Here is a 72089-nt window from a genome sequence, read left to right on the forward strand (position 1 = left end):
CGTGCGCATATTCGCAATTTGCGTATGGTCGCTCCCGCTGTCCTGCGCATTAGCGTGTGGTATGAGTATTTACGGTAGAGTTTGTGGACGCATGGAAAAGCTATCAAAACACATTACATATTAAATCCAAATAGTGCACAATGTACACGTAGTCTCCCTGCATCACACCAGCAAGTTACAACAGTTTAAATGGTATCAGAACAAAGGGATTCACCTTTACAGGATAGGAGGGGACAGAACAAGGTTATAAGGTGGTGTTTGGTATCCAGCTGTAGGGTATTTTAAGGGTAATATTCCGGTGTTGGTTTGCAGAAGATCGCAAGTTCCTGCGAATAGTTATGTGCAGGAGCAGAATATAGATATAAACTGTATTTACTGTACATTAGGTATGCGGCGGGAACCCAGAGGAGACCACCCACAAGTGCATCTTGAACAGACATCGCCCACCTATTCAAACCAACCTATGACCTCTCCTGTACTGTAAATGACAATCCCTGTGTCCAATGGCCAAAGAGATTACAGTATCCATTGTGTTAAGTTTTGGAAGATTATATAAAAGGAGCCAGCTGCAGGCCTGGTCTCTCTCTCACTCAAGACTCACAAAGTTATCTATCTAGATGACCGAGGACCAGACTGGGTAGCGCGGCAAAATTCAAACAAGTATGTACCATTGACTGTAGCCATTATTCTATTGTATTGTATTGCTTTGTGATTGTAACCCCCTTTCAGTAATAATATGCTGTGATGTCGGAACCCAGCAGTTTAAATACAAATCTGGTGTCGTGTTTTCCTTTCCCTGCTGAGGTTTAAAGTGTATTACTATCGCATGCATATCTGTTAAGTGTTCACTGTGTAACTTTGGGTGTGTACGCGCTGTGTGTACTTTGTACAGCCAGCGCGGCGTTTGTACACAAAGTCCGTACACAGTACGGGACTCTGTACGCTAATGGTGTAATAAGTACGTAGATTGCGGATTAAGTATAGCGGCTGCAGCGGCTTAATTTAAAGTGTATGAAATGTCTTTTTAAAGCGTTTCTTTTAGTCCTGTATGTAAATCAGCATTTACACATGTCACAGGCTGGGTTTGAAAAATGACAGGAGCTGGTTGGCTGGTACTTTATCTCCATTCATTTGATCTCCATACAAGGCTTAGTAAATAGACCCCATGGGATGTCACTATAATGATTACATAGAGTGAATAAGAGTTCAATCTAAAACCTTTTGATTCTGCAAATTAGCCATGATGGCAAGTAGAGCTCTAACCATTAGCCACGTTGCTAGATAAAGGGGAACATTTACTAAGCAGTGATAAGAGCGGAGAAGTGAGCAGGTGGAGAAGTGCCCATGGCAATCAATTAGCACTGAAATAACATCTATAATTTGCATACTCTAAAATTATACAGAGCTGCCGATTGGTTGATGGGGCAACTTCACCACTCTTATCACTGCTTAATAAATGTCCCCCTTTATGCTCAACATTAGCTGTGAAACCAGAAATGGCTTTGTCTGGAGCCTGGTCTCTTAGGAGTTTGCTGAACCTGCAAATTGTTGCTATGTGCAAAATCAGATAACAGTGCTAGGGCTTACTATAACATGTTATCACGCAAAGCATATTACATAATATTAGCAAAGATGGAAGTCGAAGGTCCAAATACCCATGACATGCTTTCCATGCTTGCTGGTTTGCAGACATTAGCTGGATAATTCTACTAACTGCATCATGGGTTATGATTTCCACTCTTTTTTGCTTGTACCTCAAAGATGTGAGTAAAAATGCAGAAAATTTTCATTAGCGCAATATCTATTTTCGTGAGAGGCCATTGTGGCACCTCAGAGCTAAGTGACTTGTCACTAGAAGTTATTTATGAAGCAGGAAAGAAATGTAAAGATGCAGTGTATTTATGTGCAATCGTGCCCAACAATTTACTACATGCAGGATAACAAGCTTGTCCCTATTCAGCTTTTTACGTCAATATATGCACATTCTATAATAGAAGTGTGCATGTTTGCAAAATCAAAAATATCTGTTAATTTCTTGGCAATTACTTACAAAAAAAAACTGATGGGGAAGCTTAACGCTGGGTTACAAGCTTAAATGTTTTGATCAAAATATGAACAGCCCATGTTGAGGTCAAGCACTAACAACAGCTCAAAAGAAGGAAAGAATGGAACTGCGCATATCATCCAAAATGAGACATTTATTCAATATCACAATATAAAACAAAGATTAAAAGGAAAAAAGTTCCCCCAATTACCGGCCGGTATAGCAATAAAATTACTATTTTATATATTCAGTAATTCCTATCATACAACAAGCACATATATCACAATGTTATACTCTCTACCACCTAAAATTATTAGTCTAATTCTTGTATCTATTCACAGGTGACTTATATAACACAGCAGGCGTCCCTGCAATGTTACATATATATCAAATGTCCATGGGACTATTTCAATAAGCAGCAAAGATGTATTTGTACTTCAGTTGTTCTACCCCTGCACAACCGGGGTTTTATAGAGTAGCAAAAATGTCTCAAGGATTATTTGGTGCAAAGACAGAACAGCAGTGTGAGCTTGTGTTTGTTAGTCTTATTAAAGCAGGAATATTTGTTAATAGGCAGTCTCTGATAGCAGGCAATTAGTGGAGCACACGGATATGGGAGCGCATTCCCTAGTTCCCTTAGCACTGGGGTCCGAGTGCCAGGATGTTAGTATAGCACCATGCAATTATGCATACCACAAGCAATTATGCCCACAGAGATGTCCTTATTCAACAGTTGAGCCGGTCGGCTGTAAACTCACGGTCATCCACATACGCGTTTCTCCGCTTTGATCTGACCTCAGCGGCTTCCTCAGTGTGTATGGAGCCTCTCTGTATTTCACACGCTTAAATGCCAGCATAGTCTCTCTGTTCCGGTCCTGCACGCGCACACCCGCCGTGCGCCGCGCTCCAAGCCTCCTTATCAACTTGCATGGAACGGAGGTTTTCAACGACCTCCATCCTCAGTTACAACCAAGCCTCATTTTCGCCCCAGGATCACAACATAGGAATTACTGAATATATAAAATAGTAATTTTATTGCTATACCGGCCTGTAATTGGGGGAACTTTTTTCCTTTTAATCTTTATGTTTTATATTGTGATATTGAATAAATGTCTCATTTTGGATGATATGCGCAGTTCCATTCTTTCCTTCTTTTGATATATTTATTTGGGGTCAGAGAAACCAGGCCCTAGGAACGTGCGGCTACCATCCAATGCAACCATTGGCGCCCAATTTTGTTTGTTGTTACTAACAACAGCTGCCTGTTAGATAGATCAATACTGATTTGTCCTACTGCATCATTGCTGCAGTTGCGCCAAATAGTTCCTCGCGGAGAGGCATAATCCGTGAAGCTCTGCTAGCTGCGGCCATCTTTTTTTTGCCAAAAATGAGTCTTCGTAGCAATGTGATGTGACTAGGACATCTGAGGAGACTGTGCTGATTCATTTGATATGCAACATATGAATATCTGAGTGTGACTGAGTCTCTGAATCTGTATATGAAGTGCTATGATGCAGCGGCCAGTACTTTTTCTTTGCCAAGTTCTGCTATGCTTCATATACAGACTCAGGCAAACACAGATATGAGTGTCGCACATTAAATTAATGGTCAGTCTCTCTTGGCGCAGCCTAGTTGCATCGCATTTCGACTAAGATGCATTTTTGGCAACAACAACAAAAAAAAAAGACGCCTGACGCTAGCAGAGGTGCACGGAATCTGGCGGCTCACTTGTCCCAGGCATTTCACGCTGCATGGCGTATTGAGGCTACATGTATGAGGACACATCTGTAGGGGGTAACTCAATTTAGCGAGAAGTGCCACCAGGCATAGCAGGCAAAAGTTAAATCCAAAACGGATTACGTTGATGGCGTGAATTGCATACCACTATAAACAGTAGATAGGTACTGTATCTCCAGCATAGACTGTGCTCTATATAGTACCTCTAGTACAAATAAAAAGAGAACCAATTTAATATATAGTAACATAGTATTTGAGGTTGAATAGAGGCAAATTGCCCATCGTGTTCAACCTGTTAAGTTGTGATGATTCTACATACTTGCTAAATAATGTTTTATGACTAGTTAGCTACTATAACTCATGTTACCCCCGGATTAACCACGTTGATATTTCAAGTATTATAACCTTGGATAGCTTTTTAATTCAGAAATTTATCCAATCCTTTTTTAAATCCAATTACAGAGTCCGCCATTACCACCTTCCCTGGCAGGGAATTCCACATCCCGATTGCCCTAACAGTGAAGAACCCTTTCCTCCGTTGCGTTCGGAACTTTCTCTCCTCCAGTCGCAGCGAGTGCCCACGTGTCCTAAACTGTGTTCTTTTAATAAATAATTCCTCTGATAACTCTTGATGTCCCTTTACATATTTGAAGATATTAATAATATCTCCTCTTAGGCGCCTCTTTTCTAGTGTATACATATTCAGCCTAGTAAATCTTTCCTTATAGTCCAGTCCGTCTAGGCCTTTAATCAATTTAGTAGCTCGCCTTTGAACACTTTCGAGTTCACTGATGTCTTTTTTATACAATGGTGCCCAAAACTGAACACAATATTCCAGGTGCGGACATAACAATGTCTTATACAGCGGCATGATTACATCCTAGCCCCTTGTCTCAATTCCCCTTTTTATGCACGCTAGCACCTTACTTGCCTTCTTTACTGCGTTTTGACATTGTGTACAGTTATTAAGCCTATTATCAATAAATACCCCAAAATCTTTTTCCAACTCTGTTTCACCTAGGCGTTCCCCATTTAATATGTAGAATGCAAGTTTGTTTTTAGTCCCAAAATGCATAAACTTGCAAATATCTACCTATACCTCTACCTATCTATGTATGTATGTGTGTGTATATATATATATATATATATATATATATATATTTTTTTTTTTTTTTTTATTAGTAGGACAGAATAGGAATTTATTTAAATACTATATATATATATATATATATATATATATATATATATATATATATACATACATACATATACACACACACACACACACACATATACATATATACACAGTGGGGCAAAAAAGTATTTGGACAGCCACGGATTGTGGAAGTTGACCCACTTAAAAACATGAGAGAGGTCTGTAATTTCCATCATAGGTACACTTCAACTGTGAGAGACAGAATCTGGAAAAAAAAAAACTTAGGAAATCACACTGTATGATTTTTAAACAATTTATTTGTATATTCTTGCGGAAAATAAATATTTGGACAATCATAAAGTTTAACTCAATACTTTGTAATATAACCTCGGTTGCCAATTACAGAGGTCAAACGTTTCCTGTAGTTCTTGACCAGGTTTGCACACACTGTAGCAGGAATTTTGGCCCACTTTTCCATGCAGATCTTCTCTAGATCTGTCATGTTTTGGGGCTGTCGCCGAGCACACGGACTTTCAACTCCCTCCACAGATTTTCAATTGGGTTGAGGTCTGGAGACTGGCTAGGCCACTCCAGGACCTTGAAATGCTTCTTACGGAGCCACTCCTTAGTTGCCCGGGCAGTGTGTTTGGGGTCATTGTCATGCTGGAAGTCCCAGCCACGTTCCATCTTCAATGCTCTCACTGTGGGAAGGAGGTTTTGCCCAAAATCTCACGATACATGGCCCCATTCATCCTCTCCTTAATACGAATCTGTCGTCCTGTCCCCTTTGCAGAAAAGCAGCCCCAAAGCATGATGTTTCCACTCCATGCTTCACAGTGGGTATGGTGTTCTTGGGATGCCATTTATCATTCTTCTCCCTCCAAACACGGCGAGTGTAGTTTATACCAAAAAGTTCGATTTTGCTCTCATCTGACTACATTAAATTCTCCCAATCCTCCTCTGGATCATCCAGATGGTCCCTGGCAAACTTTAGACGGGCCTGGACATGTGCTGGCTTAAGCAGGGGGACCTTTCGCGCGCTGCAGAATTTTAATCCATGACGACGTAGTGTGTTACTAATGGTAACCTTTGTGACTGTGGTTCCAGCTCTCTTGAGGTTATTGACCAGGTCCCCCCCGTGTAGTTCTGAGCTGATTTCCTCACCATTCTCAAGATATGTGATACCCCATGAGGTGAGCTCTTGCATGGAGCACCAGGTCGAGGGAGATTGCCAGTGATCTTGTATTTCTTCCATTTTTTTTATAATTGCGCCAACAGTTGATCTCTTCTTACCAAGCTGCTTGCCTATTGTCGAGTAGCTCATCCCAGCCTTGTGCAGCTCTACAATTTTGTCCATGGTGTCCTTAGACAGCTCTCTGGTCTTGGCCATGGTGGAGAGGTAGCAGTCTGACTGTTTGAGGGTGTGGACAGGTGTCTTTTATACAGATAACCAGTTCAAACAGGTGCCATTAATACAGGTAACGAGTGGAGGATAGAAGAGCTTCATAAAGAAGTAACAGATCTGTGAGAGCCAGAAATCTTGCTGCTTGGTAGGTGTCCAAATATTTATATTCCACAAGAATATACAAGTAAATTGTTTAAAAATCATACAATGTGATTTCCTGGGTTTTTTTTTTTCCGGATTCTGTCTCTCACAGTTGAAGTGTACCTATGATGGAAATTACAGACCTCTCTGATCTTTTTAAGTGGGTCAACTTGTACAATCGGTGGCTGTCCAAATACTTTTTTGCCCCACTGTATATGGAAAGGATGAGGCGGCACTCGGAGTCTTGTAATCACAAAATAGTGTATTGGCAAAACAGAAGCAAGGAAACTGTCTAGGCGTCAGGCGTGCCAGAGTTTTTCTGTTGGAGATTATTTATATATATATATATATATATATATATTATTTTTATTAGTAGGACAGAATAGGAATTTATTTAAATAAATTTGGGGTATTACTTTACATTATATTACATCACTTATGTAAGAATTAAGATTGGCTTCTTTTTCTATAATGACTCAAACATTAGACACTTTGACTGCTAACAATGAAAATGCTCATTGTAGGTAGAAAATCATTTTATACGATATGGTTATACATGCATGCAATTGTTGCAGACTTTGATTTCAGTATACAAATGTTGGGAGAGTAAATGTAAAATAGGGAGAGTAGGAATGTATAATTATCTGGCTCCATTTCATTACATGACTGAAAATCAAGCTTCCTAGAAGTCACCTTCTCTGATATTCAGATTACTGATCATTGGTCCTACAGCAAACTAGTTGGTCACAGTTCGCAACATCCATTAGAAGTCTACTAAAGTTCCGAACGTTGGCTCTTCTGTGAAGATCCTGAATTGGTCCACTAAAAAAGTTATGACACTGCTATTCATAACCATACAAAGTTGTTTTCTTATCTTCCAGTTTCTATGTGCCTGTGCTATGCTTACCGCTGGCTGAGGTGTGATACAAAATATATTAAACCAACTAGGAGCAAGCCACGGACCCCCATCATTAGAATGAGGAAGAGGAAGAGAATAGACATGACTGGCTCTACCACTTGGCTTCCAAGATTCCAGCGTGGAAAACCCATGTTCACCAATTGCTGGTTAATGTCAGTAAAAGGGGAGCGCCCCTCCTGCCTTCTCTCTTCTTGTGGAACCTGCTGTGGTCCTGTTCCAGCATTTCCTGCTGTGTTAAACAATCCCTGTGTACATAAGATATTTAAGAAAACAATCACAAACATTTTAGCAAACAATGTATACCTCTAAACAAAGTAAAACTGTATTACATATATTAAAAAGCATGAAAATATTTTAAAAGCAATATAAAAAATCTCTGTAACACAAGTAATAAACAGTCATATTCTTTAATGTTGTAAGGCCTTACATACTGTATACTAGGTCAGAGCTGGACACATGCCGGGACATTATGGCTGGAGGCATTTGATATGCCGGCTGTCGGGATCCCGGCGCTCACCATACTGACAACTATTCTCCCTCTTGGGGTGTCCAATACACCCCTGGAGGGAGAATAAATAGGGATCCCAAGCGCCGGCATAACATACTACACCCCATTACGGCCGATGTTCCCTGTCGAATACCCAGCTTCTGACTGAAAGCTAGCTCCTTAGTGTAGATAGGCTCCGCCCCCTTCTCGGCGGCCTTTTCTCCCGTTTTTCTGTGGAATCTGGCAGGGGTTAAAATTCATCCATATAGCCCTGGGGGCTATATGTGATGTATTTTCGCCAGCCAAGGTGTTTTTATTGCTGCTCAGGGCGCCCCCCCCTAGCGCCCTGCACCCTCAGTGACCGAAGTGTGAAGTGTGCTGAGGAGCAATGGCGCACAGCTGCAGTGCTGTGCGCTACCTTGGTGAAGACAGGATGTCTTCTGCCGCCGATTTTTCCGGACCTCTTCTTGCTTCTGGCTCTGTAAGGGGGCCGGCGGCGCGGCTCTGGGACCGAGCTCCGAGGCTGGGCCTGTGTTCGGTCCCTCTGGAGCTAATGGTGTCCAGTAGCCTAAGAAGCCCAATCCACTCTGCACGCAGGTGAGTTCGCTTCTTCTCCCCTTAGTCCCTCGATGCAGTGAGCCTGTTGCCAGCAGGTCTCACTGAAAATAAAAAACCTAAAACTAAACTTTCACTAAGAAGCTCAGGAGAGCCCCTAATGTGCACCCTTCTCGGCCGGGCACAAAAATCTGAGGCTTGGAGGAGGGTCATAGGGGGAGGAGCCAGTGCACACCAGGTAGTCCTAAAGCTTTACTTTTGTGCCCAGTCTCCTGCGGAGCCGCTAATCCCCATGGTCCTTACGGAGTTCCCAGCATCCACTAGGACGTCAGAGAAATCTATTTTCGTGAGAGGCTATTGTGGCACCTCACAGCTAAGTGACTTGTCACTAGAAGTTATTTATGAAGCAGGAAAGAAATGTAAAGATGCAGTGTATTTATGTGCAATCGTGCCCAACAATTTACTACATGCAGGATAACAAGCTTGTCCCTATTCAGTTTTTTATGTCAATATATGCACATTCTATAATAGAAGTGTGCATGTTTGCAAAATCAAAAATATCTGTTAATTTCTTGGCAATTACTTACAAAAAAAAACTGATGGGGAAGCTTAACGCTGGGTTACAAGCTTAAATGTTTTGATCAAAATATGAACAGCCCATGTTGAGGTCAAGCACTAACAACAGCTCAAAAGAAGGAAAGAATGGAACTGCGCATATCATCCAAAATGAGACATTTATTCAATATCACAATATAAAACATAAAGATTAAAAGGAAAAAAGTTCCCCCAATTACCGGCCGGTATAGCAATAAAATTACTATTTTATATATTCAGTAATTCCTATCATACAACAAGCACATATATCACAATGTTATACTCTCTACCACCTAAAATTATTAGTCTAATTCTTGTATCTATTCACAGGTGACTTATATAACAACAGCAGGCGTCCCTGCAATGTTACATATATATCAAATGTCCATGGGACTATTTCAATAAGCAGCAAAGATGTATTTGTACTTCAGTTGTTCTACCCCTGCACAACCGGGGTTTTATAGAGTAGCAAAAATGTCTCAAGGATTATTTGGTGCAAAGACAGAACAGCAGTGTGAGCTTGTGTTTGTTAGTCTTATTAAAGCAGGAATATTTGTTAATAGGCAGTCTCTGATAGCAGGCAATTAGTGAAGCACACGGATATGGGAGCACATTCTCTAGTCCCCTTAGCACTGGGGTCCGAGTGCCAGGATGTTAGTATAGCACCATGCAATTATGCATACCACAAGCAATTATGCCCACAGAGATGTCCTTATTCAACAGTTGAGCCGGCCGGCTGTAAACTCACGGTCATCCACATACGCGTTTCTCCGCTTTGATCTGACCTCAGCGGCTTCCTCAGTGTGTATGGAGCCTCTCTGTATTTCACACGCTTAAATGCCAGCATAGTCTCTCTGTTCCGGTCCTGCACGCGCACACCCGCCGTGCTCCAAGCCTCCTTATCATCTTGCATGGAACGGAGGTTTTCAACGACCTCCGTCCTCAGTTACAACCAAGCCTCATTTTCGCCCCAGGATCACAACATAGGAATTACTGAATATATAAAATAGTAATTTTATTGCTATACCGGACAGTAATTGGGGGAACTTTTTTCCTTTTAATCTTTATGTTTTATATTGTGATATTGAATAAATGTCTCATTTTGGATGATATGCGCAGTTCCATTCTTTCCTTCTTTTGATATATTTATTTGGGGTCAGAGAAACCAGGCCCTAGGAACGTGCGGCTACCATCCAATGCAACCATTGGCGCCCAATTTTGTTTGTTGTTACTAACAACAGCTGCTTGTTAGATAGATCAATACTGATTTGTCCTACTGCATCATTGCTGCAGTTGCGCCAAATAGTTCCTCGCGGAGAGGCATAATCCGTGAAGCTCTGCTAGCTGCGGCCATCTTTTTTTTTGCCAAAAATGAGTCTTCGTAGCAATGTGACGTGACTAGGACATCTGAGGAGACTGTGCTGATTAATTTGATATGCAACATATGAATATCTGAGTGTGACTGAGTCTCTGAATCTGTATATGAAGTGCTATGATGCAGCGGCCAGTACTTTTTCTTTGCCAAGTTCTGCTATGCTTCATATACAGACTCAGCCAAACACAGATATGAGTGTCGCACATTAAATTAATGGTCAGTCTCTCTTGGCGCAGCCTAGTTGCATCGCATTTCGACTAAGATGCATTTTTGGCAACAACAAAAAAAAGACGCCTGACGCTAGCAGAGGTGCACGGAATCTGGCGGCTCACTTGTCCCAGGCATTTCACGCTGCATGGCGTATTGAGGCTACATGTATGAGGACACATCTGTAGGGGGTATATCAATTTAGCGAGAAGTGCCACCAGGCATAGCAGGCAAAAGTTAAATCCAAAACGGATTACGTTGATGGCGTGAATTGCATACCACTATAAACAGTAGATAGATACTGTATCTCCAGCATAGACTGTGCTCTATATAGTATCTCTAGTACAAATAAAAAGAGAACCAATTTAATATATAGTAACATAGTATTTGAGGTTGAATAGAGGCAAATTGCCCATCGTGTTCAACCTGTTTTAAGTTGTGATGATTCTACATACTTGCTAAATAATGTTTTATGACTAGTTAGCTACTATAACTCATGTTACCCCCGGATTAACCACGTTGATATTTTAAGTATTATAACCTTGGATAGCTTTTTAATTCAGAAATTTATCCAATCCTTTTTTAAATCCAATTACAGAGTCCGCCATTACCACCTTCCCTGGCAGGGAATTCCACATCCTGATTGCTCTAACAGTGAAGAACCCTTTCCTCCGTTGCATTCGGAACTTTCTCTCCTCTAGTCGCAGCGAGTGCCCACGTGTCCTAAACGGTGTTCTTTTAATAAATAATTCCTCTGATAACTCTTGATGTCCCTTTACATATTTGAAGATATTAATAATATCTCCTCTTAGGCGCCTCTTTTCTAGTGTATACATATTCAGCCTAGTAAATCTTTCCTTATAGTCCAGTCCGTCTAGGCCTTTAATCAATTTAGTAGCTCGCCTTTGAACACTTTCGAGTTCACTAATGTCTTTTTTATACAATGGTGCCCAAAACTGAACACAATATTCCAGGTGCGGACATAACAATGTCTTATACAGCGGCATGATTACATCCTAACCCCTTGTCTCAATTCCCTTTTATGCACGCTAGCACCTTACTTGCCTTCTTTACTGCGTTTTGACATTGTGTACGGTTATTAAGCCTATTATCAATGAATACCCCCAAATCTTTTTCCAACTCTGTTTCACCTAGGCGTTCCCCATTTAATATGTAGAATGCAAGTTTGTTTTTAGTCCCAAAATGCATAAACTTGCATATATCTACCTATACCTCTACCTATCTATGTATGTGTGTGTATATATATGTATATATATATATATATATATTTATTTTTAATTAGTAGTACAGAATAGGAATTTATTTAAATACAAAATAAATATATATATATATATATATATATATATATATATATATACACACACATACACACACGCACACACACACACATACATACATACATACATACATACATACATACATAGTGGGGCAAAAAAGTATTTGGACAGCCACGGATTGTGGAAGTTGACCCACTTAAAAACATGAGAGAGGTCTGTAATTTCCATCATAGGTACACTTCAACTGTGAGAGACAGAATCTGGAAAAAAAAAAAAAACCTAGGAAATCACACTGTATGTTTTTTAAACAATTTATTTGTATATTCTTGCGGAAAATAAATATTTGGACAATCATAAAGTTTAACTCAATACTTTGTAATATAACCTCGGTTGCCAATTACAGAGGTCAAACGTTTCCTGTAGTTCTTGACCAGGTTTGCACACACTGTAGCAGGAATTTTGGCCCACTCTTCCATGCAGATCTTCTCTAGATCTGTCATGTTTTGGGGCTGTCGCCGAGCAACACGGACTTTCAACTCCCTCCACAGATTTTCAATTGGGTTGAGGTCTGGAGACTGGCTAGGCCACTCCAGGACCTTGAAATGCTTCTTACGGAGCCACTCCTTAGTTGCCCGGGCAGTGTGTTTGGGGTCATTGTCATGCTGGAAGACCCAGCCACGTTCCATCTTCAATGCTCTCACTGTGGGAAGGAGATTTTGCCCAAAATCTCACGATACATGGCCCCATTCATCCTCTCCTTAATACGAATCTGTCGTCCTGTCCCCTTTGCAGAAAAGCAGCCCAAAAGCATGATGTTTCCACCCCCATGCTTCACAGTGGGTATGGTGTTCTTGGGATGTTATTCATCATTCTTCTCCCTCCAAACACGGCGAGTGTAGTTTATACCAAAAAGTTCGATTTTGCTCTCATCTGACTACATTAAATTCTCCCAATCCTCCTCTGGATCATCCAGATGGTCACTGGCAAACTTTAGACGGGCCTGGACATGTGCTGGCTTAAGCAGGGGGACCTTTCGCGCGCTGCAGAATTTTAATCCATGACGACGTAGTGTGTTACTAATGGTAACCTTTGTGACTCTGGTCCCAGCTCTCTTGAAGTTATTGACCAGGTCCCCCCGTGTAGTTCTGAGCTGATTTCCTCACCATTCTCAAGATATGTGATACCCCATGAGGTGAGCTCTTGCATGCAGCACCAGGTCGAGGGAGATTGCCAGTGATCTTGTATTTCTTCCATTTTTTTATAATTGCGCCAACAGTTGATCTCTTCTCACCAAGCTGCTTGCCTATTGTCGAGTAGCTCATCCCAGCCTTGTGCAGCTCTACAATTTTGTCCTTGGTGTCCTTAGACAGCTCTCTGGTCTTGGCCATGGTGGAGAGGTAGCAGTCTGACTGTTTGAGGGTGTGGACAGGTGTCTTTTATACAGATAACCAGTTCAAACAGGTGCCATTAATACAGGTAACGAGTGGAGGATAGAAAAGGTCTGTGAGAGCCAGAAATCTTGCTGCTTGGTAGGTGTCCAAATATTTATATTCCACAAGAATATACAAGTAAATTGTTTCAAAATCATACAATGTGATTTCCTGGGTTTTTTTTCCGGATTCTGTCTCTCACAGTTGAAGTGTACCTATGATGGAAATTACAGACCTCTCTGATCTTTTTAAGTGGGTAAACTTGTACAATCGGTGGCTGTCCAAATACTTTTTTGCCCCACTGTATATGGAAAGGATGAGGCGGCACTCGGAGTCTTGTAATCACAAAATAGTGTATTGGCAAAACAGGAGCAAGGAAACTGTCTAGGCGTCAGGCGTGCCAGAGTTTTTCTGTTGGAGATTATATATATATATATATATATATATATATATATATATATATATATATATATATTATTTTTATTAGTAGGACAGAATAGGAATTTATTTAAATAAATTTGGGGTATTACTTTACATTATATTACATCACTTATGTAAGAATTAAGATTGGCTTCTTTTTCTATAATGACTCAAACATTAGACACCTTGACTGCTAACAATGAAAATGCTCATTGTAGGTAGAAAATCATTTTATACGATATGGTTATACATGCATGCAATTGTTGCAGACTTTGATTTCAGTATACAAATGTTGGGAGAGTAAATGTAAAATAGGGAGAGTAGGAATGTATAATTATCTGGCTCCATTTCATTACATGACTGAAAATCAAGCTTCCTAGAAGTCACCTTCTCTGATATTCAGATTACTGATCATTGGTCCTACAGCAAACTAGTTGGTCACAGTTCGCAACATCCATTAGAAGTCTACTAAAGTTCCGAACGTTGGCTCTTCTGTGAAGATCCTGAATTGGTCCACTAAAAAAGTTATGACACTGCTATTCATAACCATACAAAGTTGTTTTCTTATCTTCCAGTTTCTATGTGCCTGTGCTATGCTTACCGCTGGCTGAGGTGTGATACAAAATATATTAAACCAACTAGGAGCAAGCCACGGACCCCCATCATTAGAATGAGGAAGAGGAAGAGAATAGACATGACTGGCTCTACCACTTGGCTTCCAAGATTCCAGCGTGGAAAACCCATGTTCACCAATTGCTGGTTAATGTCAGTAAAAGGGGAGCGCCCCTCCTGCCTTCTCTCTTCTTGTGGAACCTGCTGTGGTCCTGTTCCAGCATTTCCTGCTGTGTTAAACAATCCCTGTGTACATAAGATATTTAAGAAAACAATCACAAACATTTTAGCAAACAATGTATACCTCTAAACAAAGTAAAACTGTATTACATATATTAAAAAGCATGAAAATATTTTAAAAGCAATATAAAAAATCTCTGTAACACAAGTAATAAACAGTCATATTCTTTAATGTTGTAAGGCCTTACATACTGTATACTAGGTCAGAGCTGGACACATGCCGGGTCATTATGGCTGGAGGCATTTGATATGCCGGCTGTCGGGATCCCGGCGCTCACCATACTGACAACTATTCTCCCTCTTGGGGTGTCCAATACACCCCTGGAGGGAGAATAAATAGCGTGGCCCGCACCGGGATCCCAAGCGCCGGCATAACATACTACACCCCATTACGGCCGATGTTCCCTGTCGAATACCCAGCTACTGACTGAAAGCTAGCTCCTTAGTGTAGATAGGCTCCGCCCCCTTCTCGGCGGCCTTTTCTCCCGTTTTTCTGTGGAATCTGGCAGGGGTTAAAATTCATCCATATAGCCCTGGGGGCTATATGTGATGTATTTTCGCCAGCCAAGGTGTTTTTATTGCTGCTCAGGGCGCCCCCCCCTAGCGCCCTGCACCCTCAGTGACCGAAGTGTGAAGTGTTCTGAGGAGCAATGGCACACAGCTGCAGTGCTGTGCGCTACCTTGGTGAAGACAGGATGTCTTCTGCCGCCGATTTTTCCGGACCTCTTCTTGCTTCTGGCTCTGTAAGGGGGCCGGCGGCGCGGCTCTGGGACCGAGCTCCGAGGCTGGGCCTGTGTTCGGTCCCTCTGGAGCTAATGGTGTCCAGTAGCCTAAGAAGCCCAATCCACTCTGCACGCAGGTGAGTTCGCTTCTTCTCCCCTTAGTCCCTCGATGCAGTGAGCCTGTTGCCAGCAGGTCTCACTGAAAATAAAAAACCTAAACTTTCACTAAGAAGCTCAGGAGAGCCCCTAATGTGCACCCTTCTCGGCCGGGCACAAAAATCTAACTGAGGCTTGGAGGAGGGTCATAGGGGGAGGAGCCAGTGCACACCAGGTAGTCCTAAAGCTTTACTTTTGTGCCCAGTCTCCTGCGGAGCCGCTAATCCCCATGGTCCTTACGGAGTTCCCAGCATCCACTAGGACGTCAGAGAAATCTATTTTCGTGAGAGGCTATTGTGGCACCTCACAGCTAAGTGACTTGTCACTAGAAGTTATTTATGAAGCAGGAAAGAAATGTAAAGATGCAGTGTATTTATGTGCAATCGTGCCCAACAATTTACTACATGCAGGATAACAAGCTTGTCCCTATTCAGTTTTTTATGTCAATATATGCACATTCTATAATAGAAGTGTGCATGTTTGCAAAATCAAAAATATCTGTTAATTTCTTGGCAATTACTTACAAAAAAAACTGATGGGGAAGCTTAACGCTGGGTTACAAGCTTAAATGTTTTGATCAAAATATGAACAGCCCATGTTGAGGTCAAGCACTAACAACAGCTCAAAAGAAGGAAAGAATGGAACTGCGCATATCATCCAAAATGAGACATTTATTCAATATCACAATATAAAACAAAGATTAAAAGGAAAAAAGTTCCCCCAATTACCGGCCGGTATAGCAATAAAATTACTATTTTATATATTCAGTAATTCCTATCATACAACAAGCACATATATCACAATGTTATACTCTCTACCACCTAAAATTATTAGTCTAATTCTTGTATCTATTCACAGGTGACTTATATAACAACAGCAGGCGTCCCTGCAATGTTACATATATATCAAATGTCCATGGGACTATTTCAATAAGCAGCAAAGATGTATTTGTACTTCAGTTGTTCTACCCCTGCACAACCGGGGTTTTATAGAGTAGCAAAAATGTCTCAAGGATTATTTGGTGCAAAGACAGAACAGCAGTGTGAGCTTGTGTTTGTTAGTCTTATTAAAGCAGGAATATTTGTTAATAGGCAGTCTCTGATAGCAGGCAATTAGTGAAGCACACGGATATGGGAGCACATTCTCTAGTCCCCTTAGCACTGGGGTCCGAGTGCCAGGATGTTAGTATAGCACCATGCAATTATGCATACCACAAGCAATTATGCCCACAGAGATGTCCTTATTCAACAGTTGAGCCGGCCGGCTGTAAACTCACGGTCATCCACATACGCGTTTCTCCGCTTTGATCTGACCTCAGCGGCTTCCTCAGTGTGTATGGAGCCTCTCTGTATTTCACACGCTTAAATGCCAGCATAGTCTCTCTGTTCCGGTCCTGCGCGCGCACACCCGCCGTGCTCCAAGCCTCCTTATCATCTTGCATGGAACGGAGGTTTTCAATGACCTCCGTCCTCAGTTACAACCAAGCCTCATTTTCGCCACAGGATCACAACATAGGAATTACTGAATATATAAAATAGCAATTTTATTGCTATACCGGACAGTAATTGGGGGAACTTTTTTCCTTTTAATCTTTATGTTTTATATTGTGATATTGAATAAATGTCTCATTTTGGATGATATGCGCAGTTCCATTCTTTCCTTCTTTTGATATATTTATTTGGGGTCAGAGAAACCAGGCCCTAGGAACGTGCGGCTACCATCCAATGCAACCATTGGCGCCCAATTTTGTTTGTTGTTACTAACAACAGCTGCCTGTTAGATAGATCAATACTGATTTGTCCTACTGCATCATTGCTGCAGTTGCGCCAAATAGTTCCTCGCGGAGAGGCATAATCCGTGAAGCTCTGCTAGCTGCGGCCATCTTTTTTTTTGCCAAAAATGAGTCTTCGTAGCAATGTGATGTGACTAGGACATCTGAGGAGACTGTGCTGATTAATTTGATATGCAACATATGAATATCTGAGTGTGACTGAGTCTCTGAATCTGTATATGAAGTGCTATGATGCAGCGGCCAGTACTTTTTCTTTGCCAAGTTCTGCTATGCTTCATATACAGACTCAGCCAAACACAGATATGAGTGTCGCACATTAAATTAATGGTCAGTCTCTCTTGGCGCAGCCTAGTTGCATCGCATTTCAACTAAGATGCATTTTTGGCAACAACAAAAAAAAGACGCCTGACGCTAGCAGAGGTGCACGGAATCTGGCGGCTCACTTGTCCCAGGCATTTCACGCTGCATGGCGTATTGAGGCTACATGTATGAGGACACATCTGTAGGGGGTATATCAATTTAGCGAGAAGTGCCACCAGGCATAGCAGGCAAAAGTTAAACCAAAAACGGATTACGTTGATGGCGTGAATTGCATAGCACTATAAACAGTAGATAGATACTGTATCTCCAGCATAGACTGTGCTCTATATAGTATCTCTAGTACAAATAAAAAGAGAACCAATTTAATATATAGTAACATAGTATTTGAGGTTGAATAGAGGCAAATTGCCCATCGTGTTCAACCTGTTTTAAGTTGTGATGATTCTACATACTTGCTAAATAATGTTTTATGACTAGTTAGCTACTATAACTCATGTTACCCCCGGATTAACCACGTTGATATTTTAAGTATTATAACCTTGGATAGCTTTTTAATTCAGAAATTTATCCAATCCTTTTTTAAATCCAATTACAGAGTCCGCCATTACCACCTTCCCTGGCAGGGAATTCCACATCCTGATTGCCCTAACAGTGAAGAACCCTTTCCTCCGTTGTGTTCGGAACTTTCTCTCCTCTAGTCGCAGCGAGTGCCCACGTGTCCTAAACGGTGTTCTTTTAATAAATAATTCCTCTGATAACTCTTGATGTCCCTTTACATATTTGAAGATATTAATAATATCTCCTCTTAGGCGCCTCTTTTCTAGTGTATACATATTCAGCCTAGTAAATCTTTCCTTATAGTCCAGTCCGTCTAGGCCTTTAATCAATTTAGTAGCTCGCCTTTGAACACTTTCGAGTTCACTAATGTCTTTTTTATACAATGGTGCCCAAAACTGAACACAATATTCCAGGTGCGGACATAACAATGTCTTATACAGCGGCATGATTACATCCTAACCCCTTGTCTCAATTCCCCTTTTTATGCACGCTAGCACCTTACTTGCCTTCTTTACTGCGTTTTGACATTGTGTACGGTTATTAAGCCTATTATCAATGAATACCCCCAAATCTTTTTCCAACTCTGTTTCACCTAGGCGTTCCCCATTTAATATGTAGAATGCAAGTTTGTTTTTAGTCCCAAAATGCATAAACTTGCATATATCTACCTATACCTCTACCTATCTATGTATGTGTGTGTGTATATATATATATATATATATATATATTTATTTTTAATTAGTAGTACAGAATAGGAATTTATTTAAATACAAAATAAATATATATATATATATATATATATATATATACACATACACACACGCACACACACACACATACATATATACACAGTGGGGCAAAAAAGTATTTGGACAGCCACGGATTGTGGAAGTTGACCCACTTAAAAACATGAGAGAGGTCTGTAATTTCCATCATAGGTACACTTCAACTGTGAGAGACAGAATCTGGAAAAAAAAAAAAAAAAACCTAGGAAATCACACTGTATGTTTTTTAAACAATTTATTTGTATATTCTTGCGGAAAATAAATATTTGGACAATCATAAAGTTTAACTCAATACTTTGTAATATAACCTCGGTTGCCAATTACAGAGGTCAAACGTTTCCTGTAGTTCTTGACCAGGTTTGCACACACTGTAGCAGGAATTTTGGCCCACTCTTCCATGCAGATCTTCTCTAGATCTGTCATGTTTTGGGGCTGTCGCCGAGCAACACGGACTTTCAACTCCCTCCACAGATTTTCAATTGGGTTGAGGTCTGGAGACGGGCTAGGCCACTCCAGGACCTTGAAATGCTTCTTACGGAGCCACTCCTTAGTTGCCCGGGCAGTGTGTTTGGGGTCATTGTCATGCTGGAAGACCCAGCCACGTTCCATCTTCAATGCTCTCACTGTGGGAAGGAGGTTTTGCCCAAAATCTCACGATACATGGCCCCATTCATCCTCTCCTTAATACGAATCTGTCGTACTGTCCCCTTTGCAGAAAAGCAGCCCAAAAGCATGATGTTTCCACCCCCATGCTTCACAGTGGGTATGGTGTTCTTGGGATGTTATTCATCATTCTTCTCCCTCCAAACACGGCGAGTGTAGTTTATACCAAAAAGTTCGATTTTGCTCTCATCTGACTACATTAAATTCTCCCAATCCTCCTCTGGATCATCCAGATGGTCACTGGCAAACTTTAGACGGGCCTGGACATGTGCTGGCTTAAGCAGGGGGACCTTTCGCGCGCTGCAGAATTTTAATCCATGACGACGTAGTGTGTTACTAATGGTAACCTTTGTGACTCTGGTCCCAGCTCTCTTGAAGTTATTGACCAGGTCCCCCCGTGTAGTTCTGAGCTGATTTCCTCACCATTCTCAAGATATGTGATACCCCATGAGGTGAGCTCTTGCATGCAGCACCAGGTCGAGGGAGATTGCCAGTGATCTTGTATTTCTTCCATTTTTTTATAATTGCGCCAACAGTTGATCTCTTCTCACCAAGCTGCTTGCCTATTGTCGAGTAGCTCATCCCAGCCTTGTGCAGCTCTACAATTTTGTCCTTGGTGTCCTTAGACAGCTCTCTGGTCTTGGCCATGGTGGAGAGGTAGCAGTCTGACTGTTTGAGGGTGTGGACAGGTGTCTTTTATACAGATAACCAGTTCAAACAGGTGCCATTAATACAGGTAACGAGTGGAGGATAGAAAAGGTCTGTGAGAGCCAGAAATCTTGCTGCTTGGTAGGTGTCCAAATATTTATATTCCACAAGAATATACAAGTAAATTGTTTCAAAATCATACAATGTGATTTCCTGGGGTTTTTTTTTCGGATTCTGTCTCTCACAGTTGAAGTGTACCTATGATGGAAATTACAGACCTCTCTGATCTTTTTAAGTGGGTAAACTTGTACAATCGGTGGCTGTCCAAATACTTTTTTGCCCCACTGTATATGGAAAGGATGAGGCGGCACTCAGAGTCTTGTAACCACAAAATAGTGTATTGGCAAAACAGGAGCAAGGAAACTGTCTAGGCGTCAGGCGTGCCAGAGTTTTTCTGTTGGAGATTATATATATATACATATATACATATATATATATATATATATATATATATATATTATTTTTATTAGTAGGACAGAATAGGAATTTATTTAAATAAATTTGGGGTATTACTTTACATTATATTACATCACTTATGTAAGAATTAAGATTGGCTTCTTTTTCTATAATGACTCAAACATTAGACACCTTGACTGCTAACAATGAAAATGCTCATTGTAGGTAGAAAATCATTTTATACGATATGGTTATACATGCATGCAATTGTTGCAGACTTTGATTTCAGTATACAAATGTTGGGAGAGTAAATGTAAAATAGGGAGAGTAGGAATGTATAATTATCTGGCTCCATTTCATTACATGACTGAAAATCAAGCTTCCTAGAAGTCACCTTCTCTGATATTCAGATTACTGATCATTGGTCCTACAGCAAACTAGTTGGTCACAGTTCGCAACATCCATTAGAAGTCTACTAAAGTTCTGAACGTTGGCTCTTCTGTGAAGATCCTGAATTGGTCCACTAAAAAAGTTATGACACTGCTATTCATAACCATACAAAGTTGTTTTCTTATCTTCCAGTTTCTATGTGCCTGTGCTATGCTTACCGCTGGCTGAGGTGTGATACAAAATATATTAAACCAACTAGGAGCAAGCCACGGACCCCCATCATTAGAATGAGGAAGAGGAAGAGAATAGACATGACTGGCTCTACCACTTGGCTTCCAAGATTCCAGCGTGGAAAACCCATGTTCACCAATTGCTGGTTAATGTCAGTAAAAGGGGAGCGCCCCTCCTGCCTTCTCTCTTCTTGTGGAACCTGCTGTGGTCCTGTTCCAGCATTTCCTGCTGTGTTAAACAATCCCTGTGTACATAAGATATTTAAGAAAACAATCACAAACATTTTAGCAAACAATGTATACCTCTAAACAAAGTAAAACTGTATTACATATATTAAAAAGCATGATAATATTTTAAAAGCAATATAAAAAATCTCTGTAACACAAGTAATAAACAGTCATATTCTTTAATGTTGTAAGGCCTTACATACTGTATACTAGGTCAGAGCTGGACACATGCCGGGACATTATGGCTGGAGGCATTTGATATGCCGGCTGTCGGGATCCCGGCGCTCACCATACTGACAACTACTCTCCCTCTTGGGGTGTCCAATACACCCCTGGAGGGAGAATAAATAGCGTGGCCCGCACCGGGATCCCAAGCGCCGGCATAACATACTACACCCCATTACGGCCGATGTTCCCTGTCGAATACCCAGCTTCTGACTGAAAGCTAGCTCCTTAGTGTAAATGCTAGGAACCACTAGATGTGCTTCCTGGAGATCGCAAATGAAAGGATGCAGTGTTGTAACATTACAGACATTGCAATTTGTTTTCTAAATATCCAAGTATCTAATGCACAGTAGCTATAATATGACCCCCCCTTTCCAATTGGGATTTGCAACATTATATTTGCTTACAGCATTAAATCAGAATGGTTTTATTCTTCAATTTACTAATGACCAACATTAATATCAACATCAAATACTCTGTAATGTGAAACAATAAGAAAAGGAACTTTAACTATTTTCAATGAGGAGTAAAACAGAAATTAGTTGGATACATAGTTACTTCCCTTGTTATTATACTTGGCCTTTAACTGCAATTAGAGCTAGGAGACTCAGGGGTCTATATTCTAAGCCTCGGATTGAGATAAAGTACCAGCCAATCAGCTCCTAACTGCCATGTTACAGGCTGGGTTTGAAAAATTACAGTTATGAGCTGATTGGCTGGTACTTTATCTCCAACCACTTTATCTCCGTCCAGGGCTTAGGTGGTCATTCCGAGTTGATCGCACGTAGCAACTTTTTGCTGCTCGTGCAATCAACTAGACGCCGCCTATGCAGGAGTGTATTTTGGCATAGCAGGGCTGCGATCGCTTGTGCAGCCCTGCTATGCTAAAAAGTTTTGTGTAAAACAAGACTAGCCTTGCAGTTACTTACCCTGTGCGATGGATCCAGCGATGAAGGTCCCGGCTGTGACGTCAGACATCCGCCCTCCAAACACCTGGACACGTCTGCGTTTGCCTTACCACGCCCGGGAAACGGTGAGTAGACGCCCCGATTCTCCATCCCGCTGTTAATCTTCTTGCGATCGGGCCTGCGATCACTTCCCTAAGTCCTGGCGTTGTTGCCTAACGACTGGTGTCGCTGGGCTACGACCTGCATGCGCAATGCGGGCGCCGCCGCAGTTCTGACCCATTCGCACCGCAGCGAAGAACCGCTGCGTGCGAACGGGTCGAAATGACCCCCTTAGTAAATAGACCCCTAATTGGGTGAGTGTCCACCAGCTTTAACCATTAGTACTCAGCAACTTACACTAATTCGTCTTTGCAAAATTGCTTGAGATAATTGGATTGGTGGATAATTTTTTAGATTTAAGCCATACAATGGTGCTTTTGCTAGATAGTCTGGGTCATTGTCTTGCTGGAATGGTAGGAATAATGGGCCTAATTCATGTTTGTACACAATGGAAATTATCATGCAACAGAGCGATTATCGTCAGATTGTGCATGTGTTGCGATTGCAATGTGCATGTACGAAGGGGCCGCTGCAATGTCACTCGCAATGAGGATTTCATGAAGAAGTGATTGATAGGAAGTGACCATTTGGAGGTGTTAATGGGGAGTGGATGAGAAAACGCAGGCATGTTATGACCATTTTCAGGGCGTGTATCTGCTGATGGCTGCAAGCTCCTGCGTGCTACTGCTGTGTCCCGTCTGGGTAGCCATAGATGAACCCTTATCCGCAATGTTCCTCATTTTTGCTTATAGGTCACGAATGTGTACGCAATCGTAAAAGAGTTTACAATGGCTCTGGTGTGCATCCGTTTCATTCCTGGACCGCAGCTTCACATGCTGACATTAGCAGCTCTGTAGCCTAGAAAATGACAATAACATTTGCGTACAAATATGAATTAGGCCCTTGGGTTAAAGCACAAATGTGTCAAAAAATAAGATTTTAAACCTACCGGTAAATCTTTTTCTCGTAGTCCGTAGAGGATGCTGGGGACTCCGTAAGGACCATGGGGATAGACGGGCTCCGCAGGAGACATGGGCACTTTAAGAAAGACTTTAGTTCTGGGTTGCACTGGCTCCTCCCTCTATGCCCCTCCTCCAGACCTCAGTTAGAGAAACTGTGCCCAGAGGAGACGGACAGTACGAGGAAGGATTTTGTTAATCCAGGGCAAGATTCATACCAGCCACACCAATCACACCGTATAACTTATGATAAACTACCCAGTTAACAGTATGAAAAAACAACATAGCATCAGTGCAGGACCGATGCAACTATAACATAACCCTTATTGAAGCAATAACTATATACAAGTATTGTAGAAGTAGTCCGCACTTGGGACAGGCGCCCAGCATCCTCTACGGACTACGAGAAAAAGATTTACCGGTAGGTTTAAAATCTTATTTTCTCTAACGTCCTAGAGGATGCTGGGGACTCCGTAAGGACCATGGGGATTATACCAAAGCTCCCAAACGGGCGGGAGAGTGCGGATGACTCTGCAGCACCGATTGAGCAAACATGAGGTCCTCCTCAGCCAGGGTATCAAACTTATAGTATTTTGCAAAGGTGTTTGAACCCGACCAAGTAGCAGCTCAACACAGCTGTAGTGCAGAGACCCCTCGAGCAGCCGCCCAAGAAGAGCCCACTTTCCTCGTGGAATGGGCCTTGACCGATTTCGGTAACGGCAATCCAGCCGTAGAATGCGCTTGCTGAATCGTGTTACAAATCCAGCGAGCAATAGTCTGCTTTGAAGCAAGGGTACCAATCTTGTTGGTTGCATACTAATTGTAAAGCGCAACGGAATATGCTGCGCTATATAAGAAACTGTTAATAAAATAAATAAAATAATACAGGACAAACAGCGCTTCAGTTTTCCTGACTCTAGCCGTCCTGGCCACGTAAATTTTCAAAGAACTGACCACATCAAGTAACTCGGAATCCTCCAAATCACGCGTAGCCACAGGCACCACAATAGGTTGTTTCATATGAAAGGATGAGACCACCTTAGGTAGGAATTGAGGACGGGTCCGCAACTCTGCTCTATCCATATGGAAAACCACATATGGGCTTTTATGTGATAAAGCCGCCAATTCCGAAACTCGCCTAGCAGAAGCCAAGGCTAACAACATGACCACCTTCCACGTGAGATATTTCAACTCCACCGTTTTAAGTGGTTCAAACCAGTGTGATTTTAGAAAACTTAACACCACGTTAAGGTCCCAAGGTGCCACCGGAGGCACAAAAGGAGGCTGAATATGCAGCACTCCTTTTACAAAAGTCTGAACTTCTGGAAGAGAAGCCAATTCTTTTTGAAAGAAAATGGATAAGGCTGAAATCTGGACCTTAATAGAGCCTAATTTTAGGCCCAAATTCACTCCAGTTTGTAGGAAGTGAAGGAAATGGCCCAGATGGAATTCTTACGTAGGAGCATTCCTGGCATCACACCAAGAAACATATTTTCTCCATATACGGTGATAATGTTTTGACGTTACATCCTTCCTAGCCTTTATCAGCATAGGGATGACCTCAACCGGAATGCCTTTCTCTGCTAGGATCTGGCGTTCAACCGCCATGCCGTCAAACGCAGCCGCAGTAAGTCTTGGAACAGACAGGGCCCCTGCTGCAACAGGTCCTGTCTTAGAGGAAGAGGCCACGGATCTTCTGTGAGCATTTCCTGCAGATCCGGATACCAGGTCCTCCGTGGCCAATCTGGAACAATGAGGATTGTTCTCACTCCTCTTTGTCTTATTATCCTCAACACCTTGGGTATGAGAGAAAGAGGAGGAAATACATAGACCGACCGGAACACCTATGGTGTCACTAGGGCGTCTACAGCTACTGCCTGAGGGTCTCTTGACCTTGCGCAAAACCTCTGTAGCTTTTTGTTGAGGCGGGACGCCATCATGTCTATCTGTGGCAGTTCCCACCGACTTGTAATCTGTGCGAAAACTTCCTGATGAAGTCCCCACTCTCCCGGATGTAGGTCGTGTCTGCTGAGGAAGTCTGCTTCCCAGTTGTCCACTCCCGGAATGAACACTGCTGACAGTGCGCTTACGTGATTCTCCGCCCAGCGAAGAATTCTGGTGGCTTCTGCCATCGCCACTCTGCTCCTTGTGCCGCCTTGGCGGTTTACATGAGCCACTGCAGTGATGTTGTCTGACTGGATCAGAACCGGTTGGTCGCGAAGTAAGGTCTCCGCCTGACGTAGGGTGTTGTATATGGCCCTTAGTTCCAGGATGTTGATGTGAAGACAAGTCTCTTGACTTGACCAAAGACCTTGGAAATTTCTTCCCTGTGTGACTGCTCCCCAACCTCGGAGGCATGCGTCTGTGGTCACCAGGATCCAGCCCTGAATGCCAAATCTGCGGCCCTCTAGAAGGTGAGCACTCTGCAGCCACCACAGGAGTGATACCCTGGCCCTGGGGGACAGGGTGATCAACCGATGCATCTGTAAATGTGACCCGGACCACTTGTCCAGTAGGTCCCATTGGAAAGTCCTCGCATGGAACCTGCCGAAGGGAATGGCCTCGTATGATGCCACCATCTTTCCCAGGACTCGAGTGCAGTGATGCACTGACACCTGTTTTGGTTTCAATAGGTTCCTGACAAGAGTCATGAGTTCCTGGGCCTTTTCTATCGGGAGATAAACCCTCTTCTGGTCCGTGTCCAGAATCATGCCCAAGAAAGACAGACGAGTCGTAGGAACCAACTGCGAATTCGGGATATTGAGAATCCAGCTGTGTTGCTGTAACACTTTCAGTGAAAGTGATACGCTGTTCAGCAACTGCTCTCTTGATCTCGCTTTTATGAGGAGATCGTCCAAGTACGGGATAATTGTGACACCTTGCTTGCTCAGGAGCACCATCATTTCCGCCATTACCTTGGTGAAAATTCTCGGGGCCGTGGAGAGACCAAACGGCAACGTCTGAAATTGGTAATGACAGTCCTGTACCGCAAATCTGAGGTACGCCTGATGAGGTGGATAAATGGGGACATGAAGGTATGCATCCTTTATGTCCAGGGACACCATAAAATCCCCCCCTTCCAGGCTTGCGATGACCGCTCTTAGCGATTCCATCTTGAACTTGAACCTTTTCAAGTATAGGTTCAGGGATTTCAAATTTAATATGGGTCTGATCGAATCGTCCGGTTTTGGGACTACAAACATGGTCAAGTAATATCCCTTTCCTTGTTGGAGGAGGGGAACCTTGACCACCACCTGTTGAAGATACAATTTTTGTATTGCATATAACACTATCTCCCTTTCCTGGGGAGAAGTTGGTAGGGCCGATTTGAAAAATCGTCGAGGAGGCACTTCTTCGAATTCCAGCTTGTAACCCTGAGAAACAATTTCTATTGCCCGGGGATCCACCTGGGAGTGAACACAGATGTGGCTGAAACTCCGAAGACGTGCCCCCACTGGGCCGGACTCCGCCAGTGGAGCCCCAGCGTCATGCGGTAGATTTTGTAGAGGCCGGGGAGGACTTCTGTTCCTGGGAACTAGCTGTGTTGTGCAGCTTTTTTCCTCTGCCCCTACCTCTGGCAAGAAATGCCGCACCTCGCACTTTCTTGTTTCTTTGTGACCGAAAGGACTGCATTTGATAATGCGGAGCTTTCTTATGCTGTGAGGGAACATAAGGTAAAAAATTAGATTTTTCAGCTGTAGCTGTGGAGACTAGGTCCGAGAGACCTTCCCCAAACAATTCCTCACCCCTGTAAGGTAAAACCTCCATATGCCTTTTTGAGTCGGCATCACCTGTCCATTGCCGTGTCCATAGGACTCTTCTGGCAGAAATCGACATAGCGTTTATTCTAGAACCCAGTAGACTAATGTCTCTTTGAGCATCTCTCATATATAGGACAGTATCTCTTATATGCCCCAGGGTCAATAAAATAGTATCCTTATCTAGGGTATCCATCCCCTCAGATAAGGTATCTGTCCATGCCGCTACAGCACTACACACCCAGGCCGACGCAATTGCCAGTCTCAGTAAGGTACCTGAATGTGTATAAATGGACTTCAGGGTAATCTCCTGTTTGCGGTCAGCAGAATCTTTGAGGGTAGCCGTATCCTGGGACGGGAGGGCTACCTTCTTGGATAAGCGTGTTAATGCTTTGTCCACCCTAGGGGAGGATTCCCATCGTTACCTATCCGTTGACGGGAAAGGATACGCCATAAGAATCCTTTTGGAAATCTGCAGTCTTTTATCTGGAGATTCCCAAGCTTTTTCACATAACTCGTTCAGCTCGTGTGAGGGGGAAAGGTTACCTCAGGCTTCTTTTCCTTGTACATATGTACCCTCTTGTCAGGGACAGGGGGTTCCTCTGTGATGTGCAAAACATCTTTTATTGCCATAATCATATATCAAATGGATTTTGCCAATTTTGGCTGTAACTTTGCATCATCGTAATCGACACTGGAGTCAGAATCCGTGTCGGTATCTGTGTCAACAATCTGGGATAGTGGGCGCTTATGAGACCCTGACGGTCCCTGCGACATAAGATCAGGCATGGGTTGAGACCCTGACTGTCCCAAAGCTTCAGCCTTGTCTAATCTTTTGTGCAATGAGTTTACACTAGCATTTAAAACATTCCACATATCCATCCAGTCAGGTGTCGGCGGAGACACCACATTCATTTGCTCCCGCTCCTCTCTAACATAGCCTTCTTCCTCAGACATGTCGACACACGCGTACCGACACACCACACACACAGGGAATGCTCTTTCTGAAGACAGTTCCCCCACAAGGCCCTTTGGAGAGACAGAGAGAGAGTATGCCAGCACACACCCCAGCGCTATATAACCCAGGAATAACACAGTAACTTAATGTTTACCCAGTAGTGCTGCTGTATGTAATTTGCGCCGAATTATGTGCCCCCCCCCTCTCTTTTCAACCCTCTTGTCTACCGTGGTATAAGCAGGGGAGAGTCCGGGTAGCTTCCTCTCAGCGGTGCTGTGGAGAAAAAATGGCGCTGGTGAGTGCTGAGGGAGAAGCCCCGCCCCCTCGGCGGCAAGCTTCTGTCCCGCTTAAACTGTAAAATTGGCGGGGGCTCATACATATATACAGTGCCCAGCTGTATATATGTTATATTTTTGCCAAAAAGAGGTTTATATTGCTGCCCAGGGCGCCCCCCCTGCGCCCTGCACCCTTACAGTGACCGGAGTATGTGAGGTGTATGGGAGCAATGGCGCACAGCTGCAGTGCTGTGCGTTACCTCAGTGAAGATCATGAAGTCTTCTGCCGCCTCTGAAGTCTTCTTTTCTTCTCATACTCACCCGGCTTCTATCTTCCGGCTCTGCGAGGGGGACGGCGGTGCGGCTCTGGGACGGATGGCGAGGGTGAGATCCTGCGTACCAATCCCTCTGGAGCTAATGGTGTCCAGTAGCCTAAGAAGCAGGACCTTGCAACTCAGAGAGTAGGGCTGCTTCTCTCCCCTCAGTTCCTCGATGCAGGGAGTCTGTTGCCAGCAGTGCTCCCTGAAAATAAAAAACCTAACAAAATACTTTCTGTCAGAAAGCTCAGGAGAGCTCCTGAAAAGCACCCAGTCTCCACTGGGCACAGTATCAAACTGAGGTCTGGAAGAGGGGTATAGAGAGAGGAGCCAGTGCACACCCAGAACGAAAGTCTTTCTTAAAGTTCCCATGTCTCCTGCGGAGCCCGTCTATCCCCATGGTCCTTACGGAGTCCCCAGCATCCTCTAGGACTTTAGAGAAATACGAAGAACCTCCAGGTCCCCCTGGCAGAACTGTTCCAACCTAACTCAAGCTTTCCAGAGAGGATTCTGCTCACCTCCAGGCTCTGTTGGCAGCAGCAGCACTCTTAGCAGCAGTAAGACAGCTACCGGGAGAGCCGCTGCTGGTGGCGGAGCTTGTAGGGAAGTAGACTTGTCCCCAACACCTGCAGCCGTCTGTCTGCACCTGTCACGCTTGCTCGCTTTCCCCCTCTTTTAGCAGTAATTGACTAGTATACTACGCTGCACAACTGACACTAGTGGATGAGACGTCATGACATTTCATCCTTCAAGAAGACCATGAGGAGGGGATTCAGATGCTGGACTCTTGAATTGAAGCTACCTGACAACGTGGTACTCTCTGATAGGACTGAACTGAACACAGCTCACACCAGTCAACAAAGGTCAGTGAGCCGCAAAGATATGGGGTGGGGGAGGGGTGAGTCATAATACAATTTATATGGGGGGTGAGGGAAGAAGGGAAGATCATTAAAAATATAAGGGGTGGGGGGGGGAATCATTAAATATATTAGAGGGGCAGAAGGTCATTAAATACATTATATAACATATAATAATAATAATTTTATTTAAGGAGCAGAGGTGATGAGGTGCTGGGAGGGAGAGGAGGCACACACACACACACACACACACACACACACACACACACACACACACACACACACACACACACACACGTTACGCTAAGCCAAGGCGTGGTCCTCACATGAGGTGGAGGGTGTCCTGGGCCCCCTGAAGGCTTAATCCAGACCTTCCTCCAACCTCTTATTCTTCCTCAGGACAATCCTTGTCACCAGTGCTCACTTCCTTGCCCTTTGCAGTTGCTCGCCTGGTTGGGTACAGGATCTTTGAATATGTCATATTCTGTTTAAAGTTTGTGCATCCGAATAAAATACATGACCGTAAGGTATAGTTATGTAGCGTTGGGTTGTAAAACTGGTACTTCTGATCGTATTTACAGTTGTGCTCATAAGTTTACATACCCTAGCAGAATTTGTGATTTTCTGGCCATTTGTCAGAGAATATGAATGATAACTCACAAACTTTTCTTTCACTCATGGTTAGTGGTTGGGTGATGCCATTTATTGTCAAACAACTGTGTTGACTCTTTTTAAATCATAATGACAACAGAAACTACCCAAATGACCCTGATCAAAAGTTTACATACCCTGGAGATTTTGGCCTGATAACATGCACACAAGTTGACACAAACGGGTTTGAATGGCTACTAAAGGTAACCATCCTCACCTGTGATCTGTTTGCTTGTAATCAGTGTGTGTGTATATATAAAAGGTCAGTGAGTTTCTGGACTCCTGAAAGACCCTTGCATCTTTCATCCAGTGCTGCACTGACGTGTCTGGATCCTGAATCATGGGGAAAGCAAAGGAATTGTCAAAGGATCTGCGGGAAAAGGTAACAACTGTATAAAACAGGAAAGGGATATAAAAAGATATCCAAGCAATTGAGAATGCCAATCAGCAGTGTTCAAACTCTAATTAAGAAGTGGAAAATGAGGGATTCTGAGGAAACCAAATCACGGTCAGGTAGACCAACAAAAAATTCAGCCATAACTGCCAGGAAAATTGTTCGGGATGCAAAGAAAAATCCTCAAATAACTTCAGCTGAAATACAGGACTCTCTGAAAAAAAGTGGTGTGGTTATTTCAAGATGCACAATAAGGAGGCATTTGAAGAAAAATGGGCTGCATGGTCGAGTCGCCAGAAGAAAGCCATTACTACGCAAATGCCACAAAGCATCCCGCTTACAATACTCCAAACAGCACAGAGACAAGCCTCAAAACTTCTGGAACAAAATCATTTGGAGTGATGAGACCAAAATTGAACTTTTTGGCCACAACCATAAACGTTACATTTGGAGAGGAGTTAACAAGACCTATGATGAAAGGTACACCATTCCTACTGTGAAACACGGAGGTGGTTTGCTGATGTTTTGGGGATGTGTGAGCTACAAAGGCACTGGAAATTTGGTCAAAATTGATGGCAAGATGAATGCAGCATGTTATCAGAAAATACTGGAGGAAAATTTGCACTCATCAGCCCAGAATCTGCGCATGGGACGTACTTGGACGTTCCAACATGACAATGATCCAAAACACAAGGCCAAGTCGACCTGTCATTGGCTACAGCAGAATAAAGTAAAGGTTCTGGAGTGGCCATCTCAGTCTCCTGACCTCAATATCATTGAGCTACTCTGGGGAGATCTCAAACGTGCAGTTCATGCAAGACAGCCCAAGAATTTACAGGAACTGGAGGCTTTTTGCCAAGAAGAATGGGCAGCTTCACCATCTGAGAAAATAAAGAGCCTCATCCACAACTACCACAAAAGACTTCAAGCTGTCATTGATGTTAAAGGGGGCAATACACGGTATTAAGAACTGGGGTTTGTAAACTTTTGATTAGGGTCATTTGGGTAGTTTCTGTTATTACGATTTAAAAAGAGTAAACACAGTTGTTTGACAATAAATGGCTTCACCCAACCACTAACCATGACTGAAAGAAAAGTTTGTGAGTTATCATTCATATTCTCTGACAAATGGCCAGAAAATCACAAATTCTGCTAGGGTATGTAAAACTTATGAGCACAACTGTATGCACAATATTTAAAAGGACAGTCATTTTACTAGCTGTGTCCTGTTATTAAAATCATTTTCCTTTTAAATATCTAAAATAAACACAATGAACTTTGTAAATAAGCCCCCATTAGTGCTATAAGGAGGAAAGAAAAAATATACTTTAGTTCTTGCCATCTCCTTGAGTGTGCCATAAGAAGCCTCAGCTTGCATTATCTTCTCTCCCCTGCACGTACTCGCCTACACTGTGAAGAAACTCACACGCACAATTAAATTGTTTCAGTTTAAGACTGGCTACACACTACAATGATCTAGGATTGTGGCAGACAGTCGTCCATACCACTAAATGATATTGCGCTATATCGTTCATGGCAGCATTCAGCAGCATGAGGTCGGCCCATCTGCCATGTAGCACAGCAGATGGGACAACCGATATGTTTGCTGGCAGTATTGCACGGTAGTGGGTACACACTACCCGGTGTGCATGATATGTCAATTCAATACGCTGGATCGGACGACATATGGGTTAGTGTGTAGCCAGCCTCAGTACAAGTGACTCAGATCATGTTAGCTCCTTTCATACATCCCTCTGAAAAAACTGTTGGAGACAAGGGGTGGAAAAACGAGTCAGGTGACTATCTGCTGATTGGCCACATGCAGTGAAACGCGTCCAGGGAACTGGAGTTGAGGAAGCCCACTGTCTCCCACACAGCCTTATTGCTGCTCAAAACACCGGCACTGCCTCCTCACTATTCAGCTGGGCCAAGCACTAGAACAGACCCCTGGGAGCTATGGGAACACTACTGTCCCAACAGTCATTCTATAGAAGGAGGATACTGCTAAGTGGCACATGAGGTGGGGAAGGATACCAACTTGTGTGTGGCTGGTAAGACTCTAATAAACACTACTGTTGTACTAACAATGCTGTGACTGACATTTCTTACAAGCACCTTGAATAACTAATGGGTTGCCTATGTTTCTGACTCTGAACAGCTTTTTTGCTGCATCACGAATAGAACAGTGATCATTTATACCCCTTTCACACTGCCAATGCCAGATCCCACCCGGGAACTGGAAATGGGTCCTTCCCGGATGGGATCCGGCATTGGGGCGGAGCTGGCAGCGGCGCTGGGAGATGAGCTCATCTCCGCGCCGCCTCTCCCTATGGGGTATATGCAATTAGCGGCGAATCGCGGCAATTTTTCACCCGTTTTTTAATTCGACACAAGTCGACCGTCGATTTCCGTCAAGTGGGTGCCGGAATTCAACAGTCCCGCTGTCGAAAAACGGACGATTTGACGGATTTTGATCCGATTTTTAAAAAAAACTGAAAAAAAAACCCGAAAAAAAATTGCGTGGGGTCCCCCCTCCAAAGCATAACCAGCCTCGGGCTCTTCGAGCCGGTCCTGGTTCTAAAGATCCGGGGGGGGAAATGACAGGGGATCCCCCGTATTTTTAAAACCAGCACCGGGCTCTGCGCCTGGTGCAAAAAATACGGGGGACAAAAAGAGTAGGGGTCCCCCGTATTTTTTACACCAGCATCGGGCTCCACTAGCTGGACAGATAATGCCACAGCCGGGGGTCACTTTTATACAGCGCCCTGCGGCCGTGGCATTAAATATCCAACTAGTCACCCCTCGCTAGGGTACCCTGGGGGAGTGGGGACCCCTTCAATCAAGGGATCTCCCCCCCAGCCACCCAAGGGCCAGGGGTGAAGCCCGAGGCTGCCCCCCCCCCCCCATCCAAGGGCTGCGGATGGGGGGCTGATAGCCTTGAGAAAATTGAAAGAATATTGTTTTTTTTCAGTAGTACTACAAGTCCCAGCAAGCCTCCCCCGCAAGCTGGTACTTGGAGAACCACAAGTACCAGCATGCGGGAGAAAAACGGGCCCGGTGGTACCTGTAGTTCTACTGGAAAAAAAATACCCAAATAAAAACAGGACACGCACACCGTGAGAGTAAAACTTTATTTCACACATGTCGACACATACATACTTACCTATGTTCACACGCCGACCTCTGTCCACTTGTACCTGTGAATAAAATTATACTCACCTGATCCAGTGTCCAGATTATAATCCACGTACTTGGCAAAAAAAAAAAAAAAAAACACCCGGACCAAACGGACTGAAAGGGGTCCCATGTTTACACATGGGACCCCTTTCCCCGAATGCAGAGACCCCACGTGACTGCTGTCACAGAAAGGTCTCTTCAGCCAATAAGCGAGCGCAACGTCCTGGCACTCTGCTGATTGGCTATGCGCGTCTGAGCTGTCAGACAGTGCATCGCAAAGCCTCTCCATTATATTCAATGGTGGGAACTTTGCGGTCAGCGGTGAGGTCACCCGCGGTCAGCGGCTGACCGCGGGTAACCCCACCGCTGACGGCAAAGTTCCCACCATTGAAACTAATGGAGGGAGCTGTGCGACGCGCTGTCTGCCAGCAGACGCGCATACAGCCAATCAGGTGAGTGCCACGAAGTAGCGCTTCCTGATTGGCTGAAGGGACCTTTCTGTGACAGCAGTCACGTGGGGTCCCGGCATTCGTGGAAAGGGATCCCATGTGTAAACATGGGACCCCTTTCAGTCCGTTTGTTCGTTTTTTTTTTTTTGCCAAATACGTGGATTATAATCTGGACACTGGATCAGGTGAGTATAATTTTATTCACAGGTACACGTGGATTCTACTTGGACAAGTGGACAGAGGTCGGCGTGTGAACATAGGTAAGTATGTATGTGTCGACATGTGTGAAATAAAGTTTTACTCTCACGGTGTGCGTGTCCTGTTTTTATTTAGGTATTTTTTTCCCAGTAGAACTACAGGTACCAGCGGGCCCGTTTTTCTCCCGCATGCTGGTACTTGTGGTTCTCCAAGTACCAGCTTGCGGGGGAGGCTTGCTGGGACTTGTAGTACTACTGGAAAAACAATATTCTTTCAATTTTCTCAAGGCTATCAGCCCCCCATCCGCAGCCCTTGGATGGGGGGGGACAGTCTCGGGCTTCACCCCTGGCCCTTGGGTGGCTGGGGGGGGGGGGGACCCCTTGATTGAAGGGGTCCCCACTCCCCCAGGGTACCCCGGCCAGGGGTGACTAGTTGGATATTTAATGCCACGGCCGCAGGGCGCTGTATAAAAGTGACCCCCGGCTGTGGCATTATCTGTCCAGCTAGTGGAGCCCGATGCTGGTGTAAAAAATACGGGGGACCCCTACTCTTTTTGTCCCCCGTATTTTTTGCACCAGGCGCAGAGCCCGGTGCTGGTTTTAAAAATACGGGGGATCCCCTGTCATTTCCCCCCCTGGATTTTTAGAACCAGGACCGGCTCGAAGAGCCCGAGGCTGGTTATGCTTAGGAGGGGGGACCCCACGCAAAAAAAAATTCTGAATTTTACCATTCCATTTAAAAAAATATATATATTTTTAAAAATATATAAATAATACTTGTGCCTCCAAAATAGACAAACCAAGTACCTAATCCCTTCTAATATAAATAGATATGCTATTACCAATAAAAAAAACACCAAAAAAAAATGTTTTAAATTTTTTTTATTAGATTCCGCCACCAAAGTGTGGCGGATTGTAAATGACGAATTTACTGTCTAAAAGCACTGTTGTCGAATTTCCAAACTTCAATTGAATATACTTTTGGCGAATTGCCGCATTTGTATCATTGCAGAAATGTCGAATTTGACAAATGTCGAATTTCAAAAAGTCGAATTTGGAAAGTCCGTTTTTTTGACGGAAAGTACTGAATTGCATTGTCGATTTTTTTTTTTTTGGCGAAAATCTCCCGTTTTTCGACATTTTCGGGAATTCGACCGCAATTGCATATACCCCTATGTAGTGAACGGGTCCCAGGTCGCATCGATCCAGGAACCCATTCACACTGCCACTGACCCAGTATTCAACCCGGGAATACCACTGCTTTATTCCCGGGTTGAATTACCGGGTCGATACCAGGTTATTTGTGCAGTGTGGAAGGGGTATAATTAACCTCTTTAGTGATTTAACAAGCAAACCATTGTGACTTGTTATGTTACGGTTATAATAGAGATTAGAAGGTGTTCCTTTACGTGGAAGCCTAGAACAAGTAACAGGATGTGGTCAGGATCCAGACGGTCAAAATCCTGACACTGGAATCCCAATGTTGAGAAAGCTGACGTATTCCCGGGGTATGTGGGTTTGGGTTATGGTTAGGCACTAGGGATAGGATTAGGCTGTGGGGGAGTGGTTAGAGTTAGTGGTAGGGTTGAAATACTTACCCTGAAGCCGTCGGGGTTCCACTTTCAGGATTTCGTAACCAATCCCAATTAACATCAAAGTAACAATTATCAGAATCTCAGGTCTGGGCTATTTATAGATTCTTATCAGGTGGACATTGTATCTATAATAAATTCATGCATGAATGCATAAGAGAATATGACATGCATCTGGCTACAGGGGTGCCTTTGTTTAAGGGGTGAATACGTCTATAACCATTATTGGGGTCTATTCATGTACAAAAACAAATAATTTATTTTTACTTATTATATAATCGTATTAGTTTGATGCGATATATAGCTTTAGTAGGTAGCAATTTATGTATACTTACCTTTCCAGCGATGCAATCAGATATCCAGGGCTCCAGCGGTGACGTCTTCAGCTGCGGTCCCCTCTGCACAGAGTGGAGTCAGCAAGCAAGTCCTTCTGCACATGTGGCGCAAGTTGAGGTCCCAGGAGGCTGCAGGGGCTGCTGGGAGGTCAGGGGGCAGAGCTAGTCGGGTGCCGGGCAGAGAGCAGGGAAGCACTGAGCATCCCTACGATTTTACACTGCAGTTCAGATTGTGCTATCCTGAGATGGCGAATCTGAACTCCACAGAGAAGTGGAAGGCGGAGCTTTCCGTTCGTTCATGAATCACACTCCCCATATAAAAGTATGGTGATGCAATTCAGGAACAGAGCTGGGGTGCTGCTTAAGAAGTCCGGAACATCTCCACGGTAACTCAGTCTGTGAATTGCCCGAATCAGAAAAAAGTTTTTCTCTGCTTTACGAATAGACCCCCCTGTCTGTTACTTTACTTGTGTTTAAGAAAAAGAATTAGGGAAGTTGGTTTTAATTAGTTAGACATTCTGAGTATTTTCTATTGATTAATGGTAACAATTCCTATAAAAAAATAAAAAACTTTTTGGATCAATCCACAAATTCAATTTAAAAAATGTCACTGTACAAACACTGGACACATTCTATAGTAACTAAGCATACCATTTTATTTTTATATGTTTTCATTTCTATTTCACGAATAGAAAAGAGAAGAAGGAGAGGTGTGTTTTTATCTACATTTCATATGTCATCCTGTAATAAATCCAGAGATGATAATCATGTTAGCAATGCATGGCTTCCTGGCAACACGACTATGTGTGATGTAGGGGAAATGTCAAGGAGCTCTGGGTCGCATTGTGTATTCAGCCGCCCTGGTCCCAGAGAAGCAGAAAAAATGCCACCACTGGAAATTATCTTTAAATATTCAGAACTGTCCGGTTAAATGTCACGTCCTGATATACTTCTTAAAATATTTTAAGATATGACTAGTATTTCATAAATACAGCAATTTAAAGGGCAATCAGAAACAATTTCAGCCGAGTTCGTCGACATACATACAATCATCATTAATAATACATGCAATTTAATAGGACAGTAGCAGTGTCGGTAATGTGTCAGCTGTAGCAGTGCCGGTAATGTGTCAGCTGTAGCAGTGCCGGTAATGTGTCAGCTGTAGCAGTGCCCAGTAATGTGTCAGCTGTAGCAGTGCCCAGTAATGTGTCAGCTGTAGCAGTGCCCAGTAATGTGTCAGCTGTAGCAGTGCCCAGTAATGTGTCAGCTGTAGCAGTGCCCAGTAATGTGTCAGCTGTAGCAGTGCCCAGTAATGTGTCAGCTGTAGCAGTGCCCAGCAATGTGTCAGCTGTAGCAGTGCCCAGCAATGTGTCAGCTGTAGCAGTGCCCAGCAATGTGTCAGCTGTAGCAGTGCCCAGTAATGTGTCAGCTGTAGCAGTGCCCAGTAATGTGTCAGCTGTAGCAGTGCCCAGTAATGTGTCAGCTGTAGCAGTACCCAGTAATGTGTCAGCTGTAGCAGTAGTAATGCCCGGGAAATGTGTCAGCTGTAGCAGTAGTAATGCCCAGTAATGTGTCAGCTGTAGCAGTGCTCAGTAATGTGTCAGCTGTAGCAGTAGTAATGCCCGGGAAATGTGTCAGCTATAGCAGTATCCAGTAATGTGTCAGCTATAGCAGTAGCAGTGCCGGTAATGTGTCAGCTGTAGCAGTGCCGGTAATGTGTCAGCTGTAGCAGTGCCGGTAATGTGTCAGCTGTAGCAGTGCCGGTAATGTGTCAGCTGTAGCAGTGCCCAGTAATGTGTCAGCTGTAGCAGTGCCCAGTAATGTGTCAGCTGTAGCAGTGCCCAGTAATGTGTCAGCTGTAGCAGTGCCCAGTAATGTGTCAGCTGTAGCAGTGCCCAGTAATGTGTCAGCTGTAGCAGTGCCCAGTAATGTGTCAGCTGTAGCAGTGCCCAGCAATGTGTCAGCTGTAGCAGTGCCCAGCAATGTGTCAGCTGTAGCAGTGCCCAGCAATGTGTCAGCTGTAGCAGTGCCCAGTAATGTGTCAGCTGTAGCAGTGCCCAGTAATGTGTCAGCTGTAGCAGTGCCCAGTAATGTGTCAGCTGTAGCAGTACCCAGTAATGTGTCAGCTGTAGCAGTAGTAATGCCCGGGAAATGTGTCAGCTGTAGCAGTAGTAATGCCCAGTAATGTGTCAGCTGTAGCAGTGCTCAGTAATGTGTCAGCTGTAGCAGTAGTAATGCCCGGGAAATGTGTCAGCTATAGCAGTATCCAGTAATGTGTCAGCTATAGCAGTAGCAGTGCCGGTAATGTGTCAGCTGTAGCAGTGCCGGTAATGTGTCAGCTGTAGCAGTGCCGGTAATGTGTCAGCTGTAGCAGTGCCGGTAATGTGTCAGCTGTAGCAGTGCCCAGTAATGTGTCAGCTGTAGCAGTGCCCAGTAATGTGTCAGCTGTAGCAGTGCCCAGTAATGTGTACGCTGTAGCAGTGCCCAGTAATGTGTACGCTGTAGCAGTGCCCAGCAATGTGTCAGCTGTAGCAGTGCCCAGCAATGTGTCAGCTGTAGCAGTGCCCAGCAATGTGTCAGCTGTAGCAGTGCCCAGCAATGTGTCAGCTGTAGCAGTGCCCAGTAATGTGTCAGCTGTAGCAGTGCCCAGTAATGTGTCAGCTGCAGCAGTGCCCAGTAATGTGTCAGCTGCAGCAGTGCCCAGTAATGTGTCAGCTGTAGCAGTGCCCAGGAATGTGTCAGCTGTAGCAGTAGTAATGCCCGGGAAATGTGTCAGCTGTAGCAGTAGTAATGCCCAGTAATGTGTCAGCTGTAGCAGTATACAGTAATGTGTCAGCTATAGCAGTAGCAGTGCCGATAATGTGTTAGCTGTAGCAGTGCTCAGTAATGTGTCAGCTGTAGCAGTAGTACTGCAGGTAATGTGTTAGCTGTAGCAGTGCCCAGTAATGTGTCAGCTGTAGCTCTAGCAGTGCCCAGTAATGTGTCAGCTGTAGCAGTGCTCAGTAATGTGTCAGCTGTAGCAGTGCTCAGTAATGTGTCAGCTGTAGCAGTGCTCAGTAATGTGTCAGCTGTAGCAGTGCTCAGTAATGTGTCAGCTGTAGCAGTGCTCAGTAATGTGTCAGCTGTAGCAGTGCCCAGTAATGTGTCAGCTGTAGCAGTGCCCAGTAATGTGTCAGCTGTAGCAGTGCCCAGTAATGTGTCAGCTGTAGCAGTGCCCAGTAATGTGTCAGCTGTAGCAGTGCCCAGTAATGTGTCAGCTGTAGCAGTAGTACTGCAGGTAATGTGTCAGCTGTAGCAGTGCCCAGTAATGTGCCAGCTGTAGCAGTGCCCAGTAATGTGTCAGCTGTAGCAGTTGCAGTGCCGGTAATGTGTCAGCTGTAGCAGTGCCCGGTATTGTGTCAGCTATAGTAGTAGTAATGCACGGTAATGTGTCAGCTCTAGCAGTAGCAGTGACGGTAATGTGTCAGCTGTAGTAGTGCCCAATAATGTGCCAGCTGTAGCAGAAGTATCGCCCAGTAACGTGTCAGCTGTAGCACAGTAGTGCACAGTAATGCGTCAGCTGTAGGGTGATTCTCCAGAAAGTGAACATAAAGTCCCGTGAATCACACGCATTTTTTTTTCCTTTTAAAATGGTCTGTTAAGACATTAACCCTATTACCCTATAACTTGAAACATATGTTGTTTGAATTTGTGCAGCTGTCCCGTGAGAATCGCCCTGCAGCAGAAATAGTGCCTGGCAATGTGTAAGCTGTAACAACGCAAATAGCATATTTAAATTCAAATGGTTTAAACTTATATATATATATATATATATATATATATATATATATATATATAAATATATAAAAATACAGAATGTCAAAGGGAGCTGTTTGTGTTGATTATATAATATACTCTTCCAGATTATGACCACAAAGTGATAAAAAACACTTGGTTTATTCACATATTATCTATGCACATTAAACTTAGGTGAACATAGATTACCATAAAAAATCAAATAGTAAACATATTTAAAATACAGATTCCAATTTTGCTGAGGACATGATATAATCAGTGTGTTCCATCCAATAGTATTTTATACAGGATGTCTGATGTTCTCACAGAAAAAACCATACCCGACGCGTTTCGTCCCAAAGGACTTCATCAGGGGTTCATGTCAATAAATATTGGAAGAGTTATGGGGGAAAGAAACCAATTTAGCGGTAATGTTGTTCCCACAAGTAAATTCAAGGAATTAAAATCAAAACAAAATCACGTTGAGTGCACCAGTATTCACCATTGGTCCAGCCCTCATATAAGTGCAAATTGGGAGGTTGTGCTGCTGTATTCACTATCAGCTACAACCACACTTATAATGGTCCGGCTTTGAATAATGACAGGCTCTCCTGAACAGCAGCTGTTCAGGAGAGCCTGTCATTATTCAAAGCCGGACCATTATAAGTGTGGTTGTAGCTGATAGTGAATACAGCTGTTCAGGAGAGCCTGTCATTATTCAAAGCCGGACCATTATAAGTGTGGTTGTAGCTGATAGTGAATACAGCAGCACAACCTCCCAATTTGCACTTATATGAGGGCTGGACCAATGGTGAATACTGGTGCACTCAACGTGATTTTGTTTTGATTTTAATTCCTTGAATTTACTTGTGGGAACAACATTACCGCTAAATTGGTTTCTTTCCCCCATAACTCTTCCAATATTTATTGACATGAACCCCTGATGAAGTCCTTTGGGACGAAACGCGTCGGGTATGGTTTTTTCTGTGAGAACATCAGACATCCTGTATAAAATACTATTGGATGGAACACACTGATTATATCATGTCCTCAGCAAAATTGGAATCTGTATTTTAAATATGTTTACTATTTGATTTTTTATGGTAATCTATGTTCACCTAAGTTTAATGTGCATAGATAATATGTGAATAAACCAAGTGTTTTTTATCACTTTGTGGTCATAATCTGGAAGAGTATATTATATAATCAACACAAACAGCTCCCTTTGACATTCTGTATTTTTGTATTCTATTATCTGTACTCTAGCTAACAGAGAGTACGTCATAAGGTTGCAGCTTACAAATAGCGCATAATTAGGTCTACACCACATCCAATATATATATATATATATATATTCCTACACATTCAGTTGATCTTTATAAAAAAACATTTCAAGTTAATTAAAAACTGCCAGTTCTCATGTGTATCAAATGAGATTCTTGTCTCGCCCGAGAAGTTTAATCTGTAACATTCACAAGCAAGTTAACAGTGTATCGGTCATATAAATCAATTTGTATAGAGTCTCAATCAAGCATATAAAGACTCCTTATTTATGATGATACTTGAAAGTGCCGTGCTGTGCTCTGCAGCCCTTTCAATAACGCTGGCGTCTTGAAAAAGTTCCTGTCAATAAGGAACGAAACGCGTTGCTTAGCCTTTTTCCTGAGCTACACCAGCGTACCAGCTTTCACTCTGAGATTCCTAACAAGAGGCTCTAAGATCTACTATCAACAGGACCCCGCCAGCCAACCGTTACCTGAGCAGTAGCAGTCCAACCTCCAAATGCAGCGCTCACTCGAGCGGCTCCCGCAGCAGCGGTTTCACAGACTCCGGCTCACAGTGCATTGGGGATCCTGCAAGCGTCCCCCAGCCAGAGATCCACTGCTGACTGATCTAGGGTGACCATAATATCCCTTTAATCTGGGACACCTATGATTTACACAGGTTCTCTGGCTGGCTAAAACCAGGTGAAATTCAGGCTAGAGTTTAGCCAGCCACAGAACCTGTGTAAATTATAGGTGTCCCAGATTAAAAGGGATATTATGGTCACCCTAACTGATCCTGAGCAGTACAGAATAACTCCATGTCACGGACAGACTTTACACTCGCCCGGTGTTACCAGAAGCTTATTTATCCGAGGAGGGTAACTATTTATCTTACAAAATTATCCTCTTATATTTGACTCTCAGTGACGGCAAATACCGACCTAATTTAATCACTGGGACGCCAGTGTTATTGAAAGGGCTGCAGAGCACGGCACAGCACTTTCAAGTATTATAATAAATAAAGAGTCTTTATATGCTTGATTGAGACTCTAAAAAAATTGATTTATACGACCGATACACTGTTAACTTACTTGTGAATGTTACATATTAAATATTCGGCCGAGACGAGAATCTCATTTGATACACGAGAACTGGCAATTTTTGATTAATTAACTTTAAATGTTTTTTATAAAGATCAACTGAATGTGTATGTTTATTTATATTATTAAACCATTTGAATTTACATATGCAATTTGTGCTATTTTAATGGGAAGCGTATATCACTCAGTTAGAGACTACGGGGGTCATTCCGAGTTGATCGTAGCTGTGCTAAATTTAGCACAGCTACGATCATCTTCCCTGACATGCAGGGGGACGCCCAGCACAGGGCTAGTCCGCCCCGCATGTCAGTGCCACCCCCCCCCCCCACTCACACACACACACAAACACAAAAGCATCGCACAGCGGCAATGCTTTTGTATTTCAGGAGTAACTCCCGGCCAGCGCAGCTCCTGCGGCTGGCCGGGAGTTGTTTGTCGCAGCCGCCGCGGCCCGCCCCCCCCCCCCCTGCATTGGCTGGACCGCGCCTCCTAAACGACGGCTTAATGCCGCCGTTCAGCCCCCTCCCGCCAAGCGACCGCCTCTGTCTCGGAGGCGATCGCTAGGCAGTGATGACTGCCATGCGCCGGCGCATGCACGGTTCCAACTCGATCGCTGCACTGCGACAAACTGCAGCGAGCGATCGGGTCGGAATGACCCCCTATATCAGATCAGTGCAGGCTTTTTTTCACTAGCTGCAGATCTTTGAGATAAGGATATTTTGAGTATCCATCTTATATCATAAATACATTTAATATTACTTTACCTGCGCCAGAAATAATTGTTCATCAATTTTCTCTTTTTCTAGCTGTACCAGCCTCTAAAATGCTTCCTCTACCTCCTGTTCTACTAAGCTGCTTTTGGTAGTCTGTAGCCACCTTCACTCACTGTCATACATTACTTGTCACTATAGCTGCATCACCAACTTTTAATGGGAAATATCAGTGGCCATTTAGAAGTTGGCACACATTTTACACCATTTAATGTGATGTGCAATAGAGCTAGTTAGACAGTGCATCCACCAACTTTTGCTCTGCCCCAAAAATTTGGAGCTCGTCATTTAACAACCTGACCTCCCCCAGTTGCTGAAAGAGAAAAAAAAAATCACTATAATTAACAGATTTGTAATACTGCACCCGGGCTGTGTTCTTGTCCTGAGCTGCAGGACATCAGAGGGGCACAAGTGCCATATGAGCATCAGTGCATTATGGAACCTCTTTATTCACGTTCATACATGTGCACTATGGCCAAAATGTGCACTGGCAATTGTCTTTTATTAAGTAAAGGATAGGTCATAAAAGAAACACTTGCCTGCCGAGTATTGCTGCGGTTGGCATTTGACCTCACACGTGGATCATCATCTTGAACAATTTCACCATTTGCCAAAATTCGCACCATTTTCTTTGGAGAAAGTTTGATCCTCAACAAACCTACGGAAGACAAAAAACCCTCATCTCAAGAAATAAATACTATTGCAAACAAGCAATTGATAAATCATGCTCCACAGCGGAATACTGTATGTAGGAAGGGTAACATAGCACCATCCTTGTATATCCAACTTGTATTTCTTTCAAAATACTTATTAAAGTTGACTTACTACCGAGTCACAATGATAGAATATATTTTGTGAGATGACCCAGTATGAAGCCTGCCATTAAGACATTGCCTAATTAATATTCATGAGGTACTAGTTCCCAATTCATAGGCTAAATTGCTATTAATTCTGTGCTCAAACAACCACCGTCACTCTACACAGGTGACAGACCCACTTTATGGGGCTACTGCAGAGCTTAACACAACTCCGTTTTCATCTGTATCCTGCATGCTTATGCAGTCCGGCTGCAGTCATACAAACAAGTCTGCATATGGACAATTCTCTGTATTTAGCTGTCCGCACACACGTGCTAATGTAGGACTTTTATGGGCCCATTGATCAATGAAGGCATTGCGATCGTGTTGCAAGCCTGGCATTAATGTACCTGATTGTATTAATGAGCACAGGCAGGTACAAGGGCTATGAAAGGAGCCTGTCCCTGCGATGTACTCATTGAGCTACTGGGGAGTCAGCTAGATCACACAGCACAGCGGCCACTTCCGAGGGAACCCAGTGTCCGGCCAGCTACACGCCATCTTCAGATGACGGTACATGCAGGTGCCAATATCATGAAAGCTTCGCATTACGGGGTATTGGTAAATCAAACATCGCATTCCCCACAGAAACCTATGGGGGATGCCGCTGCGGGCGGGAACAGAGCAACCACAGCAGGTATTGGAGATATCTGCTGTGGTCCCTCCTTCTTACATTTTGGGGATACTTAATATTTGTGGCTAACCTCCCAAAAACGGGTGCTTTCTGTGAATTTGCCGCAAATATATAATGATAAATGGGACCCTAAGAATGTAAACTGAAAAGTTTATCTTACAGAGCTGTACTAAGCCTTGGAGAGAGATAAAGTGGAGAGAGAGATAGAGATAAAGTGCCAGTCATGTTACAGGCTGTGTTTGAATAAATAGGATTTTAGGGGGACATTTACTAAGCAGTGATAAGAGTGGAGAAGTGAGCCAGTGGAGAAGTTGCCCATGGCAACCAATCAGCACTGAAGTAATATCTATAATTTGCATACTATCAAATGATACAGAGCTGCTGATTGGTTGATGGGGCATTTTCCCCACTGGCTCACTTCTCCGCTCTTACCACTGCTTAGTAAACGTCCCCCTTAATTACCTACTAGTAAATCCTTTTCTCGTAGTCCGTAGAGGATACTGGGGTCCACATTAGTACCATGGGGTACAGACGGGTACACTAGAAGCCTTGGGCACTTTTAGAAATCAATAGTGTGCACTGGCTCCTCCGTTTATGCCCCTCTTACCAGACAGTCTAGAAACTGTGCCCGAGGAGATGGACATATCCTGAGATTCGAACCAGCACACACAAACAAGAGGAAAGCCATGCTAACCAAACTTGAACAGGAACAGCAACAGCTGAACCAACAACATTACTTAACAAAGTAACAGTGCTCGCAGTATCCTCTCCGGACTAAGAGAAAAGGATTTACCGGTAGGTAATTAAAATCCTATTTTCTCTTACGTCCTAGAAGATGCTGGGGTCCACATTAGTACCATGGGGATGTACCAAAGCTCCCAAATCGGGTGGGAGAGTGCTGAGAATCCTGCAGAACTGATTGGCCACTGATGACCTTCAGTTTGGTCAAAGTATCGAACTTGTAGAACTTAGCAAACGTGTTCAAACCCGACTAAGTAGCTGCTCAGCAGAGCTGTAAAGCCAAGACACCGCGGGCAGCTGCCACCCAGGAAGAACCCACCGACCTAGTAGTGTAGGCCTGTACTTTAGGAACCGGCAATCCTGACGATGAATAAGCATGCTGGATAGTAAGCCTGACCCATTGAGCAATAGACTGATTTGAAGCAGGACACCCAATTTTCTTGGGATAATAGAGAACAAACAGCGAGTCAGATTTCCTGTGACGAGCTGTCCGCTTCATATAGATCTTCAAAGCCCTCACAACATCCAAGGACTTTGAGGTAGCAGAAGTGTCAGTAAGCACCGGAACCACAATAGGTTGGTTGATATGAAACGCAGACACCACCTTAGGAAGAAATTGTTGACGAGTTCTGAGTTCAGCTCTATCTTCATGAAAAATCAAATAGGGGCTTTGTGAGACAACGCCCCCAGTTCCGACACACACCTTGCAGAAGCGAAGGCCAATAGTGTAATGGTCTTTCACGTAAGAAACTTTATGTCAACCTCTTGTAAAGGCTCAAACCAGTCCGACTGTAGGAACTGCAACACCACGTTAAGATCCCAAGGTGCCGTGGGAGGCACAAAGGGCGGTTGGATGTGTAGAACCCCCTTCAAGAACGTCTGAACCTCAGGGAGGGAAGCTAATTGTTTCTGGAAGAAGATGGATAAGGCCGAAATCTGGACCTTCAAGGAGCCCAAACGTAGGCCCACATCCACACCCGACTGTAGTAAAAGGAGAAAACGTCCCAGCTGAAATTCCACTGCAGGAAATGTCCTGTTTTCACACCACAGGACATATTTTTTCCAAATACGGTGATAATGTTTAGACGTTACCCCTTTCCTGGCTTGGATCAGGGTTGGAATAACCATGTCCGGAATGCCTTTCCGGGCTAAAATTTGACGCTCAACTTCCATGTCGTCAAACGTAGCCGTGGTAAGTCTTGATAGACGAATGGCCCCTGTTGTAGAAGATCCTGTCGAAGAGGTAGAGGCCACAGGTCCTCTAGGAGCATCTCCAGCAGAACCGCGTAGATCCCTTCTTGGCCAATCCGGAGCAATGAGAATTGCTTGAACCTTTTCCCTTTTTATTCTTTTGAGAATTCTTGGGATCAGTGGAAGAGGTGGAAACACGTAAACCATCTGGTAGACCAGGCATGTCCAAACTGCGGCCCTCCAGCTGTTGTGAAACTACATATCCCAGTATGCCCTGACACAGTTTTGCTGTCAGAGAATGCTAAAGCTGTGTCAGGGCATGCTGGGATGTGTAGTTTCTCAACAGCTGGAGGGCCACAGTTTGGACATGCCTGTGGTAGACCCAAAGAGTCACCAAAGCGTCCACCGCCACTGCTTTCGGGTCGCTCAACCTGGAACAATACTGCTTTAGCTTCTTGTTGAGACGAGGGGCCACCATGTCTATTTGTGGAATTCCCCACCGTCATGTTAAGGACTCGAACACCTGCAGGTGAAGGCCACCCTCTCCCAGGTGAAGGTCGTGTCTGCTTCCCAGTTGTATACTCCCGGAATGAAGATTGCCGACAGCGCCACCGCGTGTCTTCCTGCCCAGAGGAGAATTCTTGTTACCACTGACACTGCTGCTCTGCTCTTCGTTCAGCCCTGTCGGTTTATGTACGTTACTGCCGTCACATTGTTCGACTGAACCTGAATGGCTTGATCTTGAAGAAGATGCGATGCCTGTAGAAGGGCGTTGTGTATGGCCCTTAGTTCCAGATGGATGATTGGAAGAAAGGCTTCCTGACTTGACCTTTTTCCTTGGAACTGTTCCCCCTGGGTGACTGCTCTGAGGCTTGCGTCTGTGGTTAGCAGAATCCAATTTTGAATCTCGAACCTTCGACCCTCGGTCAGGTGAGAAGTCTGAAGCCACCACAGAAATCTTTGCTTTTGGCGACATACGTATCCTCTGGTGCATGTGAAGATGCGATCCGGACCATTTGTCCAGCAGATCCAGCTGGAAGGGCCTCGCATGAAACCTTTCGTACTGCAGAGCCTCGTAAGAGGCGACCATCTTCCCCAGAAGGCGAATGCATAAATGCACCGATATACGGGCTGGTTTTAGAACATCCCGCACCATCGACTGGATTAACAATGCCTTTCCAACAGAAGGTATACCTTCTATTGAAAAGGAATCCAAAAATAATCCGGGTAACTACAGACCGGTTAGTTTGACATCTATAGAGGGGAAAATATTTGAAGGAATTCTAAGGGATAGCATATAGGAGTATCTGCAGACTACTAAAATTATTAACAAGAACCAGCATGGGTTTGTGAGGGACAGATCATGTCAAACTAACTTGGTTAACTTCTACGAGGAAGTGAGCGACAATCTTGACCAAGGAAAAGCAGTGGATGTGGTCTACTTAGATTTTGCAAAAGCCTTCGATACAGTGCCTCACAGGAGACTAATCAACAAATTAGAAGTGCTTGGCCTAGGAAAAACTGTTTGTACATGGATAAGTAACTGGCTGGACAACAGGGTACAGCGAGTAGTGGTCAACAAGAAGTCTTCAAGCTGGACACCAGTAGTCAGCGGAATACCACAGGGGTCAGTACTCGGGCCACTACTGTTCAACATATTTATCAATGACCTAGAAATAGTTCTGGAAAGCACAGTTTCAATCTTTGCAGATGATACTAAACTGTGTAGGGTAATTAATTCAGAAATAGATGTGGAATCTCTGCAGAATGACTTATCTAAACTTGAAATCTGGGCGTCTAAATGGAGAATGAGGTTCAATACAGAAAAAAGCAAGGTTATGCATTTCGGGACTAAAAACAAACTTGCATCCTACATATTAAACTGGGAAAGTCTAGGGATAACAGTTTTGGAAAAAGATTTGGGGGCACTCATTGATAATAAGCTTAATAAACGTATACCATGTCAAAGCGCAGTAAAAAAAGGCAAGTAAGGTGCTAACGTGCATAAAATGGGGAATTGAGACAAGGGACGAGGATGTAATCCTGTCGCTGTACAAATCATTGGTACGTCCGCACCTGGAATATTGTGTTCAGTTTTGGGCACTACTGTATAAAAAAAAAAAAGATATCGGTGAACTCGAAAGGGTTTAAAGGCGAGCTACTAAATTGATTAAAGGGCTAGAGGGACTGGATTACGAGGAAAGGCTTATTAGGTTGAATATGTATATACTGGAAAAGAGGCATCTAAGAGGAGACATTATTAATGTCTTCAAATATGTAAAGAGGCACTACAAAAAGTTATCAGAGGAATTATTTATTAAAAGAACTCTGTTTAGGACACGTGGGCACTCGTTGAGGCTGGAGGAAAAAAAATTCCATACGCAACGGAGGAAAGGGTTCTTTACTATTAGGGCAATAAGGATTTGGGATTCCTTGCCAGGGAAAGTGGTAATGATGAACTCTGTAAATGCATATAAAAAAGGATTGGATGAATTTCTGATTGAAAAGGCTATCCAAGGTTACAAAATTTAAAATATTGACGTTGTTAATCCGGGTGTAACATGATTTATAGTTGTTAACTAGTTATAAAACATTCTTCAGCAGGTACAGTAAAATCAACTCAACTTAATACAGAATACAGGTTGAACACGATGGGCATTTTGCCTCTTTTCAACCTCAGTTACTATATTACTATGTTCTGTACCTCTGTATCCAGTATCATCGCCAGGAACGGAAGCCTCCGTGTTGGTTCCAGGTGGGACATTGGTACGTTCAGAATCCATCCGTGATCCTGAAGTAGTCGGATTGAGAGGGCAATGCTGTCCAACAACCTCTCCCTGGAAGGCGCTTTTATCAGCAGGTTGTCCAGGTACGGTAATATGTTCACTCCCTGCTTGCAGAGGAGAAACATAATCTCTGCCATTACCTTGGTGAATACCTTCGGTGCCGTGGAGAGGCCAAATGGCAGGGCCTGCAACTGGTAGTAACAGTCCTGCAGTGCAAACCGTAGATAAGCCTGATGAGGCGGCCAAATCGGAATATGAAGGTACGCATCCTTGATGTCCAGAGACACCAGAAATTCCCACTCCTACAGACCTGAGATCACCACTCTCAGAGACTCCATCTTGAACTTGAACACCCTTAAATACGGGTTCAGTGATTTGTGGTTTAAAATGGGCCTTACCGAACCGTCCGGTTTCGGTACCACAAACAGGTTGGAGTAATAACCCTTGTTATGTAGTTGAAGTGGAACTGGGACAATGACCTGAGTCTGTACCAGTCTTTGAATTGCTGCCTGTAAAGTCGTACTTGCTTCCAGAGAAGCTGGTTAGCCTGATTTGGAGAATCTGTGAGGTGGGAGTTCCTGAAACTCCAGTCTGTATCCCTGGGTGATAAGGTCTGTGGCCCAGGGATCCTGGCAAGATGTTGCCCAAATGTGACTGAAATAACGTAACCGAGCTCCCACCTGCCTGTCTTCCAGGCAGTGTGGACCACCGTCATGCTGAAGGCTTTGAGGAAGCAGACCCTGAGGTCTGTTCCTGAGAACCTGCAGTTGCTGGTTTTCTGGGTTTACCTCTATTACCTTTGAAGGCTGTAGAAGAACCTTTGGATTTGCCTTTGAATTTCGCTGTCCGAAAGGACTGCAGAATTGGAGCAGAGTAGGTTTTCCTAGCTGGGGGTGCTGCGGAAGGAAGGTACGTAGACTTACCCGCCGTAGCCTTGGATATCCACTTATCCAGTTCATCTCCAAAAAGGGCCTCATGTGCATGGTAGGTTTGCCACGCCTTTCCTGAAATCCGCATCAGCAGTCCACTGGCGTAGCCACAGGCCCCTGCGTGTTGCTGCTGCCATGGCAGTGGTGCGTTGATCAAACCAATTTCCTTTATGGCCTCCACCATAAAGTTAGCAGTGTCTTGAATATGCTGCAGGAGTAAAACTATCTCCCCCAGGTAAGGTATCCAATCCGTCAATTAGGTTACCTGACCACTTTGCAATAGCTTTAGTGATCCATGCACAAGCAATAGTGGGTCTCTGGGCCACCCCAGCAGCAGTGTATAACAATTTGAGAGTGTTCTCAATCTTGCGGTCAGCTATGTCCTTTGAGGATGCTGCCCCAGGAACAGGTAAGACTATCTTACGTGACAACCTAGATACCGATGCGTCCACAATCGGCGGGTTTTCCGATTTCTTTCTATCTTCCAGAGGAAAGGGAAAGGAAGTAATTAAACTTTTAGGGATCTAAATTTTTTTGTCAGGGTTAGCCCAAGTTTCTTCAAACAGGGCATTCAATTCCTTTGATGCAGGAAAAGTAGCTGAGGATTTCTTTTTTACATTAAAAATAAGAATTTACTTACCGATAATTCTATTTCTCGGAGTCCGTAGTGGATGCTGGGGTTCCTGAAAGGACCATGGGGAATAGCGGCTCCGCAGGAGACAGGGCACAAAAGTAAAGCTTTTACAGGTCAGGTGGTGTGTACTGGCTCCTCCCCCTATGACCCTCCTCCAGACTCCAGTTAGGTACTGTGCCCGGACGAGCGTACACAATAAGGGAGGATTTTGAATCCCGGGTAAGACTCATACCAGCCACACCAATCACACCGTACAACTTGTGATCTAAACCCAGTTAACAGTATGATAACAGAGGAGCCTCTGAAAGATGGCTTCCTAAACAATAACCCGAATTAGTTAACAATAACTATGTACAAGTATTGCAGATAATCCGCACTTGGGATGGGCGCCCAGCATCCACTACGGACTCCGAGAAATAGAATTATCGGTAAGTAAATTCTTATTTTCTCTATCGTCCTAAGTGGATGCTGGGGTTCCTGAAAGGACCATGGGGATTATACCAAAGCTCCCAAACGGGCGGGAGAGTGCGGATGACTCTGCAGCACCGAATGAGAGAACTCCAGGTCCTCCTTTGCCAGGGTATCAAATTTGTAAAAATTTACAAACGTGTTCTCCCCTGACCACGTAGCTGCTCGGCAGAGTTGTAATGCCGAGACCCCTCGGGCAGCCGCCCAAGATGAGCCCACCTTCCTTGCGGAATGGGCCTTAACAGATTTAGGCTGTGGCAGGCCTGCCACAGAATGTACAAGTTGAATTTTGTTACAAATCCAACGAGCAATCGACTGCTTAGAAGCAGGTGCACCCAACTTGTTGGGTGCATACAGTATAAACAGCGAGTCAGATTTTCTGACTCCAGCCGTCCTTTAAATGTATATTTTTAAGGCTCTGACAACGTCCAACAACTTGGAGTCCTTCAAGTCGTCTGTAGCCGCAGGCACTACAATAGGCTGGTTCAGGTGAAACGCTGATACCACCTTAGGGAGAAAATGCGGACGCGTCCGCAGCTCTGCCCTATGTCGAATGGAAAATTAAATAAGGGCTTTTATAAAACAAAGCCGCCAGTTCAGATACTCTCCCGGCCGAAGCCAGGGCCAGTAACATAGTCACTTTCCATGTGAGATATTTCAAATCCACATTCTTTAGTGGTTCAAACCAATTGGATTTGAGGAAATCTAAAACTACATTTAGATCCCACGGTGCCACCTTAGGCACCACAGGAGACTGTATATGCAGTACTCCTTTGATAAAAATCTGGACCTCAGGGACTGAGGCCAATTCTTTTTGGAAGAATATTGATAGGGCCGAAATTTGAACCTTAATAGATCCCAATTTGAGACCCATAGACAATCCTGATTGCAGGAAATGTAGGAAAACGACCCAGTTGAAATTCCTCCATCGGAGCACTCCGCTGCTCGCACCACGCAACATATTTTCGCCAAATACGGCGATAATGCTTCGCGGTGACTTCCTTCCTTGCCTTTATCAAGGTAGGAATGACTTCTTCTGGAATGCCTTTTCCTTTTAGGATCTGGCATTCAAACGCCATGCCGTCAAACGCAGCCGCGGTAAGTCTTGAAAAAGACAAGGACCCTGCTGAAGCAGGTCCCTTCTCAGAAGTAGAGGCCACGGATCGTCCGTGACCATCTCTTGAAGTTCCGGGTACCAAGTCCTTCTTGGCCAATCCGGAGCCACTAGTCTTACTCCTCTTTGCCGTATAATCCTCAATACCTTTGGTATGAGAGGCAGAGGAGGAAACACATATACCGACTGGTACACCCAAGGTGTTACCAGCGCGTCCACAGCTATTGCCTGCGGATCTCTTGACCTGGCGCAATACCTGTCCAGTGTTTTGTTGAGGCGAGACGCCATCATGTCCACCATTGGTTTTACCCAACGGTTTAATAGCATGTGGAAAACTTCTGGATGAAGTCCCCACTCTCCCGGGTGAAGGTCGTGTCTGCTGAGGAAGTCTGCTTCCCAGTTGTCCACGCTCGGGATGAATACTGCTGACAGTGCTATCACGTGATTCTCCGCCCAGCGAAGGATCCTGGCAGCTTCTGCCATTGCCCTCCTGCTTCTTGTGCCGCCCTGTCTGTTTACATGGGCGACTGCCGTGATGTTGTCCGACTGGATCAACACCGGTCTTCCTTGAAGCAGAGGTTCCGCCTGGCTTAGAGCATTGTAGATTGCTCTTAGTTCCAGAATGCTTATGTGAAGAGACTTTTTCAGGCTCGACCACACTCCCTGGAAATTTCTTCCCTGTGTGACTGCTCCCCAGCCTCTCAGGCTGGCATCCGTGGTCACCAGGATCCAATCCTGCATGCCGAATCTGCGGCCCTCCAATAGATGAGCCTCCTGCAACCACCACAGAAGGGATACCCTTGTCCTCGGCGACAGGGTTATCCGCAGGTGCATCTGAAGATGCGACCCTGACCATTTGTCCAACAGATCCCTTTGCATGGAATCTGCCGAAAGGGATTGCTTCGTAAGAAGCTACCATTTTTTTTTCCCCAGGACTCTTGTGCATTGATGTACAGACACCTTTCCTGGTTTTAGGAGGTTCCTGACCAGGTCAGATAACTCCTTGGCTTTTTCTTCGGGAAGAAAAACCTTTTTCTGAACTGTGTCCAGAATCATCCCCAGGAACAGCAGACGAGTTGTCGGCATTAATTGGGATTTTGGAATATTCAGAATCCATCCGTGCTGCTTTAGCACCTCTTGAGATAGTGCTAAACCCATCTCTAGCTGTTCTCTGGACCTTGCCCTTATTAGGAGATCGTCCAAGTATGGGATAATTAATACGCCTTTTCTTCGAAGAAGAAATATTATCTCGGCCATTACCTTTGTAAAGACCCGAGGTGCCGTGGACAAACCAAACGGCAGCGTCTGAAACTGATAGTGACAGTTTTGTACAACGAACCTGAGGTACCCCTGGTGTGAGGGGTAATTGGAACGTGGAGATACGCATCCTTGATGTCCAAGGATACCATAAAGTCCCCTTCTTCCAGGTTCGCTATCACTGCTCTGAGTGACTCCATCTTGAACTTGAACTTCTTTATGTACAGGTTCAAGGACTTCAGATTTAGAATAGGCCTTACCGAGCCATCCGGCTTCGGTACCACAAAAAGAGTGGAATAACACCCCTTCCCTTGTTGTAGAAGAGGTACCTTGACTATCACCTGCTGAGAATACAGCTTGTGAATGGCTTCCAAAACCGTCTCCCTTTCTGAGGGGGACGTTGGTAAAGCAGACTTCAGGAAACGGCGAGGTGGCTCTGTCTCTAATTTCAACCTGTACCCCTGAGATATTATCTGCAGGATCCAGGGATTTACCTGCGAGTGAGCCCACTGCGCGCTGTAATTCTTGAGACGACCGCCTACCGCCCCCGAGTCCGCTTGCGAAGCCCCAGCGTCATGCTGAGGCTTTTGTAGAAGCCGGGGAGGGCTTCTGTTCCTGGGAAGGAGCTGCCTGTTGCTGTCTCTTCCCTCGTCCTCTGCCTCGTGGCAGATATGAATAGCCCTTTGCTCTCTTATTTTTAAAGGAACGAAAGGGCTGCGGTTGAAAGGTCGGTGCCTTTTTCTGTTGGGGAGTGACTTGAGGTAGAAAGGTGGATTTCCCGGCCGTAGCCGTGGCCACCAAATCCGATAGACCGACCCCAAATAACTCCTCTACGCATCGCCTGTCCACTGTCGTGTCCATAAAGCTCTTCTGGCCGAAATGGACATAGCACTTACCCGTGATGCCAGTGTGCAGATATCTCTCTGTGCATCACGCATATAAAGAAATGCATCCTTTATTTGTTCTAACGACAGTAAAATATTGTCCCTGTCCAGGGTATCAATATTTTCGATCAGGGACTCTGACCAAACTACCCCAGCACTGCACATCCAGGCAGTCGCAATAGCTGGTCGTAGTATAACACCTGCATGTGTGTATATACCTTTTTGGATATTTTCCATCCTCCTATCTGATGGATCTTTAAGTGCGGCCGTCTCAGGAGAGGGTAACGCCACTTGTTTTGATAAGCGTGTTAGCGCTTTGTCCACCCTAGGAGGTGTTTCCCAGCGCTCCCTAACCTCTGGCGGGAAAGGGTATAAAGCCAATAACTTCTTTGAAATTAGCAGTTTTTTATCGGGGCACCCCACGCTTCATCACACACGTCATTTAATTCTTCTGATTCGGTAAAAACTACTGGTAGTTTTTTCACACCCCACATAATACCCTGTTTAGTGGTACCTGTAGTATCAGCTAAATGTAACATCTCCTTTATTGCCAAAATCATATAACGTGTGGCCCTACTGGAAAATACGGTTGATTCGTCACCTTCACCACCGGAATCAGTGCCTGTGTCTGGGTCTGTTGTCGACCGACTGAGGCAAGGGGCGTTTTACAGCCCCTGACGGTGTTTGAGGCGCCTGGACAGGCACTAATTGAGTGTCCGGCCGCCTCATGTCGGCAAACGACTGCTTAAGCGAGTTGACGCTATCCCGTAATTCCACAAATAAAGGCATCCATTCTGGTGTCGACCCCCTAGGAGGTGACATCCTCATATTTGGCAATTGCTCCGCCTCCACACCAATAACGTCCTCATACATGTCGACACACACGTACCGACACACAGCAGACACACAGGGAATGCTCTATACGAAGACAGGACCCACTAGCCCTTTGGGGAGACAGAGGGAGAGTCTGCCAGCACACACCAAAAAGCGCTATATATGACAGGGATAGCCTTATGATTAAGTGCTCCCTTATAGCTGCTTTTATATTAATATATTGCCATTTATTTTGCCCCCCCTCTCTGTTATACCCTGTTTCTGTAGTGCAGTGCAGGGGAGAGACCTGGGAGCCTTCCTGACCAGCGGAGCTGTGACAGAAAATGGCGCCGTGTGCTGAGGAGATAGGCCCCGCCCCTTTTTCGGCGGGCTCGTCTCCCGCTATTTAGTACATTTAGGCAGGGGTAAATATCTCCATATAGCCTCTGGGGCTATATGTGAGGTATTTTTAGCCTTTTTAAAGGTTTTCATTTGCCTCCCAGGGCGCCCCCCCCCCAGCGCCCTGCACCCTCAGTGACTGCCGTGTGAAGTGTGCTGAGAGGAAAATGGCGCACAGCTGCAGTGCTGTGCGCTACCTTAAGAAGACTGCAGGAGTCTTCAGCCGCCGATTCTGGACCTCTTCTTGCTTCAGCATCTGTGAGGGGGCCGGCGGCGTGGCTCCGGTGACCATCCAGGCTGTACCTGTGATCGTCCCTCTGGAGCTTCATGTCCAGTAGCCAAGAAGCCAATCCATCCTGCACGCAGGTGAGTTCACTTCTTCTCCCCTCTGTCCCTCGTTGCAGTGATCCTGTTGCCAGCAGGAATCACTGTAAAATAAAAAACCTAAGCTAAACTCTCTAAGCAGCTCTTTATGAGAGCCACCTAGAATTGCACCCTTCTCGGCCGGGCACAAAAATCTAACTGGAGTCTGGAGGAGGGTCATAGGGGGAGGAGCCAGTACACACCACCTGACCTGTAAAAGCTTTACTTTTGTGCCCTGTCTCCTGCGGAGCCGCTATTCCCCATGGTCCTTTCAGGAACCCCAGCATCCACTTAGGACGATAGAGAAATAAGATTTATCCTCTACTTCCGCCGCTTGTCAGGAATGTGCAGGACATTTCTGATAGCCTCTATCAGGGCCTGTATTTCTTGTGACAGGACCGCACCCCCCCCACTCGCATCCACTTCACCATCCTCTGGATCTGATGTATTGTCATCAGTATCATCCTGCATGAGCTGGGCTAGAGTACACTTTTGTGGGCAAATGGCGGGGATTTGAGACGCTGGTATGTGAACTGAATCTCTATTCATCAGGCCATCCATAGACTGTCTTAAAATCTGCATCTCTTTCTCATTATGGGATAATTTAGTAGAAATATTAGATATCATCCCTTTAATGGAAGCTAACCATGGGGGTGAGAATGTGCACTATCCTGAGTACAGGGTAGTGAGTCTCCGGGGGAGGAAAGACATTCAGCTGTGCAGGAAACACAGTCCCTGGACATGGTAACGTGAAGGGACACAGACACACCCACAGACAGAAGGGGAAAACACAGTTTAACCCACACAGAGCCCTCAGGGAGACACAGAAATTGAAGCCAGCCCCACAGCGCCCCTGTAACCAAGTAAAACTTAGCTGGGTCGCCACACTAAGTCCCTTCATAGGGCTTAGTATACTACAACACTCCCCCTCCTTCTAAGAGAGGGGGAGTGCATCAGGGGGATTCCGCTGAGGAGACGTGGATCTTTGTGGAGGAGCTGCGCTTCCCTGTAATTCCTGTCAGTGTAAGCTACAGAGGGAAAATGGCGCTGGTGAGCTGCTGGATCCTCTCATAGTAAAGTCCCGCCCCTGTGATGGCGCTCGGCTTCCCGCTTTTTTATACTGGCCTGAGGTAATTTTTATGCCTAACAGAGGGTTAAAACCCTTGTTAGGTATGTTAGCCAGTGTGGATAATCAGTGGTGGCTCAGCCCGCCCCTCACAGTGGGACACACTATACGGTATGTCCTCCTGAGCCCCCTGGAGCGCACTCAGATCTGCGCGCCTACCCTTGTGCCGCCATTCCCGCCGGAGACCCGCTAACCAGGACGTTGGCGCTGTACTCATCACTCTTCTATCTTCTGGCTCTGTTAGAGGTGGCGGTGTGCTGCGGAAGGGTACGCTTGCCGTGGTGGGGCTTGCGAATGACTCCCTCAGGAGCTCAGTGTCCTGTCAGCAGAGAAACGGGACCATTAAGTCTTTAGGAAGTTGGGCCATTCTACCCCCTAAGTTCCACAAAGCAGGCAGTCTGGTGCCAAACGGCCCTGCCTGAAATAACAAACAGAAAATAAATGCAGAAAACTCTTCAGGAGCTTCTCTAAGCGTGACCAGCTCCCCCGGGCACATTTTCTAAACTGAGTCTGGTAGGAGGGGCATAGAGGGAGGAGCCGGTGCACACTATTGATTTCTTAATGTGCCCAAGGCTCTTAGTGTACCCGTCTATACCCCATTGTACTAATGTGGACCCCAGTATCCTCTAGGACGTAAGAGAAATCACAGGAGCTGATTGGTTGGTATTTTATCTCTCACCAAGGCTTAGTACAGATGCCATTAAGTATTTAGAATATAAATAGCCATTTAACTCCCAAATAATAATGCAGACGTAAATACAGCCGTAATGAATCTGCAATGCCCTGGTGACTCACAATGGCAGATATAATAAACACAGTTATTATACACCTTAGAGTTAAAGCAAAGTGTTGAGGGTTAGCGGTACTATGGTTCAGGACACAGCCAAGCTCTGCACGCAGGTAGGTAATCTATCTTATCCTGTATCTGTGCAAAACCATGTGCACTATAGTCTTACAGTATGAGTATAATAAATGACTATTTAAAACAATATATACAAGTAGACAACACCACCGGGCTAAATAGAAATGAAAACCAAGAGATTGTAATTAATATTTCTTGGTGCACAGTCAAAGGTCATTTGTGCTATAATAACCTGTTTATCTCAGGTACAGTACGTATACGGTCAGCTGATTGGGTTTTACAGCCTGTACAGCACAGCACCTGATCCTATACAGAATGTCAGCGACTGTAAATTGCACAATATGTGACTGTGACAGCAGCAGTGCTATATCCCGGCCATACTACAGTGCTCAGATCTCTGCCACAAAGACGATCTTACCACGCACAATAATAAGTGTCTGCTGCTTAATGCCTTGTCCCGGGCACTTCCTGGTGCTCTCGCCCAGTAGATGGTGTATAGTTCACTCTCAGTCAGCCTACAATACAGGAAATAGGGCAGGGCTAATGCCGGGCTTCCCTTCACTACACAGCTCTCACCGGCGTGCGCAACACTGCCCTCTGCAGGCGTCTCTGACAAGTGTCTGACTGTGTATTACTCTAGCGTCAGTCTTTTCGTTTCAAGCGTGCACTACAGTCTGGTTTCATCATGGAGTTAAGGAGAGGTAGGTAGGAGGGTTTCCCTCTGCAGGTCTGAAAATAGCATCCTGGCGGTTAAAAGAAAACTACTATAAGGCTATTTCTCTAACGTCCTAGTGGATGCTAGGGACTCCGTAAGGACCATGGGGATAGACGGGCTCCGCAGGACACATGGGCACTTTAAGAAAGAATTTAGGTTCTGGTGTGCACTGGCTCCTCCCTCTATGCCCCTCCTCCAGACCTCAGTTTGATACTGTGCCCAGACGAGCTGGGTGCTTTTTAGTGAGCTCTCCTGAGTTTGCTGAAAGTATTTTGTTAGGTTTTTTATTTTCATGGAGCTCTGCTGGCAACAGACTCCTTGCATCGCGGGACTGAGGGGAGAGAAACAGCCCTACTCTGAAGCTAGGTCCTGCTTCTTAGGCTACTGGACACCATTAGCTCCAGAGGGATCGTACGCAGGATCTCACCCTCGCCTTCCGATCCCAGAGCCGCGCCGCCGTCCCCCTCGCAGAGCCGGAAGACAGAAGCTGGGTGAGTATGAGAAGCAAAGAAGACTTCACAGGCGGCAGAAGACTCCGTTCTTCACTGAGGTAACGCACAGCACTGCAGCTGTGCGCCATTGCTCCCACACACCTCACATACTCCGGTCACTGTAAGGGTGCAGGGCGCAGGGGGGGGGGGGGGGCGCCCTGGACAGCATTTGGGACCTCTTTTGGCAAAAGTTAAACATATATACAGCTGGGCACTGTATATATGTATGAGCCCCCGCCAAAAATTGCATATTTAAGCGGGACAGAAGCCCGCTGCCGAGGGGGCGGAGCTTCTTCCTCAGCACTCACCAGCGCCATTTTTTCTCCACAGCTCCGCTGAGAGGAAGCTCCCCAGGCTCTCCCCTGCAGATACACGGTAGAAGAGGGTAAAAAGAGAGGGGGGGCACATAATTAGGCGCAAAAAACAATATATAAACAGCAGCTACTGGGTAAACATTAAGTTACTGTGTTATTCCTTGGTTTATAGCGCTGGGGTGTGTGCTGGCATACTCTCTCTCTGTCTCTCCTAAGGGCCTTGTGGGGGAACTGTCTTCAAAAAGGGCATTCCCTGTGTGTGTGGTGTGTCGGTACGCTTGTGTCGACGTGTCTGATGAGGAAGGCTATGTGGAAGCAGAGCGGGAGCAAATGAATGTGGTGTCTCCGCCGACGGCGCCGACACCTGATTGGATGGATATGTGGAAGGTTTTAAATGATAATGTTAATTCCTTGCATAAAAGGTTAGAAAAAGCTGAAGCCTCAGGACAGTCAGGGTCCCAACCCGTGCCTGATCCTATGTCGCAGAGGCCGTCAGGGTCTCAGAAGCGCCCACTATCCCAAATTGTTGACACAGATACCGACATGGATTCTGACTCCAGTGTCGATTACGATGATGCAAAGTTACAGCCAAAATTGGCTAAATCCATCCGTTATATGATAATAGCAATTAAGGATGTGTTGCACATCACAGAGGAAATCCCAGTCCCTGACAAGAGGGTACATATGTATGGGGAAAAGAAGCCGGAGGTAACCTTTCCCCCCTCACACGAGCTAAATGAGTTATGTGAAAAGGCTTGGGAATCTCCAGATAAAAAACTGCAGATTTCCAAAAGGATTCTTATGGCGTATCCTTTCCCGCCAACGGACAGGTTACGCTGGGAATCCTCCCCTAAAAAAGCTTTAACACGCTTATCCAAGAAGGTAGCCCTGCCGTCACAGGATACGGCTACCCTCAAAGATGCTGCGGATCGCAAACAGGAGGTTACTCTGAAGTCCATTTATACACATTCAGGTACCTTACTAAGGCCGGCGATCGCGTCGGCCTGGGTGTGTAGTGCTGTAGCAGCATGGACGGATACCGTGTCTGAGGAAATTGATACCTTAGACAAGAATACTATATTGTTGACCTTGGGGCATGTTAAAGACGCTGTCCTATATATGAGAGATGCTCAAAGAGACATTAGTCTACTGGGTTCTAGAATAAATGCTATGTCTGCCAGAAGGGTCCTGTGGACTCGGCAATGGACAGGTGATGCCGACTCAAAAAGGCATATGGAGGTTTTACCTTACAAGGGTGAGGAATTGTTTGGGGAGGGTCTCTCGGACCTGGTCTCCACAGCTACGGCTGGAAAGTCAATTTTTTTGCCATATGTTTCCTCACAGCCTAAGAGAGCACCGTATTATCAAATGCAGTCCTTTCGATCACAGAAAAACAAGAAAGTCCGAGGTGCGTCCTTTCTTGCCAGAGGCAGGGGCAGAGTAAAGAAGCTGCACAACACAGCTAGTTCCCAGGAACAGAAGTCCTCCCCGGCCTCTACAAAATCCACCGCATGACGCTGGGGCTCCACAAGCGGAGCTAGGCCCGGTGGGGGCACGTCTTCGAAATTTCAGCCACAAGTGGGTTCACTCCCATTTGGATCCCTGGGCAATAGATATTGTGTCTCAGGGATACAAGCTGGAATTCGAGGAGATGCCCCCTCACGATACCTCAAATCGGCCCTGCCAGCTTCCCCCCACGAGAGGGAAATAGTGTTAACTACAATTCACAAATTGTATCTTCAACAGGTGGTGGTCAAGGTTCCCCTCCTTCAACAAGGAAGGAGTTATTATTCGACCATGTTTGTAGTCCCGAAACCGGACGGTTCGGTCAGACCCATATTGAATTTGAAATCCCTGAACATATACCTGAAAAGGTTCAAGTTCAAGATGGAATCGCTGAGAGCGGTCATCGCAAGCCTGGAAGGGGGGGATTTTATGGTGTCTCTGGACATAAAGTATGCATACCTTCATGTCCCCATTTATCCACCTCATCAGGCGTACCTCAGATTTGTGGTACAGGATTGTCATTACCAATTTCAGACGTTGCCATTTGGTCTCTCCACGGCACCGAGAATATTTACCAAGGTAATGGCAGAAATTATGGTACTCCTGCGGAAGCAAGGAGTCACAATTATCCCATACTTGGACGATCTCCTCATAAAAGCGAGATCAAGAGAGCAGTTGCTGATCAGCGTAGCACTTTCTCTGGAAGTGTTACGGCAACACGGCTGGATTCTAAATATTCCAAAGTCGCAGTTGGTTCCTACGACTCGTCTGCCTTTCCTGGGCATGATTCTAGACACAGACCAGAAAAGGGTTTATCTCCCGATGGAGAAAGCCCAGGAACTCATGACACTGGTCAGGAACCTATTAAAACCAAAACAGGTGTCAGTGCATCACTGCACTCGTGTCCTGGGAAAGATGGTGGCATCATACGAGGCCATTCCCTTCGGCAGGTTCCATGCGAGGACTTTTCAATGGGACTTACTGGACAAGTGGTCCGGATCACATTTTCAGATGCATCGGTTAATCACCCTATCCCCCAGGGCCAGGGTGTCACTCCTGTGGTGGCTGCAGAGCGCTCACCTTCTCGAGGGCCGCAGATTCGGCATTCAGGACTGGGTCCTGGTGACCACGGACGCAAGCCTCCGAGGTTGGGGTGCAGTCACACAGGGAAGAAATTTCCAAGGTCTGTGGTCAAGTCAAGAGACTTGAACTTCACAACAACATCCTGGAACTAAGGGCCATATACAACGCCCTACGTCAAGCGGAGACCCTGCTTCGCGACCAACCGGTTCTGATTCAGTCAGACAACATCACCGCAGTGGCTCATGTAAACCGCCAAGGCGGCACAAGGAGCAGAGTGGTGATGGCGGAAGCCACCAGAATTCTTCGCTGGGCGGAGAATCACGTAAGCGCACTGTCAGCAGTGTTCATCCCGGGAGTGGACAACTGGGAAGCAGACTTCCTCAGCAGACACGACCTCCACCCGGGAGAGTGGGGACTTCATCAGGAAGTCTTCGCACAGATTACAAGTCGGTGGGAAATGCCACAGGTGGACATGATGGCATCCCGCCTCAACAAAAAGCTACAGAGGTATTGCGCCAGGTCAAGAGACCCTCAGGTGATAGCTGTAGACGCCCTGGTGACACCGTGTGTGTTCCAGTCGGTCTATGTATTTCCTCCTCTTCCTCTCATACCCAAGGTGCTGAGGATAATAAGAAAAAGAGGAGTGAGAACAATACTCATTGTTCCAGATTGGCCACGAAGGACTTGGTATCCAGATCTGCAAGAAATGCTCACAGAGGACCCATGGCCTCTTCCTCTAAGACAGGACTTGTTGCAACAGGGGCCCTGTCTGTTCCAAGACTTACCGCGGCTGCGTTTGACGGCATAACAGTTGAACGCCAGATCCTAGCAGAGAAAGGCATTCCGTATGAGGTCATTCCTACGTTGATAAAGGCTAGGAAGGACGTGACAGCTCAACATTATCACCGTATATGGCGAAAATATGTTGCTTGGTGTGAGGCCAGGAATGCTCCTACGGAGGAATTCCAGCTGGGCCCGTTTCCTTCACTTCCTACAGTCCGGAGTGAATTTGGGCCTAAAATTGGGTTCCATTAAGGTCTAGATTTCGTCCCTATCCATTTTCTTTCAAAAAGAGTTGGCTTCTCTACCTGAAGTTCAGACGTTTGTAAAGGGAGTGCTGCATATTCAGCCCCCTTTTGTGCCTCCAGTGGCACCTTGGGATCTTAACGTGGTGTTGAGTTTCCTGAAATCCCACTGGTTTGAACCACTTAAAACGGTGGAGTTAAAATATCTCACGTGGAAGGTGGTCATGCTATTAGCCTTGGCTTCGGCTAGGCGTGTGTCAGAGTTTGCGGCTTTGTCACATAAAAGCCCCTATCTGGTTTTCCATGCGGATAGAGCAGAATTGCGGACCCGTCCACAATTTCTGTCGAAAGTGGTTTCATCCTTTCATATGAACCAACCTATTGTGGTGCCTGTGGCTACTAATGGCTTGGAGGATTCCGAGTTACTTGATGTGGTCAGGGCTTTGAAGGTTTATGTAGCCAGAACGGCTAGGGTCAGGAAAACAGAGTCTTTGTTTATCCTGTATGCTACCAACAAGCTTGGTGCTCCTGCTTTAAAGCAAACTATTGCTCGCTGGATCTGTAACACGATTCAGCAGGCTCATTCTGCGGCTGGATTGCCGCTGCCAAAATCAGTTAAGGCCCATTCCACTAGGAAGGTGGGCTCTTCTTGGGAGGCTGCCCGAGGGGTCTCGGCATTACAGCTTTACCGAGCGGCTACTTGGTCAGGTTCAAACACTTTTGCAAAGTTCTACAAGTTTGATACCCTGGCTGAGGAGGGCCTTGTGTTTGCTCAATCGGTGCTGCAGAGTCATCCGCACTCTCCCGCCCGTTTGGGAGCTTTGGTATAATCCCCATGGTCCTTATGGAGTCCCCAGCATCCACTAGGACGTTAGAGAAAATAAGATTTTACTTACCGGTAAATCTATTTCTCGTAGTCCGTAGTGGATGCTGGGCGCCCGTCCCAAGTGCGGACTTCTTCTGCAATACTTGTATATTGGCCCTCATTCCGAGTTGATCGGTCGCAAGGCGAATTTAGCAGAGTTACACACGCTAAGCCTACGCCTACTGGGAGTGTATCTTAGCTTCTTAAAATTGCGACCGATGTAATCGCAATATTGCGATTACAAACTACTTTGCAGTTTCTGAGTAACTTCAACCTTACTCTGCCTGTGCGATCAGTTCAGTGCTTGTCGTTCCTGGTTTGACGTCACAAACACACCCAGCGTTCGCTCAGACACTCCCCCGTTTCTCCAGCCACTCCTGCGTTTTTTCCGGAAACGGTAGCGTTTTCAACCACACGCCCATAAAACGCCGTGTTTCCGCCCAGTAACACCCATTTCCTGTCAATCACATTACGATCGCCGGAGCGATGAAAAAGCCGTGAGTAAAAATACTATCTTCATTGTTAAATTACTTGGCGCAGTCGCAGTGCGAATATTGCGCATGCGTACTAAGCGGATTTTCATTGCGATGCGATGAAAAATACAGAGCGAACGACTCGGAATGAGGGCCATAGTTATTGCTTCAATAAGGGTTAAGTTATGGTTGCATCAGGGTTTGACCTGATGCTCTGTTATTTGTCATACTGTTAACTGGTTGTTATCACATGTTATACGGTCTGATTGGTGTGGCTGGTATGAATCTTGCCCTGGATTACCAAAATCCTTTCCTTGTACTGTCAGCTCTTCTGGGCACAGTTTCTCTAACTGAGGTCTGGAAGAGGGGCATAGAGGGAGGAGCCAGTGCACACCAGAACCTAAATTCTTTCTTAAAGTGCCCATGTCTCCTTCGGAGCCCGTCTATCCCCATGGTCCTTACGGAGTCCCCAGCATCCACTACGGACTACGAGAAATAGATTTACCGGTAAGTAAAATCGTATTTTTTCATTGTGTGTCTATGTATGTCTATATCTATCTTTCTATCTATGAAAGCACTCACACACTGACTCATCACTATTCTCTTACTTATACTGTATGTTAGGAAGCTGAACATAGCTATTCTGCAGGTGGGAAATAGGAAACCTACGTAATTAGAATTTTAATAAACCTTCCTAAGGGGATGAAAATGGTGTTGATATAATGACATCATTACCGATGCGTGGCTTGCGTTGCGAGAACGATAACACCTAAATGGACAATAGAATCAAAATTTGGATTGCACTTCCAGTGTGAAGAATTTAATAAACTACAAAAATGGTCCTGTCAATTTTTACCGTATCTGCTATGGGTGCTCCTGGGGCAGGGACGTGCGGTGAGCTAAATGGCTCAGGAGGCACTGGCTGACCCCAGAGCCAGATTTACATGCAATGTATGAGCCAAAGGGTACATCTGGGCATTATACACAGGTGCAGCAGTATAAACTCATGGAAGTTTGGTGAGTTTTGATCTGAGATGTGTGGAAAAGATAAGCAGGTGAGGCACTGCCTCACCTGCCATAGACTTTTTACCCCAGAGATTGGGCTCTAAAAATTATTAGAATAATGCAAAGAAGATATTTCAAACAAATTATTAGTATTTTTCATATACTTTAGTCAGTCAAAACTCTGGTTTAAACGTAAGTATGATAGGAAAGGCTCTGCCTCACCACACCGCACGTCACTGTCCTGGGGTAACGCCATGAACCATGGGGGAGATGTATGAAAAACGTCCTAACGGACGCAGGGCCGTAACTATGTGTGTGCCGAGTGTGCGCTGCACAGGGGCACTGCAGGCGCAACCGGCATACTCTCTTCTCTCTAGTCCTTCCTCCTCCTCTCCCACTTGCCCCCTCCGCAGCCGTAGCCTCCTGCAACCAGTGCACGCAATCGCTTTAATGAGTCTGCCGCCGCTGCCCACCCTCCCACCCGCAGGTGGTCTGTGTCCCTTTCTAGCAGCTAAGCTGTTGCCTGGGTGATATGCAGAACTCCGGAGGTCTGCCTTGAACTCGGCAGCACACATGTGGTTGCAGGAGCTGGAAGAAGCGCAGGAGCGGACCGAGGCAGTGTGGGATGAGTCACAAAGACGGGGGAGGTTACAAATGGCAGCAATAACACACACTTGGCTCGGCAGCTCCACACTGACTGATGTCACTCACTATTCCCTACACCCCAGTTTCTGCTCCCCTCACTCAGTCACCCACTTACTCTGCTCCCTACACCCACTTGCTCCGTTCCCCTCACTCACTGCTCCCTACACCCACTTGCTCTGCTCCCTACACCCACCCTTACTGCTCTCTACACCCACTCTCTCTGATACCTGCACCCACTCTCTGCTCCCTGCACTCAACCTCACTGCTCCCTACACCCACTCTCTCTGCTCCCCTCACTCACCCACCCTCACTGCTCCCTACACCCACTCTCTCTGATACCTACACCCACTCTCTGCTCCCTGCACTCAACCTCACTGCTCCCTACACCCACTCTCTCTGCTTCTCTCACTCACTGCTCCCTACACCCTCCCTCACTGCTCCCTACACTCACCCTCACTGCTCCCTACACCCACTCTCTTTGCTCCCCTCACTCACCCATCCTCACTATCCCCTACACCCACTCTCTCTGCTCCCCTCACTCACCCACCCTCACTGCTCCCTACACTCACCCTCACTGTACCCTATACCCACTCTCTCTGCTCCGCTCACTCACCCTCACTGCTCCCTACAACCACTCTCTCTGCTCCCCTCACTCAGTCACCCACTTGCTCTGCTCCCTACACCCACTCTCTCCTTCTCTCACTCACTGCTCCCTACACCCTCCCTCACTGCTCCCTACACCCACTCTCTCTGCTCCCTATACTCACTCTCTCTGCTCCCCTCACTCACCCACCCTCACTGCTCCCTACACTCACCCTCACTGTACCCTACAACCACACTCTCTGCTCCGTTCACTCACCCTCACTGCTCCCTACACTCACCCACCCTCACTGCTCCTTTCACTCACTGCTCCCTACACCCACTCTCTCTGCTCCCCTCACTCACCCACCCTCACTGCTCCCAACAACCACTCTCTCTGCTCCCCTCCCTTACCCTCACTGCTCCCTACACCCACCCTCACTGTACCCTACAACCACTCTCTCTGCTCCCCTCACCCACGCTCACTGCTCCCTACACTCTCCCTCACTGTTCCCTACACCCACTCTCTCTGCTCCCCTCACTCACTGCTCCCTACATCCACTCTCTGCTACCCTCACTGCTCCCTACGCTCCTGCGCTTCCTACGCTCACCCTTTCTGCTCCCTACGCTCACTGCTCCCTACACTCACCCTCACTGTTCCCTACACCCACTCTCTCTGCTCCTCTCACTCACTGTTTCCTACACCAACTCTCTCTGCTCCCCTCACTCACTGCTACCCTCACTGCTCCCTACGCTCACCCTTTCTGCTCCACTCTCTCTGCTCAGCCCTCTCACTGCTCCCTAAACTCACCCTCACTGTACCCTACAACCACTCTCTCTGCTCCGCTCACTCATCTTCACTGCTCCCTACACTCACCCTCACTGCTCCCTACAACCACTCCCTCTGCTCCCCTCACTCACCCTCACTGCTCCCTACAACCACTCTCTCTGCTCCCCTCACTCACCCTCACTGCTCCCTACATCCACTATCTCTGCTCAGCCCACTCACCCTCACTTCTCCCTACACTCACCCACCCTCACTGCTCCCTACACCCACTCTCTCTGCTCCCCTCACTCACCCGCACTGCTACCTACAACCACTCTCTCTGCTCCCTCACTGCTCCCTACACTCATCCTCACTGTTCCCTACACCCACTCTCTCTGCTTCTCTCACTCACTGCTCCCTACACCCTCCCTCACTGCTCCCTACACTCACCCTCACTGCTCCCTACACCCACTCTCTTTGCTCTCCTCACTCACCCACCCTCACTGTTCCCTACACTTACTCTCTCTGCTCCCCTCACTCACCCACCCTCACTGCTCCCTACACTCACCCTCACTGTACCCTATACCCACTCTCTCTGCTCCGCTCACTCACCCTCACTGCTCCCTACAACCACTCTCTCTGCTCCCCTCACTCAGTCACCCACTTGCTCTGCTACCTACACCTACTTGCTCTGTTCCCCTCACTCACTGCTCTCTACACTCACCCTCACTGCTCCCTACACCCACTCTCTCTGCTCCCTATACTCACTCTCTCTGCTCCCCTCACTCACCCACCCTCACTGCTCCCTACACTCACCCTCACTGTGCCCTACAACCACTCTCTCTGCTTCCTTCATTCACAGCTCCCTACATTGACCCACCCTTCACTGCTCCCTACACCCACCCTCACTGCTTGATAACCTCACCCTAACTGCTCCATACACCTTTTTTCACTTTTCCCTACACTCAACCTTACTCACTGCTCTCTACGACCAGGGCCGAAGCTAGGGGTGTGCAGATTGTGCTTTGCCCAGCGCGCATTTACCCTGTGGGGGCACCATCTACAGACACCCCAACTTGCCGCCTATTCCCTCATGTGGTCCGCTGACGAACGCTCCTCCCACTCACGCTCCCCTGAGCGCTCTGTGTACATTAGAGCATCCGATGTCTAGCGCCTCAGCCCCAAGCTCGCTCTCTTAGGGAGGGAGCAACACCAGCCTCTGCCCAATCAGATTGCAGCATCGGCAAGAGTAACGTCTGGCTGCAGAAGTCCCTCTCTCTCCCTTTGCATGACGGACGTCGGAGGAGGGACAACTGCTACTGCTACAGACCGCGATACCTCAGGATTCCTCTCCCTAGTATGCTCCACTCCCTCCGTCTCCTTTAGTTTCTGAGGAGGGACTGGAGTACAGGAGCCGTTCCTCGGCAGAAAAAATGTAAGTAGCAACTTAGCTGCCAACCACATTGTACAGTATGATGCAAATGCCCATTGTATAGCCTCAGATAGCAGTTATGAATTTCTTTTGAACAACTTAAGGGCCCTACATACCCGGCGATGTGCCGCAGAGGTGCCCGATGGGCGACTCCGCCCGTCACCTGACTCCATAGCAGTGCATGCTAATATGGACGAGATTGTCCATATTGGTATGCATGTATAAGCGACACGGCACCAACGATGAACGAGCGCGGGGAGCTCATCGTTCATCATTGGTGCCTACACACTGAACGATATGAACAAGTTCTCGTTCATTAATTAACGAGAACACTCATATCGTTCAGTTAGATCTTTAAGTGTGTAGGGCCTATAAGTGTGAGACCATGCAATTGACTGTTCTGGTATAAAGTGTACTCCTGTGTGATGTAATGTAAGTGATGAACACACACACACGCACACCCTTCCCTCCTTTTTACCTGACATAATTTGTCACAGGAGTTTTACCTAGTGTAATGTGGGCTCTACCTGGCATAAAGAGTATCTGGGGCTCAACCTACCATAATGTGCAAAAGGGGGCTCTACCTGGCGTAATGTGTGATAGGCTGTACCTGGTGTAATGTGTGACAGGGGCTCTACCTGGCGTAATGTGTGATAGGCTGTACCTGGTGTAATGTGTGACAGGGGCTCTACCTGGCGTAATGTGTGATAGGCTGTACCTGGTGTAATGTGTGACAGGGGCTCTACCTGGTGTAATGTGTGTAACGTAAGTGACGCTACTGCACAGCTAGTTTGGAGACTACTGTGCAGCGTAATAGGAATTGGTATTATTTTGTGGCCACGCCCCTTCCCCATGAAGCCACTCCCTTATATTTCTGGCGTGTGCCTGCGGTGCGCACTGACACAAATTTGAATTTGGGGGAGGGGGCGCCGATGCGGTTTCTTGTACACAGCGCTAAAATGTCTAGTTACGGCACTGAACGGACGTTATGTGCCTGGGGCGTATCACCACATTATCGTGGTGATACGCCCCCTCCCGCCGCCACAAATATTATATGACTGCCTGCCGATGTGGGAGGGTGTTATCTCACCTGTCCCGTGATATGCTTTCTCCCACATCGGCTAGGCTGGTATCGCCGCCGCTGGCTTTCTGCGCATGCGCCCGTCTTCCGTTCTTCCTGCTTGCGCTGCTGGCAGCCTCCTGCGCATGCGCGATTAGGCTGGCCGTGTGCCCCGTCGGCTGTGTGAGGAGACTCAGCCTCAGAGATGAGGAGGCGCGTGCGGGGCTCTGGCGATTGGGGAGAGGGTACTGGTAGCAGGTTTGGCAACGCATGGATAGCCAGGTAGTCATATTATACGAACGCTGCTGTGAGGTAAATACTGTTTTTGTCCACGATCAATAAAGTTTTATTGTGAAAATTACAATAAAATAAAAAAAACTTCCACAAATGCATTATCCACACATTGCCTGCCCGGGGGAGGCGTTCCGGACCAGCGGCCTTAGGAGGCAAAAAGTGGCAGCAGAGGCAATCATACATTGCCTCTGCCCTTCATCTCTCATTCCTCACAGCGGGGAAGCGGTAAGCAGCGGTGGCATGCGACCATCATAGCACACAGCGTTAAGCCGCCGTTCTTACATTATGTACTTCTGCCAAAAGCAGGCTTAGCTTGCGCTGTGGCTAATTAAAACCACAGCGCACTTTCATACATCTCCCCCCATGTATTAATATTTATTTACATTAAGATATTTCAAATTTACATCTCTACAGATCTACCAAATTTTTAACACTCATTTATATTTACAATGGTGAAAATCAGAAACTCCCGTGCGAAGAATGGGTAGAACAGCTAGTGTAAATAAAGATAAATATTTCATTTTCAAGTGATAGTGACAAAAGGTATAACTATACATTTTGCAGCCCTGAGCCAGAATGAGCACAGGGGCCCTCTGCCCCCTCCCCATCTTGATTTTTTGCAGGGCATGGTCTTACAGGGAAGGGCCATGGCAATGCAATGGTACCCCTATTTCAAATAATGCCACTATAAGGCAACCTTAATCAATTTATTGTCCATAATTCACATTACACCACACCATGGTGCCTCTTTTGCACGTTACGTCACCCAGTGGGGCTCCTTAATCATTAGAATTTTAAATTAAAGAAGAAAAATTGTTCTTTAATAGTTGAATTGTAATAGCCACCCTTCCCCTCTCCCTAAGTCTGATCTAGCAGCACTGTAGGACTAGTGTTATTAATTGGTCTATTAGTTACACTTACCTCCCCGTGTCCATCCACCAGCCTCGCCTCCCCATGTGCACTACCTCCAACAGCCTCTCACCTCCCCCTTGAAAAAATGTAAAGAGTACATGGTCCCTTCACTGGCGCTAAGAGTGCATATACGTCAATTTCCTTATAGAGGCAAGAAGATTTCTTTTGTATGGTGCAATTTCTATTGCTGATTTGGGGTGTGAGGATCGCCCCACAAGTGTGACTCTATTCTGGCTG

At 45.5% G+C, this 72089-nt stretch overlaps 1 protein-coding gene across 1 annotated transcript; it reads right to left on the bottom strand.

The window, feature by feature from the left end:
* Positions 1-20642: 20642 nt before the first annotated feature.
* FAM241B (family with sequence similarity 241 member B) lies at positions 20643-59332 on the bottom strand. The gene is made up of 3 exons (XM_063961325.1): positions 59113-59332; positions 44169-44287; positions 20643-21586 (listed from the first exon to the last, which is right to left on the bottom strand). Exons 2-3 carry the CDS (start codon positions 44253-44255, stop codon positions 21326-21328), a joined length of 348 nt encoding a protein of 115 aa, XP_063817395.1. The 5' UTR covers positions 44256-44287; positions 59113-59332; the 3' UTR covers positions 20643-21325.
* Between the last annotated feature and the right edge of the window lie 12757 nt (positions 59333-72089).

Source organism: Pseudophryne corroboree, chromosome 3 (assembly GCF_028390025.1).
Source record: "Pseudophryne corroboree isolate aPseCor3 chromosome 3, aPseCor3.hap2, whole genome shotgun sequence".
In the NCBI taxonomy this organism is placed as follows: Eukaryota; Metazoa; Chordata; class Amphibia; order Anura; family Myobatrachidae; genus Pseudophryne; species Pseudophryne corroboree.

Excerpts from the sequence above, each read along its gene's own strand:
- FAM241B (XM_063961325.1), bottom strand. The coding sequence starts at position 44,255 with ATGGTGCGAATTTTGGCAAATGGTGAAATTGTTCAAGATGATGATCCA. Across the intron at positions 21,587-44,168 it reads ACCGCAGCAATACTCGGCAG|GGATTGTTTAACACAGCAGG; the intron begins GCAAGTGTTTCT and ends TTATGTACACAG.